At 37.7% G+C, this 72,089-nt stretch overlaps 4 protein-coding genes across 6 annotated transcripts; 3 read left to right on the forward strand and 1 right to left on the reverse strand.

Moving 5' to 3' along the window:
• Positions 1–8,609: 8,609 nt before the first annotated feature.
• On the reverse strand, positions 8,610–23,440 carry med4 (mediator complex subunit 4). The gene is made up of 7 exons (XM_053496081.1): positions 23,344–23,440; positions 22,867–22,933; positions 20,458–20,628; positions 14,989–15,046; positions 14,656–14,742; positions 14,293–14,424; positions 8,610–9,192 (listed from the first exon to the last, which is right to left on the reverse strand). The coding sequence occupies exons 1-7, from the start codon at positions 23,409–23,411 to the stop codon at positions 9,017–9,019; spliced, it is 759 nt and encodes a 252-aa protein (XP_053352056.1). The 5' UTR covers positions 23,412–23,440; the 3' UTR covers positions 8,610–9,016.
• Positions 23,441–26,230: 2,790 nt separating this feature from the next.
• cldn10b (claudin 10b) lies at positions 26,231–37,789 on the forward strand. Of its 2 annotated transcripts, none has more exons than XM_053496085.1 (5): positions 26,231–26,553; positions 34,994–35,155; positions 35,251–35,332; positions 35,419–35,523; positions 36,633–37,789. In XM_053496085.1, the coding sequence occupies exons 1-5, from the start codon at positions 26,340–26,342 to the stop codon at positions 36,784–36,786; spliced, it is 717 nt and encodes a 238-aa protein (XP_053352060.1). In that variant the 5' UTR covers positions 26,231–26,339; the 3' UTR covers positions 36,787–37,789. The 2 variants fall into 2 exon arrangements, with proteins under 2 accessions (XP_053352060.1, XP_053352058.1); XM_053496083.1 differs by lacking the exon at positions 26,231–26,553 and adding an exon at positions 31,790–32,046.
• A 4,640-nt stretch (positions 37,790–42,429) lies between these two features.
• LOC128523898 (claudin-10) lies at positions 42,430–47,137 on the forward strand. Of its 2 annotated transcripts, none has more exons than XM_053496079.1 (5): positions 42,430–42,780; positions 43,291–43,452; positions 43,535–43,622; positions 45,132–45,239; positions 46,755–47,137. In XM_053496079.1, exons 1-5 carry the CDS (start codon positions 42,528–42,530, stop codon positions 46,945–46,947), a joined length of 804 nt encoding a protein of 267 aa, XP_053352054.1. In that variant the 5' UTR covers positions 42,430–42,527; the 3' UTR covers positions 46,948–47,137. The 2 variants fall into 2 exon arrangements, with proteins under 2 accessions (XP_053352054.1, XP_053352055.1); XM_053496080.1 differs by having other exon boundaries at positions 43,571–43,622.
• A 2,728-nt stretch (positions 47,138–49,865) lies between these two features.
• On the forward strand, positions 49,866–56,846 carry LOC128523900 (claudin-10). Its single transcript, XM_053496082.1, has 5 exons — positions 49,866–50,192; positions 51,462–51,623; positions 51,716–51,797; positions 55,145–55,252; positions 56,601–56,846. Exons 1-5 carry the CDS (start codon positions 49,961–49,963, stop codon positions 56,755–56,757), a joined length of 741 nt encoding a protein of 246 aa, XP_053352057.1. The 5' UTR covers positions 49,866–49,960; the 3' UTR covers positions 56,758–56,846.
• The last annotated feature ends 15,243 nt before the right edge of the window (positions 56,847–72,089 follow it).

Here is a 72,089-nt window from a genome sequence, read left to right on the forward strand (position 1 = left end):
GGGGAATGATAGGTTGGCCACAACACTGATAATCAACTTTCTGATCTGTTTATTTAACTGTACATGTGTCTTCTAGCCCTACTTTGGTCCTGTCTATGTTTAATAAGGATTGGTTTGGTCATTCAAAGCAATAGGGGAGAAATGCATGCTGAAAAAACTGAATTGTTGGACTAATGCTGGACCCATTTTTGGGGACTCTGTCAGAATTTGCATATAACTGAAGATGTTTTTATCATATGCTACCCGACAGAAAAATAGCATTGAGTAAAAGATTTGTATGGTCACAAATTTCCCAGAAAGTTAGAGATCAAGAAGAAAGAAGAATTAGGACAAGGCCAGGATGTTTGCACCATTTAAATGTTTTAGTGCGGCTAAGTCTCATCACCGTACTGTGCTGAAAGTCTTCTGTTAATTTCAATCGCTTTTACGCCTTCGTTCAGCAGAAATTTCATCACAAATCCTCATACTTTCATGTCCAGGTTTCGTGCCAGCTCACAGAACTGTTGCTCACCCAACATTCGTTTGGATTCTAGAGACTGTGGTGTGTGAAATTCACTTTGTCTCAGCATGTCTTGGCAGAAAATCATTAAATATATGTAATTTTCACAGTGACAATGAACCACAGTTACATATGTAGCTATTAATGGGAAGGTTAGCAGGTCACACCAACACAATGGACAATGGAAAGAACTGAGCATCGTTTACAAAAACTGAAAGGAATGAGAAGGAGTAGACCACAATGAAACCAACACGAGAGGGTTAATATTAAACTGGGTTTGCAATTATACAAGCTGTCATATCAAAGACGTGAGTGACAATAAACAAAAATGGATGAACGGATTCCTGACAAGACACTTCCTTCATTAAAGACTTTCGAAGGAGGTTGATGATGATGATGATGATGATATAATACATGTTGCAGTCATATGTATAGTCACTCATTTCATTTGTTTGCACATTTGCACGTGCACTTTGTTGTATGCTGTCTATTGTTGTCTCTTTTTTGTATAAAAGTAGTTTTAGGTTAACGTAAAAATAAAAAATGTAATTCTAACATATCTGAGCTAGTCAGCTAATTAGGTCTCTTAGTTAGCTAGCTGGTTCCGGTAGAGTTGTGTTGTTACGTAATGTTGTTGCATGTATGTAGCACCATGGTCCTGGAGCAACGTTGTTTTGTTTCACTGTATACTGAACGGTTTATGGTTGGAATGACAATTAAAGCCTACTTGACTTGACTATAATTTTTATTTCAGACTAGTGTAAGTACCCAATGTTGATATTTCAGGAGTTTGTAGAAATTATTAAAAGATTAAATCTAAAAAAACAATCTGCTGATCTTTAATGTAAATCTGTGATATTATTATTATTATTATTATTATTATTATTATTATTATTATTGTTATTATTATTATTATTATTATTATTATTATTTGAGGTTGAAGCCCACGTCCATGTCTGTGTGTCTTTCTGTACAGCAGAACTCTCTGTCTAACTTAATACAAAGAAATCCCATTCTGTAAGGTTGAGTATCTTACGCCTTGTTTACACTAAGTTGTCCTTCTTTGGTGCTCAGACAAATACACTCCCTGTTCGGTAATCGGAGAGTGAATCACAGATGAGAAATGGAAAAAGTAGATAAAAGGATAAAGATGAAGTTTTGTCTTAAAACCACTCCAGCGTGTTAAAATTCACTTATACCACTTCAGCGCTGTTATTTCAGCCAAAGTGAAAATATGAACTAATCCCAGTCAAAATATTCACTTTATCTTTTCTAATTAATATCTATTGGTGCAGGTGTTTGTTTACATTGAGACAGTAGCGCATTAGTAGATTATTTTACAGTAGATTATTAAATCCCACACATAACTGTTCATAACATCACTTTTACTCAACATTTAGACGTCACTGTAAACCTCAGGCAGAGATCTAAGGACTGCAACAGTTTCATTACATTCTGTCCAGCCTGATGTTTGTGAGGGGACAGAAGGACATATGGACATACAGACAGAATTCTTTCTGAGACTGGTTTCAGGTCTTTCAATGTATAAAGATATCAGAGCGAGTTCTGACCAACGTCCAGACAAAATCTTTATTTTATTAATATAGATATTTAGTTTTCCTAATACACTTTACACCATTTCTCATCCTAGTCCTCTAATGATCTTTGTGTCTGTGCCAATCTGATTTATAATTAGATCACTTTAGATTGTTACGGTTAATGGCACTTTGGAAATTTATCAAACAATCTACAAGACTAATGCAGCGTCAATCCTTAATGGAACAGATTAAATCAGTGTGTGTGTGTGTGTGTGTGTGTGTGTGTATTTCACTTGGAGTGTTCACTTTATATCAAACATACTTTGTGAATTATTTGTATTTGTGAATTGTTCTGTTAAGACAAAAGCTTAATTTACTAATTAACTGTTGTTGTTCTTCCTTAAGCTGCCCCCCTCATGTGAGCCCTTACCTTAGCACTAGGTTTTATATCAGATGCTCCTTACTGACACAAACCTCCCATCCTATACAGGCTCTGGGTCAGCATAAGCATGGCTGAGATGGGATTCGAACCCAGGCTTTTTCACTCAGCCACTAAAGAAATATGTTCCTTTCACCTGCGGGTGGAGAAAAAGCTCAGACCAATTCGACCAATCATAATACAACACACACTTTATTTCACCTGGTTTTCTTTGATCTTCTGGTTGCACCTATTATTTTTATCTATAAAATGTTTCCATCGGTATAACAGCCTGCAATATAGAGTACTTGAAAATATTTTTTTTTTTTGACATTTTGACAAATTGACACTTCAACATCTATGGCCTCATTTGAAAGTTCATCTCAAATGCCTCCTTAATTCCCTGATAAATCTGAGCATCACACTATAAGTGGACTGTTATGCTAGTGATCGTTTTCTTTATAAAGGGATCTACCGTTCTTTACCGTTCAAATCAATGCTGAGCCGTAGTGTTTCAAAGAAAAACTGTTCCGATTCTTGGCTAATCGTGAGCCCAAATCGTTACAGTTTAAAAAAATAAAATAAATAAAAAATCTGCATATACTGTATTTCAACTCCATGATCTATTATAAGGAAACACAAATGACATGAATAGCTGTTACAGTCAAGGACAAAGTCCTCATTGAGGGACAGAGTGGAGAGGTTTTATGTGAAGAAAATGTACTTCTTAACTATGGACATAACATTATATTTAAACTCACTTTCTAGGAAATAAAAGTACTAGCATCGAAATGAAATTCTGTTTATTATTACATTTTTAACACAAACATTGTGCATTTGACCTTTACAATGCAACTCATAACTTGTATATTTCTTACTTTTAAACTATTAATAAGTAACTAACTTATCAACACAAAGAAATCACATTCTGTAAGATTGAGTGTCTGACGCCTTTACCTTTTGATTTCACTTACTGTGCAGTTTAAACTTCAGGCAGATATCTAAGTACTGCAAAAGTTTTAATAAATGTACAGACAGTTTTGTGTGTTGCTTTGACAAAATTGGCTGGACAGACATACTGTACAGAACACATTTTTCTGAGACTGGTTTCGGCTCACACACTTTGATTCTCAAAAACACAAAACAAATGTCGAGCCATATAAGTTCAATATGAAACAGCTCTTCCAGTTTACAGGATGATGATGTATTTTATGGGACCGTTGGCAGCCCCAGTCCACCTCCACTCTGTCTCTGTACACTGTCCCTGCCAGGCCTTTCCTCCCTGCGGTGTTCTCTCTCAGAGGAGCAGACACAGAGCAGGAAGAACTTGAGGAATTGTCCTTAAATATATGTTTATTTCAGGCCAGTGAAATGTACACATATTGCATATTTCATATAGTACTATACGTAACCTGATTAAAATGTTGATATGGTCAATTAATAGTCAATTAGTTAATAGACAATAAATAATTGAAATGATTATTTAAATATTAGATGGCACAGTGTTTTAGTGGTTAGCACTGTCGCCTTGTACCTCCAGGTTCCGGGTTTAAATCCCCCATCTGTGTGCATGGAGGTTGCATGTTCTCCTCGTTCTTGGTTGGTTCCCCCTGGATGCTCTGGTTTCCTCCCACAGTCCAAAGACATGCGGATTAAACTATATATATAAATATATAAACAAATACCAGTAGGGTGTGATTGTGTGCGTGCCTGTACTGTATGTATATGCTCTGCGATAGATTGGCACTCTGTTCAGGGTGTACCTCGCCGAGTCTCCTGGGATAGGCTCCAACCCCCCCGTTACCCTGTACACAGGATAAAACAGTATAGTTATTTAATTGTTTTTGTATACAAAACATATAGTATAGTTATATAATTTTTTAATGGATGCCCAGGCCTTTATTACACTACCACATGTACTGGCAGAATATGGGCATGGTTGGGGTTGGAGAGCTGAGTCTATGGGTCTTCATGGGTCTGTAGTGTCTCCTAAAAGGCAACAAGGTAAAGCAGTGAATTGCAGGGTGTATTGTGTCCTTCAGAGGGCTTTTCTTGTACTTCGGGGGCAAACCTGATCTGAAGGTGTCCTCCAGTGTCTTCTTTACCAGTGCAGTGGTGTTGGTTGTCCATGTCCTCTGTGATGAGGACTTCCAAAAACATAACACTGAAGGCTGTTTGAGTTCCCATTGATATTCAGGGGAGGGATCTCCTAACGGTAACTTCTGAAGTCACTTATTAATTCCTTGGTGTTCTTTATGCTTAGTGCCAGATTGTGATCCGCACACGGCCGGTTTCTGGATTTCAGCCCTGTAAGTTCTCCCTATGTGTTAATGATCTCCCAGCATGTGATGCAGACAAAATATGGAAGCAAATTGGCATCATAATTATTTGAATTATATCAGCCTTTTAAAAAGACATTTTGAAATTTAATCACTGTTTAATTGTTCATTTCAATTTATTAAACTAAAATATTTGGCTTTAAAAAGCAAAATCCTTAAATTTAAGTGCTCTGAATGTCACATGAAATTCTCAACAGTCAATTTCAAGCTGTGAAATTCAGAAAAAAAATTTGGAAGCCAGTTACACTAATTATATACTGTCAGATATTCTAGTCATTTTACTGTAATAAAGAAATGTAATCAAAGTTTAGTTGAAGTTGTGCTAGCTAGCATGAGACCCAGACTCGTTTGTTACACACACACGAGAGAGAGAGAGAGAGAGAGAGAGAGAGGTGGCCAAAAGTATTAGGACAGCATGTGACCTGTATTAGTTCTCTCTGTGTACAGAACAGGTGACGTCACTAATTAATTCTGTCTGGGTGAAGAGCTGTGTTAATTAAAATCAGCTGCTTTAGTTAACTGATGAAACTAATAAGTGGCAGGACTTTTACTTTCTGAAGCCAGGGTGTCCACCTCTGTACAAAATCTTCTGGTTTAAAACTAAATACTGATAGGGGTGTGGCAATTTAATTGCATAAAATAAGTTATTCGTATTTTCTGTATAGTCACTAATTAAATGTTTGAGATTATGGAAACAGTTACTTTCACTTTTAGCTACGATATAATGATGTTGAACTTGTGTGAATATACAGTGGTGTGAAAAACTATTTGCCCCCTTCCTGATTTCTTATTCTTTTGCATGTTTGTCACACTTAAATGTTTCTGCTCATCAAAAACCGTTAACTATTAGTCAAAGATAACATAATTGAACACAAAATGCAGTTTTTAAATGATGGTTTTTATTATTAACTGTAATATAAACACTGAATTAAGGAATAGTAATACATTACTTCATTACTGTAATTAGTCGTATATATTTATTCCTAATGTACTACTTCGGCATGTATTACCCCAACACTGCCTGCATTTGTAAATAAAAAATATACTTTTTTTTTTTTTTACTTTCTATTTCATTTTGAAATGAGATGGAAAGTAATTGTAGTATATATACAGATTATATAAGGGATGAATGTAGACCTACGGTGGTTATTTATGGTTAAAATATTGCATATCCATACAGTATCTGGGAGAAATAACTAATTTTAGAACTAAACACACATGCTAGATCATTAAACATTTTCTAATCACAAATCCTATTTTAACTCTATTTTAGATCAATTTACAACCACACACACAATTTTCTATGCTTATTAAGTACAACATTTATAAATGGAAGCATTGGCTCACAATAGTTAATAACATTAATCAAGAATATTATAATCATAAAACAGCAGCTATATTATTTGAACTCAATTTTAAGTGTGAACGAGGTCAAACAGTCACAAGTATTACTTCTCGTTCAAAAAGTTCACAAGGTCAAAGTGCAGCAATGTAAATGTCACACCCAGAGGACCGGGATGCTGCTGTTGGATGTACAGCCTCTTATTGTTGTAAAACTGTCTATTGATGAGTGGGTCTCCCAGACGTGGGACACACCACTGGAGGGGTCAGAAAGAGGTATTCTACTGTCCCCCAGTCAATCAGCAGATTGTTCAGAGCCTTAAAAAAGAAAAAAAATCATGCTAAATAAGTTAATTGAACATCAAATTAACTTATAAACACTGTATAAATTTTGTAATGCTTTGGCCTCTGTACATCATCACATTGAATTTGAAATGAAACACGAAAGAAAAGTGTGGCATTAACCATTCAAGAATTACGACATGCTCACATACACACACCATTTTGGGGGATCATAAATAAAGGAAAAAAATTATCACACTTTAGGATTGGCTTTAATACTTGAATGAAAATCCTTCGGAGTCAACAACTGCCTGAAGTCTGTAAGCCATGGACCTGACCTGCTGAGGTTCCTCTCCCAAGATGCTTTGCCAGACTTGTGGGTCTTCCTGCCTTCAGTCTTTCTTCCTTTAGTGAAAAGCATGCTCTACCTTTCTTTACCTGATTATCATGCTACACCCGGCCATGCAACTACATGAAGGAAAGCTGAACATTAGTTATTAGCTAATGATTAATAGTTACAAGTGACCGTCGAGTTGAAAATGGATCCAAAAGCTGAGAACTCTTTATGCAGTCGCTCGTCATTCAGGTCCTTCACACACAGTTTCACAGCCGACAGAACAGACGGCAGTCAACATCTAACGTGTGTGTGTGTATGTGTGTGTGTGGGATTCTTCACGTTGATCTGTGTTTCAGCCGGACGCTCCTCACAGGACTTGTAGAGTGTGTGATAAACCTGGAACACAATCAAGACACTTTAATGAGGAATGTAACAGATCAACAAACTGGTAATTACATTTAATTATATACAATCCAAAACAACAACAATTCAGACTGGTATATTGTGCTGATTTCCACATGACTTGTGCTCGCTGGGATCGCTGGGCAGCCCCGGCTCTCTCGAACCGTGAGTGATGAGTCCCTCTGACCCAAAAGTATTTGAACACATTGAGCAGCTCCTAAACACGCTCAGCTAAGGATTAAAGCTTAGCAGACCAGTTACAGAGGTCTGTTAGACGAGTGTAATATTCACAGTTCACTTCAATATTCTGTACATTTGTCCTTATTCGCCTAAAGGGAATGATGTCACTTACAGGTTATATATTATACTGACTCACATGCGTCACTTCTTGTAGCATTTAAAATGTGCGAAAAGTCATTCAGCAGAACACTGAGCCCTGACACACTGTGGAAATTGTTCAGGAATAGTCTGAGGAACTCAACAACAGCTCTGAGGTGTCATCTCAGGATCCAAGTTCTTCAGCTCTCAATCCAGTCTAGCATCTGTAGGATGTGTTGGAAAAACACGTCCGATCCATAGAGGCCCGACCTCATGACGTACAGTTGTGTTCAAAATAATAGCAGTGTGTTGAAAAACGTGAGTAAAGCTCCAAATCCATATAATAATAACATATAACTCCATATCGTGCACTTGTTCCCTGTGTTGTATAGGCATTGCATTCAGGTTGTACTTCCCATGACACTACAAAAGATTTATTTTTTTTGTCCTTCAAGATGTGAGAACAGTCCGTACTTTTAGTTGAATTTCAAGGAATTAATGATTTTTAACTTCCTAATTAATAGGATTTGAAAACTATTCAGGAATTTCAGCCATTTTCATTCACACACACACTCATGAATTTGTCTTGCCTCTTGAATAAATGCTGAAAGTCTTGACTAGGCTCACATATTGAGTGTTTCATTTCAAGCAGTAGTGAACAGAGGGCAAATGGCAAACCCCCCCCATCACTATTTCTGACCCTGACAGAATAACACAATCCTGTTTGTTATTGTAGTTTTCTTTAGTCAATGATGGTTACCAGTGTGATGCACAGATGGGTTTGGGTAACACCATGATGGTAATATCTCATACGATAGAACAGTTATGCTGTTCTTACATCTAACCACTGCGGTTTGAAGCCACAGCACTTTGATCACTGAATGAGATGTTGACCTTTAACTTTTCTTGTTGTGAATATGTACACACTTAACCAGAGAACACATTTGGTCAATTAACCATTTTTTTTTTGTTCACATTTACTGTATGTACAAACACACACCTGTCTACACTTAGATTGCTCAAAACCCTCACCCTGACCTTGACCCCTTCTTACCCCTCAGATCATACAAAGGCACACAAGTGAGCAGCACTAATTGCACTTAATGCTGCTCCAAATACACACACATACTGGACAAACATTTTACAAAAGTAACTTTATTTACATGGTCCGAAACCCGAACATTTTACAAGACTATTTACACAACTGCTGAGTGACATTAAAGGGTTCGCAGCATCTCCACACATGAGCTTAGAGTATTCTGAATTTCTTCAAACAAAGACAAACTGATCTGTTTCATATTCATCTCCAAAGATAAAATGTTTGTAAGGTACCAAAAAAAACCCCCCAAAAAAACCCCTCAGATTCTCTTTGTCTCTAGCAGTGAATAGGCATTAAAGTGAACAGTCTGGACGAAACAATGTGGAAGAAATTAAGTTGTTAATAACAGGCTTAATAGGTTGAGAATTAAAATACTTCTCATTCAAGTCCTTTTGGAGGATTTTCTATTCGCCACTCACACCTTATCGCTCGCTCACACACACTCAGTCTGAATCACTGCTGCTACTGGATGAGTCGGTGCTCATGGCCTCTACGTCGTCCTCATTCTCCTTATTGTGCCCCGGCAACTCCAAGCCGAGGTCGTTACCATGGTGAGGTGGTGGAGGCATCGCCATGGCAACATCCGCAGACTGCCATGGGTACTGAGGTGTTAGCACATCTTGGGAGGGAAAAGTAAAAATGAATATACAGCTCATTTGTGTTAACCATCATCATCATCATCATCAAGCTCAGACAGGAGACAGTTGAACAAGAGGGGAACGTCACTGTGATGTTTAAAGTCAATGAGTGTGCCATTAATAGTCTACACAAATTCAGCTGCGTCTCTCTATATTGATTAACAGGACAGCTAATGGTGTTTAAACTAGGGATGCACCGAAATTTTCGGCCGAAATAGCATTATCGGTTTCGGCCGAAACGTAAGAAAGCGCCGAAAATAAAAGCCGAAATTGTCGCCACGCCTCTCCCATCCTCCCGTCTCGTTCGCGCTGTCATTACGCATCAAACACGGAGTATGACGGCGGTTTGGAAGCACTTCAAAGTTTCAGATGAGGACAGCAAAGTTGCAATATGCAACATTTTTTTAATACAAACAAAAAGAAAATATTTTAAACATGTTTTTTAATGAAGCCATTTTCGGTTTCGGTATCGGTTTTCGGCCAAGTGCATCCAAAAATTTCGGTTTCGTTTTCGGCCCAGAATTTTCATTTCGGTGCATCCCTAGTTTAAACACAGTGTTCACATATAATCAGTAGCTAATAATGAATGAAAGTAGCATTACTTGTAATTGATCGTGGAATAATTAGTGTGTCAGTGTTTCAGGTTTTGGGGTTTTATATCTAGACTGAGAAAACAAACTGGTTTTATGTTTTAGCAAAATGCAAATCTTTAGGATTTTGCCTAGTCAACTGAAAACAAGCTAAAAACACAATTACAGGCCACAGTCTTAGTTTAAAGGTTCAGATGAAAAAAGACTGCATTCTGGAGTTACACTGTAAAAAAAAAAAAAAAGTTGAATTTTAAAGTACTTTTCCTTGTATGTAGTAAAAAACTACATACAAATCTCTGTAAAATTACAGACATTATCTGTAAATTATTAAGTCAACTGTTTAAGTATTATTTCAATACTGAAAAATTATTTTTTTTAACTGTAAAAATATGTATTTTTACTGTTTTTTCTGTTTTTGTAAATTACGTACAACTTAATATAAAATTACAATAATACATTGTAATTAAATTTAAAACTTGCCACAAGTAATTTCTTTTTTTTGTTTTGATGACATTTGTTCTGAAATATCACCCTGGTAATCTAGCCATCAGCTTTCTTAAAGCAGGCCTGAATATTCTGACACAAGGATAATGTAGCCGTGTAGTTGTTTTAAAGCAGTGCTTAAAGTTACATTTTGATATTTTGCTTGTATAAGGGGAACTATGGTGTTATTTTTGTACCAAAAACTCTGCAAGTTCTCTGCGTTAACTGTCACAGTCAATTAGAAGCTGGAACATCCTAATTTTGTTTCCGATTGGCTGATCAGCAGCTGGAGGCGGAGATATTCTAATTACCACTTTGTTACTGGCGCATTTAAATAAGCGTGCGTGTAAGGGCAGGACCTGACGCACAATACGTTTAATTGCTCAGGTATCAGACACAAATGTGAGGCGATATGAACCAGCCAACGGGAAACAGGAGTCAGAGAGTCAGTGTGTGTACTGTACTCTGAAATCTAACTGCAGTTCAAGTGTTAGTGTCCGACACTGTTAGCCTGACAGGGTCAGATAGATGACTTATGTTACATTAACAGCTGCTTTTACTCTCCAAAATGTAAAGTTCCACAAACTTTGTGTATTTGTACTTTTAAACAACTCATTCCATTCAGTAAATTAATGTCAATACTTCAGTCAAAATAAATGTATATGAAAATATTCTCATATATATATATAAAATACAGTAGACATTGACACGTCTTGTTCTCTATTTGTCACTCTATTTCATAGAGATCAATATGTTAAAAACGTCTATGTATATGTAACTACCTGCTTCTGTGTGATATTTACATGAACATTTTCCAGCTCAGTTTACTGCCAGTGATGATAAAACTTGCTTACATTTTAGATCAAACATCTCTACCTTCCCCATATCCAACGCCTTCGTGTGCTTATTCCCTTCAGTGTGGGCAGGCGGAATCGGGACCAGCGCTCTCTAGCTGCAGGGACTGGAGCTGTTTGCCTACATTGGACATTTCCTATCCCCTGTACCCTAATCGTTGCAATGTTTATGTCTTGTGTTTACATGTTTTTATGTGCTTGTTGCTGAGGTATTTTTGTACCCCTGATCGCACACTGCCCTTTTCGAAGGACAGTCTGGGAGGGGATTTTTTACCCTCGTATCCTAATGTATCTATTTCTTATCTTCTATGATGGCGCTGTTTAGGCGGCTGCCGTCGCGACTCTGTGGTCGCACAAAATCATTTCACTGCATATTGTACTCTGTATGATTGTGTATGTGAGAAATAAAATTTGAATTTGAATTTGATTTGAAACATTTACCATGGCAGACAAGACATCCAGTAGAGGGACAAGTCCTTTACTAGTAAGTATGGAGTGCAATAAAGACTACTTTAAATCTTTTTATGGTGATTTAAAAGTTAACTCCTTCAAACTTTGGATCATTTTGAGTATTTTTTTGTTTTACTTTGTGGCGATCCTTTCCGTATTGTCTCACTTAAACCCTTTAAGAGCCTGTCAGTGGTAAAAATAAGTTGTTTACACTGATGTACATGCTTTTCCTGTTGGATTAGATTGCATAGTATTTTTCTGAATGCTGGTTGTAGCGTTCCAACTTGATACTGGACTTATTACGATTATGTTCCCTCATATAAAAAATCTAGTATTTTGTTAATCTGTTTCTCGGGGAACAGAAAAAGATTAACTTTTTTATTGAATCTAAGATCTCAATTTGTTTTTTTCCTCTCTCTTCCAATCCACCCTAAAGCACCAATGATCCAGTTGTTTACTGCCTGTTTGGAGTTAATTTCTTGGATACACTTGACCGTCCATTTTGCTATTTTGGTATGATTTCAATTTGACATAATTGTAATACATTTTTTGGGGAAAAAAAAAAAAAAAACATCTAATGATGTTTTAATGAAGGTGTTAAATCTGGGGAAAAAAAAAAATCAGTAAAATAATTGTGTTTTACTGCTAAACTTCTAGTGCTGTTGCCTTAAAGAAAAATGTTTAATCGTATAAATTTAGGAAAAAACTGTAAAATTATGTTTTTTCAAGATTAAATAATTTCTGTAAATTTTATGTACTTTTTATAAATTTTATGTTTTTATATACTACAGTATTTTACCTTAATTTTACGCTTTGTTTGGCAGTCATTCGACTATTTTTTACACCCCCTTTTTTTTAGTGTATAACAAGCTGATAAAAAAAAAAAATAATAATAATAATATATATATATATATATATACACATACACACACACACGTATATAGATATTACACTACCGTTCAAAAGTTTGGGGTCACTTTCTAACTCCATGATGGTTCCTGATTTTTTATTAATTTCTACATTGTAAAGGAATGCTGAAGGCGTCCAAAAAAAATGCATTAATCTCCTTTGAACAGTTAACGGTGAGATGTTTCTGCTACTTCTGCTCTAAAAAAATAGTCGAATGACTGGCAGCAATCTGAGGTGCTGTTAATTGGTCATTTTTCAGGCTGATAACTGAGAGCCAGTTTCATTATGGTGCTTGATAGATTTCGCAAATGCACTTGACAATACAGTTTTTGCAAGAACTATAACAGAAAGGCCGACCTCTGTGTCTTAAAATAACAACTAACTGTTGTTTTTCTTGCTGTTACATAATTACCTAATTACATATGTGTTATTTTATAGTTTTGAAATCCCCAGTATTGTTGTAGAATGTAGAAAATAAATCACTAAACAAAAACAAAGAAATTTGCAAGTGTTCTAAAACTTTTGAACGGTAGTATATATATATATATATATATATATATATATATATATATATCTCAACAGCTGTGTCATTAGTAAACGTCATGTTACTGATGCGACGACATTCCACCCCATATTATTTTCTATCACTCTGTTCAGTGTAGTCTTGTGTTGTTTTATGTAGCACCATGGAGTCCTGGAACACCTCTGTGTCACCTCATTGTGTGTGTACTCTACCTGCTGTGTATTTTTAAAATGACAATGAGAGCCACCTGACTTGACTCAATGCCTGAAACATTTGCTGGGATCGCTCACTGCTGCTCAAAATAGGATTCTGCTGTTCTATAGGATGTGTTTTCTGTTTCATCCAGACATGACGCATTATTCACACAACAAATCAATCAATCATTCTGGAAGTTGATGAGCTGTGCCATCTAAATCTGTGCTGTTTTACTCAAAACTAATCGGTTTTGCAAAGGATTAAATCAGCAACGCAATAAATTCAATTTATAAACCCTCCGCTTTGTCACTAGCAGGAGAAAGTACATGTACAAGTTTCATAATATTTTGCAAACACACAGTGAAAACGATGTACTGAGATCGAGAGAGCTTTTTGACCTGTATTAACCCTCGTTAGTCACTAACCTTCGTTAATCACGATCAGGTCATGCCTTTGATAACATCTGCCTGGGTGTCAGTTCCAAAGTCTAATAGTGAGATTGTGACCGTGACAGGATTCATATAAGGACTGTGAGAGTTCAGCTCAGGCTTAAAATTAATGGTGGAATTAATTAAAAGTGGATTATTTGATTATTTCATCAGTTGTCTTAAATTTATTTGACTATAAAGGATCGATGTGTCCATGAGAAATCTGAGCAGGATGTTCGGTGTGTGCACAGACTTGTCTTGGATCAATTACTTTATCATTACTGTACTGAAACTTTATTACCTTGACACCATATTGAAATTAATGGAAATCTAACAAATTCTCAGGTATGACTCAGTGTCACACCTTAACACTGGGAAATAAGGTCTTCCTATAGTGGGACAAGGTTAAGGTCTGGTGTTAACACAGTGGGGGATAATAGGGTATTATCTATAATAGTAATATTTATACTTTTGCTAATTTGGGTTTCTAAGTCCATATTGATGATCATACTAACTGACATCTATAATGTGCTAAAAAGAACCAACATCATCTTCTAAACAATACATTAACATAATAATTCTACAGGACTCATCAGATGTCTCAATCAGATCTATAAACACTGTATCTGTATTGTAGGAAGACACGTACCTGGTAATCTCCCAGCAGCCAGTGCGTCTCCAGGCAGGTGGCCATTCACACCATTGGTGGGCAGGTTACACATGTGACCCAGCATTCCACTACGCATCTCAAGGTCAGTGGGATACGGCCTCCGTGGGTCACCTAACACACACACACACACCATCAAAAATGCACATTCACCTGGGACAATTTGCATATAGTTTTATGAAATATTTTTTCTCTTTTTTTTTTTTTGGGTTGTTACTGGAAAAAAATTGACAAACACTATTAAGGACGTTATCTATAAAAGAAACATTTTCTTTTTGGTAAAAATGAGAAATTGAAAGACACAGACAGAAAAAAGGGGATCAATAGACCTGTTAGAGGACATACCTGGGACCCAGTTGAGAGGAGCACACACTGCATTACTGGCACTTATCCTGTGTGCGTACTTTATAATCTCCTCTGAAGAGATGCTCCCTTGTAAAGAGAAAAAAAATACAGACAGATAATGAGTTTAACAGCACTATAGAGTGATACAAAGCAAAACTAAAGGTTTTAATGTATTGTATCTGAAACTAGATGTTACAGGAGCAGCTAGATAATGCTGCAAAACAAGTGTGTAAGAGCAGAGTTGGTTCACTAGTGATGAAGTCAACACTACATTCAGAAAAGGCGATTTAAGCATCTGCTCAGGGTGATGGAGTCGCCCTCGTCGAGAAATACCTTTTCTGGCCTTGTCGATGGATTTGAGTTTCTCTTTGGCCTGGTACACAGCAGTGGCCTGCAGAGAGAGAGAGAGAGAGAGAGAGAGAGAGAGAGAGAGAGAGAGAGAGAGAGAGAGAGAGAGAGAGAGATGGGTGAAGAAAAAAGAGAAGAAAGAAATAGATAGACAAAGACAGAGGAGTGATGGAAAGTAATTGAGAAAGAGGGCAAAGAAAGAAAGTGATGAAAAAGAGTAAAAGAGAGAAAGAATGTTCATGATGTTGTGACACTCACTGCATTTTTTCACCCCACCCAAAAAATAAATAACCACACACACACATACACACACACACCACAGGCTTCTCCTGCTTAACCGACGTGACGGCAGCAGCCCACATACCGTCTCGCTTAGAGGAGAAAAATTGATTTTTCATCAATCAATGTTGTTTGTGTGCTGATGGCTCGGGAGAAGACAAGCGCAGATGAGCCTAGCAACAGGCATCAAGGAAACTGCACATTACCCATGATGCTTTGTGCTAAACGACTGAAAGCCTTTTCTGAGGACTGTTTGAAGCCTTTTTCACACACGTGCGCACAGGACTAAGGGTGTCACGATCCTCCAAATCCTTGATTCGATTACGTTTTCAATTCTAAAGTCACGGTTCGATTCTCGAAAGCACATTGAAAGCACAAGCTATGCCATTTTAAGACTTTTATGCAATATAATAATATCTGACCTTTGTTTGCAATGTACCACACACTACATTGTCAAATTTAAAATGTTTATTAACAATATAATGTAACAATAACTTATATCTTCAGTCAACTGGAAACTTGTACAAAATAACCTGTCATTTAATTTCTCTTTTGTAACTGCAGTTTTCTTCACAGATGATGACATTCAAGTTTACAAAAAAATTGCAGTTTCAAGTTCTTGTTAAAGAACTTATATATAAAAATATAGCAAAAATACTGTCATAAACATTAATTATTTACATTTATATGGGCAGCTTTTTTTAAATATAGTTTCATGTTTTTCTTTAAGAAAATGAGAATGTCCACATTCTCTGTGGAGAGGGCTGCTCTACGAGATGTCACAATGTCCCCAGCTGTTGAGAACACTCTTTTACTTGCCACACTTGTTGCTTGTACAGCAAGATAACGTTTGGCAAGCTTGGACAAATTTGGGTACTGGTTCTAAGACCTTCAATAACCTTCTCCTTCACATTATTGTACATGGAGGGTATCACCGTAGCTGTGAGATGCGTCCTACTTGGGATTGCGTAGCGCGGTTCTAGCACGCTAATTAAATGCCTAAAACCGGAGTTTTCTACCACTGAATTAGGTTGCATGTCCGTGGCTATAAATACTCCTACCGCACGTGTAATTGCCTTTGCACGTGTTCATTTACTTGGGAGTTTTATTCCAAATGAAGACGGGAGAGTAGTTTGTGTTACACTTGTTGGTTTAACAGACTAATCTATGTTTTTGTGGTGCCTGCGGAGATGCCCTGCCATGTTAGTCGTGCTGCTGGTGGAATAATGTGGTATACGTACATAGCAGAGCTTGCAAACTGTGTTTTTTTTGTCGACAACACAAACGTTGTCAACATAACTCACTGGAAATCCAAAATACTGCCCCACAGGCGACTTCAGTGAATGAGGAGGGGATTCAAGTTCTGGCGACGGGTCTCCTGCGTCTGCAGTTGCCATGCTATCTTTTGGCTGTTGTAGCTGTTCGGGTGACTCGCAGCACTTCAACAAGCAGTTTTTTTTTTCACTTGGCAAGCCAAGCTGACGTGACATGGGGGCGTGGCAGCATCGACGATTCCATTTTTTGATTCGATAATCGAGTTTGAGCATGAAATCGTGACACCCTTACACAGGACTGTTGCTCGCTTGCCTTTCTGAATTACAAGGGCCTTCCATCTTCGCTGGGTCAAAAGTAATTAAACAACTGAGTAAAGCCTCCTCCCTAATCGAAGTGTAGCATGTTTTCTTGCTATTTCATGACAAATTAATAAGCTAAAGGAACTTTCAATGTGCAGTTTAAGGGGACGCTGATGCAAGTGAAGGAGGTCATCATGAGGCAGTTTTTATTCTCAGAGAGCAAGAAAGAGAGAGAGAGAGAGAGAGAGAGAGAGAGTGTCATAAGGCTTGGAAGAGCTCAGGCAGGAGTCTCACTGTCCAAGTCTGTAATCAACAGACGCCTCCGTGAATGTAAACACATACTGTAGGGATTACCTCAAAACACAGACCAGTGGGAACACTTAAGGGCAGAAAGGCCAGATTAGACTTAAAATAATTAAATTATGAAACATTTGTTTGAAAGTAATCAAATCAATAAATTTTAAGCGCCTGTCTAATGGAAGAATATTGTTAGAACGGATGAGAGTAATTGTGAGGCAGTTGTTATGGCATGGGTGTGTTCGGCGCGAGGGCACTGACTCACTGGTGTTTACTGATGCTGTGATGGTTGACAGAAGTAACAGGATGGTTTCTGAAGTGTAGAGAGCTCTACTTATTGCTCAGATTCAGTCAACCACAGCAAAACCGATAGGACAGAACTTCAGAGTACAGATGGATAACGAGCCAAACATAATATCAAAGCAGCACCACTGGTTAAGGCCAGGGTCTTAAAAAAAAAAAGGTCTTAAAGGGCTGTCGGTCACCTGACCTCAACCCAACTGGACCAGTTCACTTTCATCACTTACTGAAGACAAAGCACAAGTAAAGTAAAAGGACGGCAGCAGTAAAAGCCTGGCAAAGGCTGTCAGTTACTGCAAAGGATTTGCATCCAAATATATACAATTTATTTTAATCATTATACTTCAAACTTTCAAGTGAAAGTCCAATCACTTTTGACCCTTTTGAAAATGACGGGCCTTTAACAAACTGCTGAAAATCCTAAATGATTTGTGTACGAGTGAACAGGATGATTCTGTACCTGTGGATTAACCTGACACTATGCGTGGCGGACACGTTCACATTCACAGATTACACAATCATTCAAACGTGTGAACACATCTACAGTACACGGGTGCAGAACGTACTCTCCTGTAGGGCTGCAACAACTAATCGATAATTATCGATAATGAAATTCGTTGTCAACAAATGCCGTTATCGATTAGTTGGGCTGCTCACGTCACTGAGGCGCGCGACCACAAGATGCACAAATACACACAGATACACAGCCGCTCGCGCAATGGAGGTTACAGGAGCGTCTGCAGGAAAAAGCGCGCGCCCCGAGTCCTCCAAGGTTTGATAGCAATTTACATTAAACGCCTCTAAGAAGACGGTAACCTGCACGCTATGCAAGACCGAGCTTTCAGCTTTAATGGCATGTCATGCACGAACACTTAAACAGAAAACGTGTTGGTGTTACGGATGGCGAAACGTCAGCAGGGTCAGTAAAAACTGTATCTCCATCGTGTAAAAGTTGTATAGTTTAAGTGCTTTTGTTTAAACTGTTTGCTAACTTCGGGACAGTCGCGCTAGATCTGTTCATGTGCTACTCGCTAGCATCACATTGCGCAATCACCTTATGAGCAATAGTGATTAGTTAAATGCCGCTACTTTAGATTAGCTTAATTTACACGGTGTGAATAACAGTAGAATATTACATTTAGTGATTGTTGTGGTTTTCAGCGAATGCAAATAACAGTATATTTGTGACTATTAGCTTTATGGATTTCTACAGTTTTTTTTTTTTTTTTTAAAGTCCACTACAAAGTTAACTTGTAATTAACTGTGGTTTACTTATGCATACATCATTTTATTATACAAAATTACATTATTTTAGCTGTTTATATCTTAACTGAATATATCAGTGTATTTTTTAAACTATATATATATATATATATATACATTTCATTTAAGGTTTAAAATGTCAAAAAATTAAGATTATTAAACACTATATGTGGCTTTTGCATTTTAAAAAGTTTCTTTTTATACATAAATAATACCCTGATTTACGTTTTTAAATAGCAAAAATATCAAATTAAAGAAGTGGTTAGGTTTTATCCGATTAATCGATTAATCGAAAACATAATCGCCCAACTAATCGATTATCAAAAATCTTCTTTTTTGTCTTTGGGCTGTTCCCTTTCAGGGGTCGCCACAGCGAATCATTTGCCTCCATCTAACCCTATCCTCTGCATCCTCTTCTCTCACACCAATTAACTTCATGTCCTCTCTCACTGCATCCATAAATCTCCTCTTTGGTCTTCCTCTAGACCTCCTGCCTGGCAGTTCCAACCTCAGCATCCTTCTACCGATATATTCACAATCTCTCCTCTGAACATGTCCAAACCACCTCAATCTGGCCTCTCTGACTTGATCTCCAAAACATCTAACGTGGGTTGTCCCTCTGATAAACTCATTCTTGATCCTATCCATCCTTGTCACTCCCAAAGAGAACCTCAACATCTTCAGCTCTGCTACCTCCAACTCTGCCTCCTGTCTTTTCTTCAGCGCCACTGTCTCTAAGCCGTAGAGCATCGCTGGTCTCACCACTGTCCTGTACATCTTTCCTTTCATTCTCGCTGATACTCTTTTATCGCACAACACACCTGACACTTTTTAATCGATTATCAAAATAATTGTTAGTTGCAGCCCTACTCTCCTGTTCTGACTCTCTCACTCCCCCTGCTGGTCATCTCTCATAATCAAAAGGTCAAACTCTTCTGATAAACCCCGCTGGTTTACACTTGGCTTCTTCACACTCTCAGCAGCTGGACTTTATTTTTGCCTTACATAAAGTTTGAAGCAGTGGTGGAACTGAACAACTTTGCCTGTTAATAGACGATACTATAATACTAGTCTTGAACCAGCAATGAGTGACAAAACTAACTCAAAGTGCTAAAGTAAAGGTGGCGATTAAATGTGCTACAACAAGCCAGAGTGACATGAAACATTTTAGAAAAGAGGCGTGAACGAGATGAGGTGGAAAAGGAGTCTTTTTCTGTTATTGCACTTCGTTTCTTTTCCACCACTCCCTCTTTCTATTTTGTCACCAAGCTTACATTTATTATTATTATTATTATTATTATTATTATTATTATTAATTAACACAATATTTGATACATGTGATCTACATGTGAGCAGGAGTGGCTTAATGGTGTCATTATTCATGGCACCACAGGTCGAGGGAAGCAATTTCCAGGGCGTATTTGGATTCAACAACCCAGGCGAAGTGCATCGCCAATACTGTGGCAGCTTTAATCTGGTGTGAAGACATATAATCTATCAGAGGAGGAGAAGGAGGATGACATGCCCAAAAGCTCCTAAAAAACGGAAATGTAACACATCTGACTGTGAATTACTTTCATGCAAGGTGATGGGTTCCCCTTCAGCCCCCCCCAACTTCAATTTCCTAGTGGAATTGCTTATAAGAAAATCTTTAGAAACATTCGATTGCGCACATTCCAGTGTTACAAAATATTACATTTCTTTATATTGTTTCCTATCTAGTTTACATAAACACACTCACCAGGATGTGCTCTGCCTCCTTAAGCTGTTTCTGCAGCAGCTGGATGTCACCGTCCCTCTTATCCACCTCTTTCTCCAGCTTCTGCATCTCCTCGTGTGTCCGGCCCTGCCTCGTGGCCGTCCTCATCAGCTCCTGGAACTCTCTGTCCCTCTGCACCAGCAGCTCCAGCACCTGTTCACATAAACCAGTTCGACAATACGCTTCAGTGCTGGGCTCAAGTCAGATTTCTGCATGTCTTTCTGTAAAAAAAAACAAAACATGGCGGTGTGTGTGTGTGTGTAGGTGTTTACTGTGTGTACTAGTAAAAATGGTGCGGAACGCATGATTATGCCGCAGTGGTCTCTTATTTTTTTCCAAAGCTGTATGTATATATGTTTTATATATTGTCCACAGCCCAGGATTTTTGTTGCTGGCACTATTGAAATCGCCGTTTGGCTTTGGCACGAGTGACCGAGGGTTTGGCTATAGCATCGCGGCCATGTACATTAACCTTGTGGAGCTGCAGAATAACAGTTTTGGTGGGAACAGGAGAGTTGAGGTAAACATTTAACTCTGCAGTGAGTTGGGCAGCTGAGGTTTTATGTTTAAGCACCCAGACGTCCCTTTCAAACAGCTTCCTCTTGTGTCCACAGTTAATCCTGTTGGATGTGGTTCGTCTTCCTTGGTGTATGCTGACGTTACCCTGGATACCGTGGCTCTTGATACATCTCAAAGACTTGATGTCTTGGTCACAGATGCACCATTGAGACGCGGACCAACAATTTGTCCTCTGATACGTCACCCATAATGTTGTGTGCATTGCAATATTTTAAGCAAAACTGTGCTATTACTCTGATAATTAAACCTTCACACTCTGCTCTTACTGGTGGAATGTTAATCAATGAAGATTGGCCACCAGGCTGGTCAAATTTAGCCATGAAACCTCCAACACTAAATTGGCCGGTGTTTCAGTTTCATCGTCCAACCACTGTACACACACACACACACACACACACACACACACACACACACAGTCAGCCAAAAAAATTTATACACACTTCAGGAATATAATATACATCAGTTTGATGTATATTATATTAATATAATACAAATAATATTAACATCAATATATAACATAATACATTTACTATTATAATATTTATTTATTTATTTTTTCCTGAAGTGTGTGTTGTTTTCAGCTGACTCTGTATATCGAATGGAAAGCTCACTGAATTGAAATGTGGCAGGAAAAGGTGCACAAGCAACAGGGACGACGGCAGTCTTAAGAAGACCATCAAGCAGATTCAAGAACTTGGAAGTGTTGGAGTGAGACCGAAGTCAGTGCTTCTGGTACTATTCCCACCAAGACATCTTTAGCAAATGGGCTACAACTGTTGAATTTCAAGTATCAAGCCACTGCTGAACAAGAGACAACATCACAAACGTCCAGTCCTTATCAAGAGAAAGACAAGAAACACTCAAACCAACACCACAGACGAGCTGAAAGCTGCTATCAAACTAACCCAGTCTTCAACTGTGCCGTAGCTGTGCCGCATCGATGCAGTAACTGGTGCTAAAGAAGCCCTGATCAAGTGTTAAGTGGAAGTTGGACATCCATGGATTTAAATCTTTTTAAAACTTAGAAAAATTTCCAGTATTTTGAGATTTGCATCAGCTGTAAACCACAATTATCTAAATTAAAAATGAAATAAATAAAAAAGATGAAATATTTCACTTTAAATGTAAGCAATCTAGAATATACGCGAGTTTCACTTCAGGATATTGGTTTTTTTTTTGTTTGTTTGTTTTAGATGCAGTGTGTATATATTTTAACTAGAAGTTCAACATTCATGTTAATATCACTTTTGACACCAACAGCGTGGTCAGATTGTGTAGATTGCTACTAGCCAAGTCAAGTCTCTGGTCATAACAGAGAAAGAAATGCCCACCATTACGATTCTGAGTAAGTGGCACGGTGGCTTAGTGGTTAGTACTGTCGTCTTGCACCTCCAGGGTCCGGGTTCAAGTCCCGCCTCTGGGTCCGTGTGCATGCAGTTTGCATGTTCTCCCCGTGCTTGGTGGCTTTCATGCAGATTAGGTTTAATTGGTGTTCTCAAATTACCCAGTGTGTGTGTGTGTGTGTGTGTGTGTGTGTGTGCCCTGCCTTGAGCCCTGAGTCTCCTGGGATAGGCTCCAGGCCCCCTGGACACAGGATAAAGTGGTGTAGACTGTATGTGACGGGTGTGGAGGCGGGTGCGAGTGACGGGCGAGGAGGCGGGTGCGAGTGACGGGCGAGGAGGCGGGTGCGAGTGACGGGCGAGGAGGTGTGAGTGACAGGTGAGGAGGCGGGTGTGAGTGACAGGCGAGGAGGCGGGTGTGAGTGACGGGTGAGGAGGCGGGTGTGAGTGACAGGTGAGGGGGCGGGGGTACCTGCGTGTCCTCTCCAGGCTGAGGGAGTTTCTGACTTCGTGACAGCGCGAGCATCTCGATCAGCTCTCTGTAGACACACAATAACATCACAACACATCAGCTTACTGATACCATAAAGAGAGATTAAACTAGTCAGATGTTTAACCGTCAGGCACAAATAAACAGTTTATTATTATGTGACGGCTGCATGAGTAGCGCTAGGATTAATATTGAACAGGTTCCGCCCAGCTCGCCGACAAACTGCGCTGTGATTGGTTCATTATTTCAGACTGTCCAATCAGCGGCCGGGAGAACGAACCACCAGCCAATCAAATCCTCTGACGGAACCCGGGTTAAAGCGAGACATTAGCAAAGCTAGCCAAACCGGGTAAACTTCCTGTCGTTCGCCGCGGTAAATTGAAATTTAAATTCGTAGAAAGATGAAACATTAGAATACTAAAAATGATCGAAACAACATAAAACAGCCATAAAACCCACCTGGATAACACCTCAATATCATTAAGAGCGGACAACAGTTTTTCTTTCGTAGATTTCTCAGCCGCCATGTTGCTTTTCCTCTTCTTCTTCTCTGATGTTTTATGCAGCCCGACAGACTCACTGACTGTGCAATACCGCCACCTGCTGAGAGGAAACGGTTCTACAGTATACAGTACAGCAAGCGCTCTGTCTCCCTCTTCTGACATCTGGAATCTGTGGCTCTTCACAGCATCTCAGCACTGCAGGGAAACTCCTTCATACAGGCCACACACATACATGCCTTATTTGTATAAACTGTATGACTTATTGGGGATTATTTGCATGAAAGCTTAGTGGGATGGGGTAAACAAACAGGTAAAAGAGCCAACTGAGTGAGCGAGGAGCGACAACAGGTTGAGTCGCAGCCCATCACAGGCTCACGGCAGTGACAGATGTTTTCAAAGTAACTTAACAGTAACGTAATTAGTAATCTGATTACTTTTTACATGTAATAATCAGTAATGTAATCAAAATACAATTTTAAAGTAGTAATTAGTTTATAGTAGATGACTTTTTTGAGTAACTCCCCCAACACTGGCGGTCAGTCACACAGGTCTTATAGAGCACCACAAATGGATGATGTATGCAGATGTAATTGTATGGAGCCACGTGCCTGAACGTGGTTTAGGATGAAGTCTTAATTTGAAGGAGGGCAAAATCAATGATTCTCACATCCTGGTGCTGTGGGGCCCAATGCAGATGGACCGGACTATTTTTTGTGACCTTTTGGGAAAGTATTGTCTACATTTTGTGCATACACTTGGGAAATGACTCAGCGTTTTCCATATCATTTGGGTTACACCAATAAGTCTAGGTTAAAAAAAAATTGTCGTGCCCCTCGATGTTCCTACGTACTCGAAGGAGTTCGCTGAGGTTTGAAGTGGAGTGGCTGGATAGTTCATATCCCAAAAAGGCCTCATGTCTACATTCTGTCCATCTATTTCAGTTCTGCTGTCGTAGTCAGCAGGAGTTTTGAAGGAGTTTCTCCTCGACCTCTGCCCACAATGTACATCTTCCCTTTTCCTTTCGATCCTGAAAGCTCACATCTAAGATTTTCCATCCTGTTGACTTAAGTTTTTCATGTTGAGTTGAATTATTTCAAAATTGAGTTGAGTGATTAAGTAACCCAAGTAGCTCATACTCTCGGCCAAAACATGGTATTGGTGCTAAAAAGTGTCTGATCTAGAAAAAAAAAAAATTATAACACCATTTTTCATAATACTTAATGCTGTTTATCTCCTGATTCATTCTTCATTTTTTTTTTTTTTTTGCAAATGTACATACAGTACACATTTATATTTTTATCAGATAAAAAAATGTCTTTGTTTTAAGCAAAAAACATTTGTTAAATACAGTTTTATGCCCGGGCGGTACGGTGGTGTAGTGGTTAGCACTGTCGCCCTGCACCTCCAGAGTTCGATTCCTGGCCAGACTTGATTCCCGTCTCCGTGTGCAGTGTGGAGTTTGCATGTTCTCCTTGTGCTTGGTGGGTTTCCTCTGGGTACTCCGGTTTCCTCCCACAGTCCAAAGATGTGCAGGTTAGGCTAATTTGTGTTCCCAAATTGTCTGTAGTGTGTGAATGAGTGTGTGTGTGTCCTGCGATGGATTGGCACCCTGTCCAGGGTGTACCCTGCCTCGTGCCCTAAGCCTCCTGGGATAAGGTCCAGGACCCCATGAACCTGAATACAGGATAAAGCGGTATAGAAGGTGAGTGAGTGAGTGAGTGAGTTTCATGCCCTTTTATGTTTTAGTGTCTGTAACTTTTTTTTATTCAAATCCATCAATTATAATAATTCAGATGAAACATGTATATTTCACATGAAAAGACATAAACGTGTATTATTCTAAAATGCAAAATTGCTAAGATATTTTGCAACATGAATTTGACATGGTTACAGACACTACAGTTTTTTTGTTTTTTTTTGCTTTTTAAGATTTTACAAAAACTATTTAAGCAACAATTCCTACAGGTCATATGCTGCTAAAAGCGTACACCAATTTTAGTATCAATACTATTGCATTTTAACTGATTTTAGTTTGAAGTGAGAAAAATGTCCATTTTTGGGGCACATATAAAATCATCTCTCCAGTCATCTCAAGTTAGCATCTTAAATTTTTTAGGGAAGCAAGATCAGTCACTTCCATGTTGCATAAACTCCAGAAGTAGCTTCTTTGGCACAACCATTTTCTGTATTACATTTATAACATGAAAAATCTAAATCAGCATCAATATGGTGTTTTGGCTGTCTCAGACCCTCTACACTGTAGGAATGCGGCAGTCTGTTTCTGGAAGGACACATCACATCAATAACTCCACATGGTTCATCACAAACTTATCATTAGTGAAGAAGGCACAACAGCTCCCTCTACTGAGTAAGAAAATTGAACTGTTTTTCCAGATGTGTCAGTGTAATGTCCATTAGCATCACTGTCCGGTATGGTTATGGCTCAGTGTGTGAAAAAGGATCAGAGGTCCGGGATCAGAGATGTTAACACTGCAGACCACCGAATTCCCCAGTGACCTTAAGACCTCTTAAAGACCTACAGACAACCCGAGAGCTAGTTATGATGGATGTTAAATTTATGTAGTCCACTGTATAACCAGGAACAGAACATATAGTAATGAACTTTGCCACATGTTAACATTTTAAGGCTAACCAGTTTGTTTCAAAATGTTAATGTTGAACAGATCGTGTATTTACCCAAAGAGCTATGAAGTGACAAAGCAGTATCTCAAACTGAAGAACAGTTCCTTTAATGACTAACTGTCAGTTCAGCTTCTGTAGACATTTACTCAGGTCCGACTATTTCTTTTGCTTACTACAGTAAAATTTAGCCAGACCAGATGTCCACTGAGTGAATTATCACTTTGTAACACACGTCTCTTTTGTAATTCCTCTGCCTGATTGGCATTTTAGAACCTCGAAATCTTTCCCCAAACGTCTTCTTTTAAAACGATGCCAGCCAAGCAAATTATAGCGTTACTAGCAGGAATAGTGGGTTGGGGGGCTACCATTGGAGCCACTGTGTCTAATGAGTGGAAGATCACAAGCAGGGCTTCATCTGTCATTACTGCCACCTGGGTGTTTCAGGGACTCTGGATGAACTGTGCTGGAAATGCCATGGGAGCTGTGCACTGTAGACAGCACTACACCATCTTCAAACTAGCGGGTAAGCTGAAGCCTGTCGTACTGTACATTATCCACTTTAAATCTGTGAAAATGAAGAATATTTGTTAAGAAAACACAATTTAACACACAAAGAGTGGCTTAGTTGTCACATAAAACAAAATAGAAAAGGATTATTATTATTATTATTATTATTATTATTATTACTATTATTATTATTATAAAGAAGAGGAACAAGAACGATCATGATAATAACTCTGTATGGCTTTAACAATGCCAGAACGAGACACTCGCTCTGGCATTGTTAAAACCATATAGACAAGCCACATATGAAGATTAATAATCTATCTCCGTCTTTTTCTCTACAAAGCAAAATCCACAATGATAAATAAAGAAAGTCGAGTTTGTAAGAGTTACTTTGTGTGAAAATGTACTTTTTTAACACCTAGTGTTAGTGTATACTGTATATACTAGGTGTTAACAATGATTTCTTAAAGTTCACTTTATTAAGTAAACTTACAGATATATTTTTCAAGTATATTTTATGTATTAAGTATACTAATATTAATTTACCACTTTGTAGCTTATATGAGGTGAAAGAGTAGCACATTTCCAAATGTCTACAAATTTTAACAATCGTCATTGTTGCAAAGCAGCTTTGAGAAATTAAAAATTAAATTAAAGGCATGAGTTTGAAATGTTTAAGTGAACATACAGCTAGTTGTAGTTCACATTTTAGTTGATAAAGATATGCTTTGAATTTAGCAGTTTTATGCTGCAGGTATACTTAATAACTTCTACACTTGTAAACTTAACATCATACTTGTAGTTTAATGTTACATTATGTTTGCTGTTTAAAGCAGTGGTTCCCAACCTTTGTTCCTTGGACATTATTACTTAACATCACTGCCTCGATGAGACCGTGGTTAGAACATCACTGATGGACTCATTCTTCTTACTTACTGCACTCCAATCGGTCAAATTGTTAAAACACATAAACATTCGGACAAAATCACCACAAATTCATATCACACACTGTCGAAACCAAAAATAGATATACACAACAAAAGAACCATAAATAAACACACCTCACTGGCTACACACACCCATGAGGGAATGAGTCTCCACTAACCATTAACCACATCATAGTTTCATAGTTCCTACAAATCACCAGCCAAGAAAATAAAGCAACAAACGCACACACGCATATAGAGTCGGCCAAAAAATGTGTACACAGTTCAGGAAAAAAAAAAAAAAAGTTTAAATATTTAAATTATATGTTATATAATAATAATAATAATAATAATAATAATAATAATAATAATAATATACATCATACTATTGTTTTCCTGAAGTGTGTATAAATCATTTGACTAAAAATTGCTATATATATATTTATATATACACACACACAAAATAACTTGTTGTAAATTCTTGTAATAGCTCAGCTCAGGTCCATTGCTATTCACTACAACACAATGGGAAATTGCACTGCAGTACAGAACCAAAGCACTAGAGGCATTAGAGCCTCAGAGACATTATGGCATCACCTATAAATCCCTTCTACTGTATGCAGGCCCTCCACTGCTTAGATGTGTAAGGACATAAATATAAGTCGCTTTGGATAAGGCCATCTGCCAAATGCTGTGAATAGAGCTGGAAGTGGAACGTGAGATAGAGACGTCCGTGTGTTTAATTTGGCTAATTTGCTTAAATCATGACAGATTAATTGAAAATTTCACTGAATAGTTAATCTTATTTAGGTTCTTGATTAAGAAGTGTAACTTTGGTAGTGTACAGAGTTGTTGTTGTTGTTGTTGTTGGAAGGTGAGGTTTTCCCTCAAGCAAATCTCTGACAGAAACAAGTTTTTATCTACCCTCTACACGGCTTACCCTCGACCCAGCTTAATCAATCAGATCAAAGCAATTTGGTTAGCACATAAAAACTAAAATAAAAAAACGTGTATAGTTGGCACGCTGGTGTAGTGGTTAGCACTGTCGCCTTGCACCTCCAGGGTCCGGGTTCGATTTCCGGCCAGGCTTGATTCCCGTCTGTGTGCATGGATTTTGCATGTTCTACTTATGCTTGGTGGGTTTCCTCCCACAGTCCAAAGACCAGCAGATTAGGCTAATTGGCGCTTCCAAATTGCCCGTAGTGTGTGACTCTATGTGTGTGCCCTGCGATGGATTGGCACCCTGTCCAGGGTGTACCCCACCTTGTGCCCTAAGTCTCTTGGGATAGGCTCCAGGCCCCCCCCCCCAAAAAAAAAGTAAAAAAAATTTATGAAAGTATGTGTGAGAAAAATGTGTCTGGATAATAATGAGATTGTCCCTGATGAGCAAGCCTCTGAGATGGCAAGAGGAAGAAACATTGAGAGGAACCAGACTCAACAGGGAACCCATCCTCATCTGAGTGATAAGAAGTTCTTTAAATTAACATGAAGTCCAGTTCAGCACAGGGACGAGTCAGTGGGTGCAGATGGGATCTGGATCACTGGGAGCACAGGAGCAGGATGTGTAGCTCCAATCATAATGAAGCAGAATCCAGCTGGAGCTGGTCCTTCTCTGGATGCCTCAGGATCCTCGCAGGGTTGGCCTTTGTCTACTGAAGCTGGCACAATCTCCAGATGCCTCGGGATGGGTAGAAAAATACAGAACAGATGGAGAGAATTAGCGTAGTTGCCATTCAGGATAGATGTACTGGAGTATGAGGTTATGGGATGAGTTACGCGTATGCCAGATTAAAGAGATGTGTCTTGAGTCTCCTTTAAAACTGGGAAACTGTGTTTGAGCCCCGAACACTGTCTGGAAGGCTATTCCAAAGTTTTGGAGCTTAATATGAAAATGCCCTACCCCCTTTGTAGATTTTAAAATTCTGGGAACTACCAGAAGTCCAGAGTTTTGTGATCTTAAGGAGCGTGGTGGATTATAGCGTATCAAAAGACTGGTTAGGTATGTGGGAGCTAAACCATTTAAAGCCTTGTATGTAAGTAATACTATTTTGTAATTAATTCTAAACTGAACAGGTAGCCAGTGCAGGGATGATAATATTGGGGTTATATGATCGTATTTTCTGGATCTAGTGAGAACCCTGGCGGCTGCATTTTGGACTAACTGTAGCTTGTTTATTGAGGATGCAGGACAACCACCTAGTAATGCATTACAATAGTCCAGTCTGGAGGTCATGAATGCATGAACTAGCTTTTCTGCATCAGATACGGATAAGATGCTCCTAAGTTTGGCGATATTTCTAAGGTGGAAAAAGGCTGTTTTTGTGATATTGGAAATATGATTTTCAAAGTACAAGTTACTGTCTAATATTACGCCCAGGTCTTTTACTGTTGAGCTGGTAGTAACAGTACATCCTTCTAAACGCAGGCTGAATTGTGAAAGCTGTTGTGTGCTGGTTTTTGGACCAATAAGTAATATTCTTAAAGCTTATCTGAAATTAGTAAAAGAAAGTTATTGGTCATCCATTGTTTTCCACATTTTATGTCCTGGACACACTCAATTAGCCTAGACAACTTAGGTATTTCGTCTGGTTTTGTTGAGATATATAAATGGGGATCATCAGCATAACAATAAAAAAACTAATCCCATGTCTTCTAATGATGTTACCCAGGGGAAGCATGTATATTGAGAACAGTAGAGGTCCTAAAACTGACACTTGTGGCACCACATATTTTACTGGCATTACACCAGACAGTTCTCCATTTAGATCTACAAAATGGTATTGATCAGGCAGGTATGATCTAAACCATTTTAATGCCTGTCCCTAAATACCTATGTGATTTTGTAAGGCTTGCTTTGTTCTCAGGAGCATTGACATTGTGGAGTGGGTTAGCTTAGCTTAGTTCCAAGCATGTGGATTGATCATACACATGTGTTTTTAGGATTATATAACCAAGTAAGAAAGAAAAAGGCTTCTTTCCGTGAAAACTCCCACAGTATGTATACCTAGATAGTTTCTAGAGAAATTGTGTAGTAGGAGCATTGGTTGTTCTGGACAATATGGTTCTTCCTAATGAAGTTGCAAAGATATGAGTCTGTATACTGCCTGTGATTACAGAGAATGTGTGTGTGTGTGTGTGTGTGTGTGTGTGTGTGTGAAAGAGAGAAGCACAGAGAATATATCCATCATAAACTTCAAAGGCGCTAGAGCTTAGGATCTTGGATTGTTTGAGAAAGGAGGCCTTCAAATTTGTTTCATGACGGGTCCAATATGTGTAATTCAAAAACTTGAGTTCAGAATGACGTTTTATCTAACATAGCCCCGAAGCTTTTCATTTTAGTTTGTGTCCACTCTACAAACACCATTAAAGTCTACAGAATTATTTTTGCAGTGATTTTAGGGCCAGTTTTAAAGAAGTGAATTATTTTTGATCGACATGATTTTTACCAAAGTAATAGAGTTTTTCACCCCTAAACATTATTTCTGCGTTGTTGTCCTCATGGTGCTTTTAGTCTTGTCAGTAGAATTTTTTCAAGGTCATTCAAGGTTATTTGGTTTGTGATCATGAATATTCTTCTGATAACTCCTCCGGGCTATTCTTTGACCGCTGCTGTGGATTATGAGAATGAGTGTGGGATTTGCGCTAATAACAGCACATCTACCTCCTGCCTCTCGTGCATGCACAATTAGCATTTAGTAGTTAATGATCAAAACAAAATCAAGTCACAATCATGTCACTATGTGCGGGAAGCTCATTTGTTTTATTTATCTAAATTGGCTTGTTAATTAGAGGCACATAAAAAAATTTGATAAAGATGTTTGTGACACCGGCTGTGGTTGAATTAAACCTTCCAGCCTGCTTCATTCTTCAGTGTTATCCCAGTCTGGTGACAGTGATTTTTTTCCCCATTACAAATAGAGTAAGCCTCCTTAAATGTTCTATACTTTGGCTATATTTAAGGTCTTGTTGTCACTTTATTTCCCTACTACTCACAAAACAGGGAATCGGCATTTCTCATAAAAACTGTTTTCATATAATGAATATTGTGTAAAGTAAAAATGTTAGTTTCAATTATTGAGGAACATTCAACAGTGTATAAGCAATAAATAAAGAAGATAAAACCTGTGATGTTTCAGCTTGGAATCAATCTGCATGCCATTGGTCACTTAATGTCCAGAAGGAGCCATTTGTTTGGAAGCCTGTGACGTGTGAGGTCAAAACCCTCCCTAAAGTGTGGCCAATGTATGACTCATGCACCCTTACATATTTAACCGGGTTATCCTGGACTACCTGTGTGTGTGAGGACCCTGTGAAGCACTTCTCAAAACACAGACCCGGACTGAAAAGCAATCACTGAGTAACAATGGGTAAAATGGTAACAGAAATAGCAGCATTTCTTATCGCCAAATCCGGCTGGGTGCTGGTGTCTTCCACTTTACCAACAGACTACTGGAAAGTGTCTTCAAACGATGGCACAGTAATTACTACAGCCACCTTCTGGTGCAACCTCTGGAAGACTTGTGTGACAGATTCCACTGGAGTTTCCAACTGCAAAGACTTTCCTTCTATGCTTGCCTTAGACGGTCAGCCCGCTCTTTTTCTCCTGAAATTATGTTTTGTGTGTGTTTTAATAAAAGAGTCATATTAACATGTTTTTTTTTCTAACGTGATAATTAAAATTGCAGAAATTTACAGAAATTTTACCAATAAAATAACAGTGTTTAAAAATGATGAGATTAACAGAAAAGTGGATGCAGCTACTGTAAGAGCAGGATTCCTTTATCAACCGTATGTATTGCTTAGCATTTTTCAAGGTCAGCTATGATAACTGTCCATTAATAAACACTCGGAACTACTGGGGAAAAAAAAAACAGATTAATTTTCCACTCCTGAAAATGATCCTAATTATTAACATGTTAAGGTTAAAAGAACTGTTGAGCTCAGTGAATCGTAGTCATTTATTAGGAACCTAAAGAACAGTTCCATGAGGTAATCATCCAGGACCTCCAGATATGGGAATTAGAGGTGGAAAATACACAGGGCGCTAAATTAGTGGCTTGAAACTAATGTGGCTTTGTTTGAGATCAAACTAATTGTTCGAGATGTTTTTTAATGCTGTATTTAGAGAACATTCATATAATATGGATCAGTTTCATTAAAAATTCAGGTGCTTAAAGCATGTCTCATATTTGCTTGTTTACCCAGAATGATATTGACAATTTTAAGAAACTTAACTGCTATAAATTATGAAAAGGTTCTGAAATGGTCAGTATGAAATAGTAGTCCTGCTTATACATAATGCATTGGATTAGGAAATGTTTTCTCTGATGCAGAACCCTGTGAATGCATGACTTTTATCTCTTATTCTCATGTATCCTGTTCTCTTAAATGCATTTTCCCTGTTATTCTACTGAGTGTCCAGGAAGACTATCTGCACTTAAATGAAGACATAATTGCTTGCTTCTGTTTCTTCTCCATAATTGCTATAACAGTTTGTAATTTAAAAAAAAAGTTATATAAATAAGCAAAACCTGGAGGAAACCCATGTGGACACAGACGGAGCATGGACATGAGCTCCACACAGACATTAAACACTGATGCTGGTTTATGAAGTGGATTCATTTACTGTACCTGGCCACACTGAGCAGAGGCACTATATCTTTGGATTATCGGTTCTTATTCACCCATGCAAGGTCCTGTACTGTAGAATGTCACAAATGAATGTCTGTAGTATTTATGGAATTATCATTGTAACCAGCAAATGAGCTGATCAGAGGTTTTGAACTGATCCAAACAGCATCAATGACACACACACACACACACACACACACACACACACACACACACACACACACACACACACACACACAGAGATAAATCAAATGTCTGAAATGCTTTCTCTCCCTGTTTGTTGTCAGAACTCAAAACTAATCTTCTGGCTATCTATACATGACATCAGTCCAGAAAGAGCGGCTGAGCTGTTGTTGGTTTTATAAGGAATTATTACTGTATAGCCTTATAGGTCCGTTATAGAAGTTATACGTAGGAATTATTACTGTATTACGTTTTAGAATTGATCCAACAAAGTTAAACCCACTTGAAATGTGCTGTTATACCCTACACTGCATGCAGTCAGTGGATTTTGTGTTTATTAATACCATAACGTTCAACCAAAATCTATGGTCATGACCAACTGATGCCTTGCAGCCACCTAATTGTGGAATAAACTACAGAGAAAAAGTTCAAATACTTTAGCCACTTGGGTCCAAAGCACCACTGAATGTAGGCATGGATTTAAATCCTGATATGACATTGGTGGTTCAGTGATTAAGGCTCTGGGGTACTGAGCAGAAAGTATACTGACCATTTTCCCCTGCCACATACATACAGGAAATACATAAACAAGCATTAAAGTACACCGATAAATAAACTTGAAATTGAGGCACAAATGGAAAGCATTATGTGCTACCTGCGCGTTCACCTGCCCCTCTCTTCACCTGCACCCCTCTTCACCTGCCCCTCTCCTCACCTGCCCCTCTCCTCACCTGCCCCTCTCCTCACCTGCCCCTCTCTTCACCTGCCCCTCTCTTCACCTGCACCCCTCTTCACCTGCCCCTCTCCTCACCTGCCCCTCTCCTCACCTGCCCCTCTCTTCACCTGCCCCTCTCCTCACCTGCCCCTCTCCTCACCTGCCCCTCTCCTCACCTGCCCCTCTCTTCACCTGCACCCCTTTTCACCTGCACCCCTCTTCACCTGCCCCTCTCCTCACCTGCCCCTCTCTTCACCTGCACCTCTCTGTCTGCCGGTGACACTTGACTACCCACTTGCTGCCCCATATGCCGCCGGCCGACTCAGGCCAAGAAGCCGTTTGACCTGAAGCTGCTTTCCCATCAATATTACTTGTGCAAATTAATCATTTTAAGTGGTAACCAACCCAGGGTGTGGAGTTTTCCTTTCAGTTGAAAACTGATTTTCTCTTTCACTTGTAGAAGGCCCCTCATTTCTATTTCTGCGTCCACTCATGCAAAAACTCAAAAAAGAAAAACCTCTTGGAGGCTTGCGCGACATCTTGAATGCAGATAATGCATAACCTGATCTTCCATAACATTATAACGTGAACTGTTATGCCCAGGATTGTGTTGGTTAACTTTGTGTTAACTGTATCTGGCTCATCGGGGCATGATTTCACAAGACATCTGGGTGTGTTCTATGGTGTCTGGCACCAGGATATTAGCAATGAGTCCTTTGGGTGTTGTGGTTTGTAGGGTTAATAGGTTGGTATGTTTATAGCACAGTGGGAGAAAACTGGGAAAATCCATGCTATCATGGAAAGAACAAGAAAAACTACAGACACAGATGGTAACCCCGGCTCAGTTTCAATCCCCGCACCCTGAATACGAACCACTGTGCTGAAATTGTTATATGTTAAACCATTTAAAATTTAATGTTGCCTAAGTATGTTTGTCTTATTATTTAAATAGTATTTTATCTATTAATGTTTTACACTTTTATTTCAATATTTTGTGATAGGTTACATCCAGGTGTGCAGAGGTCTGATGATCTCAGCTGTGTGTCTTGGTTTCTTTGCAACTGCCTGTGCTCTGGTGGGAATGAAGTGCACCAAAATCGGTGGAAGTGATCAAGTCAAAGCACGGATCGCATGCTTTTCCGGACTTCAGTATTTTATCGGTGGTGTGTAATGTTCTCCTCATGAGTCCCTGTGCTGTGCTGTACTGGCTTAATGAGTTGAAACATTTCTCATGTAAACCCAACTTCTGTAATCGCAGGGCTCTGCTCTTTGACTGCCTGTTCGCTGTATGCCCACAGGATCATGGCTGAATTTTTTGACCCCTTGTTTGTGGAGCAAAAGTATGTCCCTGATTATTTGACATTAAACTGAACAAATGTTGTGACATGAGATAAGGTTTGAGAGTAACTAGTTCGTTTCTTCTCAGGTTTGAGTTGGGGGCAGCTCTGTTCATTGGTTGGGCAGGATCAGCCCTGTGCATTCTGGGAGGGATTGTCTTCTTCTTGTCACTGTTTGATGGGGTCAGCAAAAGGTAATATTGCATTACAAACACTGTAAATTGTCTGACTTGTCGGTTATAAATTTAAAGAAAGTGATAGAAACTGGATACTGTCACTTGTCACTTTAAAGTATAACTTACATGGATCTTATTATTACATCACATTTAAAAGGAAAGTTTACAAATAGAATCATCAGACAGAATATTACAACGTGATAATAATTTTATAGATTACTTGTAAATAGAAAGATGCTTTATGGTAGATTTAAGATACAGTTCCCTCTAAATGTATTAAAATAGTAAAGAGAGATTCTTTTTTCTTTTTTTTTGCTATACAGTAAATTAATCAGATCAGGATTTCAGATTTTATTTCCTGTTATTTAAATAAACATGTGCTAAACAAATTAGAACATGACATCTTAGGTGGCAGTCCATCCAGAAATTAAGCAGGAAATTAAGGTAAAACACTTAATATACAGTTGCATATCCCTGTGACTCACTGGCGTCACCAAACTATCACATTCCACTTTAAGAAGTAAAGTAAGAGAGGGTGATGCTTTTCAAGGCTTTTACTGCACCTTTTTTTTAGTTGATGTTTGGTTCATCATGTTTCTCCCTTTCAGTCTCTCCATCACAAGGAAGTCCAGTCTAACCCCCCCCCCCCCCCGCCCACTTTTCCCTCCCCTTCCCCGAAGTCCTATGTTTTGCAGCAGCAATGAAGTTCCTCCCAATTAGATTGGATATACGTCCATGTAAATACTTAGGAACGCAGTACGTTCTGCTGCTGCATCATAAGTTCCATCATCAGTAAATGCAAGGTTTTAAGGGTTAAAAGATGTGAATTGTTTAAACAGTCAGTCCTAGCAAAAAGGGACAAGTCAGACACGTGATCCAATAGTGGTGATCTATTGAAAAAAGGAAGGAATAAAGCTTTAGGTGTTCTATAAATCCCTTAAGACATCTAGATGTTAATATCATAAATAAATAAAACTAAAATTCTGATGTTATGTCCTTTTATGTCGTCAGTGTTTAGCAAACTAAATAAATAAAAGTTAACTAAGAAATACAAATTTGGAAATGAATACATGTACATTTTCTTAGTTAAATATGAGTCCTTACTAAAGTATTGCTTTCTTCCACAGCCCAAGTAACGCTGACAAGAGACGACGTGTCTACAGTGCAACCACTTATGTGTCTAGTCCTGAGAAGGTGCAAAACTATTCAATTAATTTCAGAAGACCCCCGACAGAATACAGCAGCACTTCCAAAAATTTTGATAAAAATGCCTATGTTTAATAATAATTTAAAAAACCAGCTGTAACACCCTTTCTGGTGGAGAAGAAAACAAGAAGTTATGTAACAAGAAGTTGACTATGAAACAGTATTGTCAAGCCCCAGTTTAGGCATTTGCTATCTAATAAAACACATTCTCCCATGTCACTTCATCCTGACAAACATTGCACTAAAGTATGACAATGACATTTATAACATTAATAACCGAGAATAAATCATAAACATTAATAAATTGCTGATCTTATTAAATTACAACTTACTTTCTAACATCATCAACAACAAAAATAATTATAATCTTAAAAACTACCACTAATACCTAATATATCTATATTATACCTATATTATTTTTACTGTTGTCTCCTTTGTTATAATGTTACTGTATTTTACACTTAAAACTGCAGTACACAAAAAGCTCAATTGCAGTGATTTATTATGCTGTTGATAAGTAAACAATTTCCAGTGATTAATATATTTAGTCAACTATTTTTCAAACTTAATTCGTACTTAGTAGTTGATTAACCATTAATCATGGCTTAATACACTATCAAAATATGACGAGTCTACTGTTTTCTTCCCGTATTTCTTAATTAAAGTAATATAACTTTCTTTTAGGATAATAAATGTAGTGGAGACAATTTGTCATACATCATTGAATGAACATAATTTCTTTTATCCTTGCCTCTCCAGGAAAGTGTTCACATGTTCTTTATATTTTAGAATTTAAAGTGAGTTTTCTAATAATAACGTCATATGTCATTAGAATAAACAGAAATCAAAGAGAATAAATAAATAGATAAATAAATAAATAGTTCGGGAAGACAAACAGAGGCAAGGACGTAATATGAGCTTTTTGTATTCATACATGTACAGTAGGTTTAACAACAGCTGATGATGCCCGTGTCATGTCCCTCAATGGAGTTTGCTGTAACTAATCATGCAAGTTATGTTCTTAACACAATAAAAAAACTTAATGAAATCATTTGCATATATGAACTACTATAACAGTTTTGCCTTTACTGTAAATAAATAATTAATTAATAATGAACTATGTATTTTTCTAACACTACTGTATTTGCTGCTCTTTGCAATAAAACAAGGCATCCACCAGAGCAGGCAATATGTTTATGGTGTGTCAGTGCGCCAACATCTGCATAACAAATCATAAACTCTCTCAAGCTTGTCTGGCCTGTGAATGATTTTTAAACTGTTTCCACACATAAAAAAAGTCATGGCCAGTAGACCTTAAACTCTGAGTTTAGATATTCGGTTCATTTATTTTCTATCTGTTTTTTATTAACTTTCTTTAAGCTGTGTTAAGTAGCTTGAATTAACAAACAATCTATAGTGTTAAGGAAGGGTCACTGGTGCACATGAAAGTAAAAATAAATATCAATATTATATTAAATATATAGCTCTCTATATAAAGATGATGGTCTATTTATATTTTAACTTAGATATACTACTGTACATTCATATAATATGTCAGTAACATATTAACAGCAAATGTATTTAATCATACTGTATTATATTTATCTTATATACATAATCAATATAATCATTGTTTATATATACTATGCACAAAGCTCTGTATATACTGTATATGTAACTTGGACATTTAAAAAAATCATCTATAATTATACAATTATTTATTTATTTTGAATTTTTTCTAAATCTTGTGTATTTTTCAAGGCAATGGATAATGTTTAAATTTAGCTTTCAAGGTCAATCGAAGGAAATGATCCAGGGTCAAATAGCCTGTGAGATAAAACATTTGCCAACTTTAGCAACAGCGATTCTGACAAAATATTTGCTCTAGTTAATAATCAGCAACTGAAGATTTCTGGCCTATTGCTTGGAAAAGCTACCCTCCATTAGGTCCACTTACTCATATAGGTTTAAAATACAATGTTCTGACATCTAAACAGCTTCAGTTGCTTAACTGTTCTAACTTAACTTTGTATTATAATTCTAAGAGAATAAAGCAGGAAAACTAATATCTAAAAAGATTGTCTTAGCAGACCAATTTCATGGAGATGCTCATACCATGGACCTGCTTTTTAATCTAGAATGTGCGTTTACTCTAGAGATTTACATATCACCAAATTTGCATTTAAATCTTTTCATACTTTCACAAAGCCTTAAATGAACAGGTCTATATTTTATTTCCTAATGTCTATAACAATTTACTGTTTAATGCAAATGTTCATAGTTCATCAGTCAATGACAATCGAGGTACGCATAAAAGAAATTGCCAAATTTAGCACTGGGCTTGTCTGGCCAGCCAACGACCCAACAATACAGACAAGCTGAAGGCTGATATCAAAGCAACCTTTATCCTTTATCTCTATCTTCATCTAGCGTGAGTACCAAATTTTAACAAGAAAACAATTTGTAGAAATAGTTACAGTGGTGTGAAAAACTATTTGCCCCCTTCCTGATTTCTTATTCTTTTGCATGTTTGTCACACAAAATGTTTTTGATCATCAAACACATTTAACTATTAGTCAAAGATAACACAAGTAAACACAAAATGCAGTTTTTAAATGATGGTTTTTATTATTTAGGAAGTAAATGGTTTACGCTAAAAATAATCTGATAAGCTTTAATGTAATCAGTGACATTATTATTTCAGGTTAGAGCCCACGTACAGTACATGTCTCCCTGCAACGAATATGAACCTGGTAATTTTTTTTATCAGTAATTTCACACAACTGTGTTTAATGTGACAACATTATATCATATTGGTTTCTATTGGATTGGTGGCTAAATATTAGGAAATTGTACAAAATTTAACTATTCCACAGGAAGATTTTGAATCTAGTGTAATTTCATCTTATTACAATCAATGGAAAAAAGAGGATTTAGAAAAGTTAATGTTTAGGGCTTGTTAAGGTTAAAATTGAGCTTTTTTGTCATCATCAGCCAAATACACAGGAAGTATTGGAGAGTAAATCACAGATGAGAAATCGAAAAAAATACTATTTCTTTTATTTATATAAATAAAGCCTCAGAAGCTGCTCGCCTCCATGCCATGCCGCATAAATGCAGTAATTAATGCTAAATAACATAAATTAACATTTTCAGAAGTTAGTCATTTCTGCTTTGTTTTTAGATTTGTCTTTGGCAATTTCTAATATTTGGAGATATTGGCTTTTAATTTCCATAAGCTGTAATTATCAAAATGAAAACAAACAAAAACAAGAGGCTTGAAATATTTTACTTTATGGGTAATGAATGTAACATTTTTTATTAAATTACAAAAAATACAATATTAACCTGTATATCCAATGTATGTTTAATAAAAGTATAATTTTTCCAGTAATAAAATAATATTAATAATAATAAGAATAAGAATAATAGAATAAAAGGAAATGCCAATTGTTAAAAGCGCTATACAAATTAAATTGAATTGAATTGAATTGAATTGGAATGATGTGCAAATTGTAGAAATATAAAGACTATGTGGTTCAGTGGGATTGAATTTTGTCGTTATTGATTAATTGATTAAAGAAACTGATTGAGTGTATACAGTGACAACAAAGCAAAGGATGAAAGACTTTTCAACATGTGAAGTTTGAAGAATGTCCACTACAGGTTTGGGAAGATGAAGTATGGGGAGACAGGAGCGTCGCTGTGAGTCGAGTGGCTCTCTATTTTCAGTTCTTTTTGTAAGAATTTACTCATTGTGAACCACACACTTATGTGCTACTTTGACAGGTTCTTCTTGTGAATCTCTCTTTCTCTCACCCACTCACTTTTCTCCCAGTCTGCCCTCCTATTTATGCTTTTCTGGTTCACTGCGACACAAACAGGAACTAATGAGACACATTCTCTGCAGGTGTGCATTCCTTATGTGCTTGTGTGACCTCATGTTCTCTAAGTAAACAAAATCTAGTTGTCAAAACTGCGGAGATTGTTATAGAAGCAAAGGGGGGAGTGATTTTCTAATGGGGTTTTTGTCAGGGGTCATTGTCATGTACATTTAGCTGTATAGAGTATGTAGGGTAAGAGGAGTGAGTGCTGGTGGTTTATTACAAACGCAGTGTGAGGCATCACCTCTAAACTGTGAAGAGTGCAGAGCATTGTGAAGCACGAGCAACCATTCAGCACGACTGAGTGGTTTAATGAACATGATTATGTGTTTACACGGCCCAGTGTGAGCACCAGTTCTCTGCTCAGTTTGGTCAGTTGATGGAGACACTGTATGGATCACCCTTATTTTATCCCTGAATCAGCTTTTCTTCAGTTGATATTTGACTCGCAGTGTGAGCACAGTCCAGTGAACAGGGTTTAGGGACACACTACCCAACCAGCAATCTAGCTCTTGGATGATCAGATGGATTTCTAAAACTGTTGGTCTAAAATGTCAAGAATCTTCTCCAAGAATATTTTCTCTAGCTGCCTTTCAGTTGCAGTGTATGAGCAGGTCAATGCTAGTATTTCCCACAATTCCGTACGAGCTCAACCTTAGTGCCTACGTCCAAACCTACAATTCTTAATTGAAGAAAATACAGACAGAACGTTATATTCCGTTTCCCACCAAGCCATTTTCAGGTCCAGACTCCAACAATTTAGATACCTTATTTGAATAAAACTTTATTGGAATTGTAATGAAAAACTTTTAAAGTTTTTTTTTTAAGTTTTTTTTTTTTTTTAACTTTTTAAAACATACTGTGTGAGCACTCACGTCAGTTTACTAAAATTCATTGTGAGCAGAGAGGGCACAGCTTCAGGGTTTTCACCAAGTCCACTTAAAATATAAAGTTGATTGTACACAATCAATCACAAACCGCACAGCTTCCGCCCAGCCTTAGAAGTTTAAATGTGAATGAACACATATTTAGCGTGGGTTGTAAGCTCTTTGTGTAGGGCAATGCATTATCAGGCAGCAGAAATAATAAAAGTTAAGGCTTTTATTTAAACGACTGCCAAAAATTAAACAACAAATCCAGTGTTTAGAAGTAGTGATAGAGGCCATACTGTATAGTGTCACATAGTAATGTATGTGACATTGAGTGTGACATGTGGGTGTTGTACATTAAGGAGGTCACATTAGTAGTTTCTGGTGGATTCTGGGATATTGAGTTAACACCAGTTCTAGTGTAGATATGACCACACACACACCTTCCTCATGTCTGCATGCTTTCAAATCTAAAAATGCTTTTAAGCATAAATAAGTGTGTAAAATGTTAATATTTTACTGTGATAAAGTGTAGTCTTAGTGTTGATCCCATTCAGCATAAAACATGTGCTAAATCAATATACAGATCAAATTGATGGAGACAAATATCTGCTGTGGCGACCCATAACGGGAACAGCTAAAAGAAAAAGAATGAGAAGAAGTATCACAATTTTAACAAAAATGTTTTATATCGATTGTTATTTATTTGCTGTGATTTTATTACGGCAGTAACACATGTCTCTCATTATTGGCTTATCATATCCCTTTTCAGAGACGAAGGACAATTTTTAGTCTACTCTCATCTTATGTTGAATACATGCTCCTTGGAATTTACAGTAAATATGTCTTGTTATGAGCATGACAACATACTTCATACTGTTTGTGTCAACCATGCATTACAACAAACCTCACACTTTTTCTTTCCTTTGATGAATTTAGTAAACACACACACTCACACCCACCAACTGTATCTTCTCAGGTTTAAACCTGTTACTCTCCACAGTGAGAGACATCTTTTATACATTCATGTTAATTTGCTAAAAGGGTCAGAACAAAGAAGAAAATGAGGATAATGCTTATACAAGTGTTTGGCTTCTTGATATCCACTGTTGGTTGGGCTCTTGTGTGCTGCACGGTGGGAATGGACTATTGGAGAATAAGCTACATAGGTCGTCAAGGAGGCTCCTGGGTCATTAAGGCTGCATGGTACTGGTCCACCCTTTGGAGAGCCTGCTATATAGACTCCAGCGATGTGACCAACTGCAGGGACTTTGACACCCTGTGGGTTGTGAACCCTGCAACTACGTCAGAAAAAGGTAAGTCAAGCTTTTGGACCGCAACCATGTCAAACTAACATGTGTCTGAATTAATGTGAGTCATGTGAGTGATGCTGAAGAACGCAACTAACATTAAACTAAAACTAAAATTAAAAATATTTCCTTTGGCTAAGAAAGCCCAGGAAAACAGGTTGGCTATTTACATGGTGATAAGTGATAGTGATATTAAAAGTTTAAGGAATAGTAAGAGTAAACAGACTCAATCATTCCCCTTTATGAAGTATCACAAACAGAAACGCCCCCTCTTTTGGCCCTTTATTATTGCATGCTACTTTATGACGGTTTGCGTTTCTACATCTGCACATATGGTGACACCTTACAGCAGCAGGACAATAAACAATGCAATTTTAATTACCGAACACACGAATGAATGACTAAAAGTCTTTTTAGCCTCTTATTGATAAGGAAAAAGTACACATATGCACAGCTAAGCATAATCCGTCATGATTCACACACTTGACTCAGTCCCCCCCCTCCCTCACTGAACAGGACCGATACAGGCCGTGAGAGCTTTGTTGCTAGTTGGAATGTTTCTGGGAGTTTTCGCTGCCATACTTAGCTTTATTGGAATGGACTGCACATATATTGGTGGAAAGAAGAATACCAAGTACAAAATATTACTGGGAGGAACTCTTCTTCATTTCGTTGGAGGTATGAAAGTCATAATATATATAAAAAATACATATATAATGATGTTTATTTATTATTATAATACTTTATCTGTCTCCTTAAGGTTTGTCTTGCTTTGCTGCTTATGGCTTGTATGCAGGTAGACTGGGCTCAGTCTTCTTCACGCGCCTGAATGATGGACGCATTTTGAGGTATTCATCTACAGTATGTTCTAAATATTAGTCCATTTTTCATAAAATATTGTTTTCAGTAGTAGGACATTAGGTGATTTATTATAATTTGTTTCTTTGTTTGTTTGTTTATTTATCATAAATTATTTATTGTTGTACCATTAGCTGCTAATTGGATTTTCCTTTTTTTTTTTACTCAAATTATGCTATAGTCAAAGCAAATAATATTTGAAATACTTTAACACAACACATGTTTGTTCTTATACAATGATCATTTATATTTTTGGGCTCACAACAAGACCACTGGGAGACCTTTACACACACAGACTTTTGGGGAATTATACACACTAATATTAATTACAGTAAGTATAGAAATAAATCACCCCTTTTAAAATAATCAAATTCTATTGCTTTGCAGCCTAAATTGATTCAGCTGTAGTTACTCAGGGCAGCTTTTACCATCCAAGTGAAAAATATAGCACCAACATCTCAAAAGAAAATAGAACAAAATAAAAACTGACTCGTGAATATGGTATAGAATCACCCCTTTCATAACTTCAATCATGTGAACCTTTTCAGTTGGACACAAAGCCATTTGACCTTCAACTGTGATCAGCTGTGGTCATTTTGATCAGCTCAATATGAAAATCATAGATTCTTTTCTATGGAAAGTTGAAGCATTTCAGTCCCTGTTAGTGTAACTGAAGAAAACAATTGACTATGGGTGGCAGGGCGCTGTCTAAAGATGCTTCTGCATAAAGTTGTGCACAGGCATAAGTCTGCAAATGAATACAAAACAAAAAACATTGGCTGTATCACTCCCTAAAAGCACAGTGAAGTCTATTGTAAAGAAGTGCAGGGTATTTGGTTCAACACAGACCCTCCCTTGATCAGAATGTCGCTCCAAAATGTCTGAAAGAGCCAGAAGGAAACAGGTCAGAGAGGCTACAGCAACTCTACCAAGCTACCAAGAGGCCCACAGCAACTCTGAAGCAGTTACAGGTATTTAAGACAAAACGTCTTCATTGTGTGCATGTGACAACAATATAATAAATTCTGCACAAAAGTGGCTTGTATGGGTGTGTTGCAAGAAAAAAGCCTGAGAGAGTGACCCTTGCAAAACCATGTGGAAAAAGGTGTTATGGTCAGATGAGATTGTATAATCTCTACAACACCCAATTAATGTCGAGCTAAAATCATATACAGCCTTCCATCCAAATAACACATTGCTACAGTAAAGCCTGGAGTAGTGTTCGGTTATGGGGGTGTTTCTCTGCAGCAGGGACTAAAGCACTTGTCAGGATAGAAGGAACATACAGTAGATGGGGAAGTAGCATCACCTCCTGATTGACTTTACATTTTAGGAGAGGGCTGATCCTTTTCCAACCAGTGATTCTTTTTATCTATTTTTTCAGACATGTTAATGATATATCTTTGTAAAGGTGGTGATTATTATTCTATATCCACTGTACTGTATGTTGTAATACAAATAGGGAAGAACATTTGCTCTGTGTTGTCTCTCTTACATAGGTATTACATAGGCACTCCAGTATTCTTTGGGTTGGTAGGCAGTCCTTTCATAATTTTGGGGTCTGTTCTGTATGCTGTAACACTCTATAAAGCCTTCACAACAAATAGGTAAGCTTTACTTTTTTTTAACACATCCTGTGTTACCATAAAATGCCAAATACATATCAGACATTATTCATGACAACAACAGTCTACTGTAAATCTGATCTTGCTCAGCCCTGCTACTTCATGCTCATAGAAATGATCAGCATATCCTTCTGCCTGTAAAACAAGCATTACAAGCAGCTCTTTTAAAAAATGAAAGCAGGGCTACTGCATCAAGAACTGCCCCACCATCATTCAGGGAGAATGCAGTACGTTTTGGAGGATATTCTTTTACACACTTAGGAGTCCAGATTGTTTTTTATTAAAGATGCGCCTGGCCAAACCCACTTTGAGAGTGAAAAAAAAAATCACAATGCCTAATGTTTTGCATTTGCAACATAATTATGAAGGCATTTCATTGGCTCATTGGTACAAAAACAATGAACTTGAATATAATATAATATAATATAATATAATATAATATAATATAATATAATATAATATAATATAATATAATATAATATAATAAAAGTTAAATGAATACAAAGTGAGATGATTTACAGTCATATTGAATCTGTATATTTGGAGTCATTAGGTCCAAAAAATTTGAATATCATGAAAAGGTTGATTTTCTTTTGGAACTTATCTAATACTCATATTCATTACATTAAAAAAGAAATGTTTCAAGCCTTTTTGTTTTTATTTTAAAGATTATGGCTTATACTGTAGCTCATAAACATCAAAAATCCAGTATCTCAAAATATTAGAATATTTTCTAAGATCAATCAAATAAAGAATTGCAGTACAGAAATGTCCAACTTCTAAAAAAAAAATTTTATTTATGCAGTCAACACTTGGTTGAGGCTCCTTTAGCATGAATTACCGCATCAGTGCTGCATGGCATGAGGGCGATCAGCCTGTGGCATTAATGTGACAGTATTGAAGACCAGGTTACTTTGATAGCAACCTTCATCACATCCGCATTGTTGGGTCAGGAGTTTCTCGTCTTCCTCTTTATAATAGCCCATAGATTCTCTACAGGGTTCAGGCTGGCTGGCCAATAAAGCACAGTACTATCATGGTCAGCAAACCAGTTAGTGGTAGTTTTGGCACTGGGGGCCTTCTGGAAAAGTAAATCTCAGTAAGGCTTGTGAGCGGCTGGAAGCATTAAGTAAAATCTCATGGCAAACAGCTGCATTGACTTTGGACTTAAAACACAATGGACCAATAATAGCAGATAACATGGCACATCAAATCATCACCAACTTTGGAAACTTCACACTGGACTTCAAACTATTTGAATTCTGTTCCTTTTTACTTTTCTTCCAGATTTAGCAATATTGACATTTTTCAAAATGCACTGGATTGTTGCTGGGAGTTAACTCTGGTCCCTTTTTTTTCTCTTTTCCCTCCTCCAAATAATTAAAAAACTTTTTTACCTTCTTCTTTTGTCGATTTTGTTTAATGACACATGTGACGATAAAAGAAAATGTTTGAGATACAAATATACTAATTTTTTTTTAAATCTCTGTATTGTAGAGGGAAGGACATTTCAACTTCAAAAAAATACATATCTCCTAAGAAATACAAGGGACAGAAGAGACTTCAAATATTACAGAACAGAGACAACAAAGATGATGCGGCATCGACTGACTCCAGGTCCTCCAGCCAATCAAGTGGCCAAGTATCAAGAAGTTCTATAATTCTGACAGAAAGAGATTCTTTTGTTTGAATGTTAAATCATGGAAAATATTTCGAACACTGTAAATATCAGGTACCATTAGAGGTTGAAAGTTTAAACCCTATGTACACCGGTTGCAGTTTATATATGTTTAAAAAAAGTCTATATAGCTATGTTAAAAATTTCAAGATTTTATTATGTAAAAATTCAATTACTGAAAATGTCAGATGTGATGTAGGTGTGATATAGGAGTGAAATAAAAAAAAAAAAAGTGAAAAAAAAAATGGGGAAAAATTTACCTAAAATCAATGCACTAATTTTGATTCACACAAAATAAAAATATGCTCTTTAAGGGGGATAATTTTGACACATTTATACAGTATGTGGTATACAGATTTATATCTATGTTTATACTGTACATCTTGCACAGTTTGCAGTGTAGGACAATGTTAAAAAAAGATATATTTGGTGCTGAAACAACATTATTCATTACCCAAAGAACTTCGTACCCATGCTGACATTCGTATAGTCTGGTGCTCTTCAGCTGGGAATGGCCTCTAGTCAAGGTAGAAAGAATCATAGATATTAATCAGTGTTGGCACAGAATCTGCAAACTGTTCGACAGCTGGAGATGTTTAAAACTTGTCCTTCCCAGCCTGATAACCCAAAGCACAAAATGAACGCCTGTAGAAGATAAAATATTTGGAATTATATTGACAAAGCAGAACTCTTGTAAAATTTCTATGAACAAAAGACGGCTTTCACCACCTATTTCCATTTTTGAATGTTGGAGAAGAAATGTGGCATAAAATTCCTTAATCAAGAAGCTGTCAGGGAAATAGGTCAAGGAAAGCTTTATATTGTCAAGTCAGGAATGACGAAGTGTTCCATTGACATTTATGAATAAGTAAATTACATTAGACTGGCAATGTTTTTTTTACTCAAACTGTTTCACGGTTTATTATTCTAATACGGCAAATTTTGACAAAATGAGTAGCAGTTATTGGGCAGGAAATTCACCGGAAAGTTACAACACCAACCCTGGCATGATGGCCATCTGCGTAAACAGAAACAACAAAAAATTCATCTGATGAAGAAATCAAACAGTTTTAGGTTTTATTGACATCCAAGCAGTAATTGACCCAACATCAAAAACGACATATAGTACTGTAAAATATCAACGGAAGAGCATTCCTCCAGGACCAGGGTGCTACAGTACATACAACATACATTAACAGAATGTGACTAGCTAATTAAGACGCTTAATTAGCCACTAAGACAAACCAGTGAACTGTACACCAGCAAGACCGTGTGAGACCAGCCAGTTTTACATATACAGCTGCTAAAATTAAAAGCCTCTGGCATCGACAAAATTTCCAATACTAACAATGACAATGACAGCTATGTGCCAACATGTCTGGAGGGCATGCTCATGGCCAAAAGACTGGCTGGGATCAGTCTCCAGCCCACGTTACCACAATTCTTTTTTTATTTATGTTATTTAATTTCTTTTAATTTACTTTTTTTTCTTTAGATGGTATATTACATTAATAATGAAACATATCCAATGTACTTGGTTTCATGCTTTACAGAGGCTTGTGTACTGCTATATGTTGCACCCTGATACTGGAGCTATACAGAGAAATGATAATAAAACCACCTGACTGGACTTTACTGTACATCACAACAGTCTGAATTTAAACAGGGGAGTGCAGATTTCTCTGCTGTAGGTTAATGTAATGATTTAACTGTAACATCTGTGTGTATAATAAAACTATAGTACACTTACTTAGATTTATTTTTTATTACATATTGTGAACTATGATTCAACTATGAAATGTATGTAAAAAAGTATAAAATAAAAAAAACACTGAAAAACATTATTCATACATCAGCAATATATTTAGATTAAAGGCAGAAATTCCACTCAAATAAAATATATACATTTAAAAATAAAACGATAGTGAATAATAGTGATTACAAGATTACCTTGAATATAATAATACCTTAGATATCTAAGAATAATGATTAGATTAAACTAATAAAATAAAATTATGTAAAAAATAAACTTACTTGATTTTAATTATTATATGTTAATCAAGAGCTTAAACATTGTAGCAAAACTTATGGCTTTCATGGTCAGGTGGACATCTACCTTTGTCCATATAATGTGTACGTAATTGAGCTACGTGTAGATTTCGGGATTTGACATAATATCAATATGTAAACACTGCACAAGGCAACAATATTTTTTTCTAAGTAAATATTTGAAATCAGAGGACCATACGCTGATGAAAAGAAAGAGTATGTAAAAGTGCAGATACTTTTGGGTGTTTAGGTCATACCTAATTCCACTACATTGTGCAGCTTGTTACATTTTAGTTTTTTTAGTTCATATGAAAATAATGGCTTTGTTGAGTTGACAATAAACCATGTTTTTTTTTTTTTTAATAAATGGAATTTCTTGAGCTATAATTTCTGTACACTTCTGTGGATGCCCCTTCCCCTTTATCTTCTATAAAGATTTATTTTTTTTTTTTTACAAAATCACAAATGCTGATATCGTTGCAGTGACCCATTTGGTCCCAGCAGCTGCACACTAATACAGCAGGCCTGTCAGTGTAAAACGGTGTTTTAGACGTAATGTGGTGTTAATCGATTAGTTTTGTATTTAAGCAATATAGGCTGCTAAATACACAAATTTATAATTATTGCTCTTTTTAAAAGAATCATTCCTCTGAAATGCTGGAACAGACTTAAAAAAAAGACCAGATTGCTGGCATATGGGTACAGATACTAATGGCACATTCAAGGTTTCTAACGAATATGTCTATTATAAACAATCTTGATCGTCATGCTGTCCTTGAAATCTGAGACTGTGGAAACCATAACACCTCCTCCCCCTTAACAAGACGACTGGGTTTGACAACTACACACAAACAGCTACACTCAAGGGATATTTTACCTGAATTAAGTGGAAGATTGTTTCTTTTCTTCCCGGAGACAGGGTCAGAAATAAACTGCAGCTAGCACCGGCTATTTCGCTACTCTGCACGTCACAACCATGAAATACAGGACAGTTGTTATGCACATTGAAATAGGTTCCTTTGTGTGTTGTGTGATTGGATGGATCTTAATTTGTGCCACAATGCCACTAGAATTCTGGACATACTCCGAAGTTGCATCTACAGTTCTCACCACCAACTACTTCCATTCCAACCTGTGGAAAGACTGTACATCTGATTCAACTGGGATGATTGACTGCAAGGCGTTTCCAACACTGCTTGCTTTGCAACGTAAGTCTGCTTATTTAGCTGTTACATATTTAGTGGCTTATGAAAAATGTATACCCTAATGTAATTATATGGCAAGTAATTAATACCAAACAAACCGGAAATCTAAACAGGGTAATAGTTATAGATATTAACACATTGTGTAGCCAGAAGTTCGTTGGCACCTAACCATCATGGCATTTAGGCTCCCTTTGCTGTTATAATAGACGCTACTCCTCTGAAAGGGTTTCCAATAAATTTTGTAATGCTGCTGTCGGAATTTATCTATTAAGCCGCAAGAGGGCAAGTGAAAAGGGGGGTTGTCACGCGGCTGGCATTTCAGTTCATCTAAAAGTCAGGCATCTGTGCAGGCCACTCGAGTTCTTCCACTCCAGATTCGGCAAATCATTTCTATATGTCTTCAAATCATGTCTTCGCTCTTTGAGAAAAAGGACACTGTCATCCTGGAACAGGTTTTGGCCCCTTAAGGTAAATCATAAAGCCTCAGCAAAGCAAAAACAGCATATACAATCAAGAGCTTAAACACTGTAGCAAAACTTATGGCTTTCATGTTCAGGTGGACATGTACCTTTGTCCATATAATGTGTACGTAATTTAGCTACATGTAGAATTAGGGATTTGGACTTGCTAATTGAACATAATTTGCCAGACCATCTCAGGTTGTTTGCAATACATGGTGTGATATTTTGTTTGTTGTGGGTCCTGGCGTGAGGGTTCATGTGGGGTGACTTGACTATACAAAGATAACAAATGACGGTATGGTATAAATACAGCACTGTACGCTGTTCAATAACTTCCCGTATTTTGCATAAACCGTGTGCTCATGGCAAATCAAAAACATAGATAAAGTGAGTTTTTGTGACAACAGCACTGTGACACATGCTTTCTCCTTAAATGTCAGCTTTTTATTGTACTTCTATTCATTTTAACCATGCTCACACTCAGGCTGTGAGTTTGGGATGTGTATTTTTTCATTACATGGTAATGTGTGGAAAAATTGGACTTGTGTTCATGAACAGGGAGCAGCAGAAGCTTAGGGCACTGGCACACTCTGTCTTGCTTATAGAACTTTGGTCAACTTTGGCCATAAGGGAAAAGCTCAAAACTGTGATAAAAGTGTGGGAGAAGGTGGTGCTACCAAGTACCTGTATCCAAGGTCATAGTTCTTTAATGTACCATTACACTGTGGAGAATAAATAACTAATCCATGATATGATGTGTGTGAAAATATTGCAGCCATGTAATGTAACTGTACTTTTTATCGCCAAACAGCTTATATCCATTTGTGTCGAGCACTTCTTATCATCTCTATATTACTGGGAATATTTGGAGCCGTTCTAGCCCTGGTGGGGATGAAGTGCACCAAAGTTGGTGGGTCAGAAATAGCAAATTCAAGAGTTACCTTTGCTGCAGGGATAAATTATCTCATATCAGGTAACTTTTGCTTTAGTTTCTGTACAAACCATGTATGTAAAAAGCCTGATGTTTATTTCTTCGTGCTGATATTAATTGTCTCTCCTCTTTAGGTTTTTGTTCTCTTCTTGCTTACAGCTGCTATGGAAGCAGAATTGTTTCAGAGTTTCTTGATCCCAACTATAATGCTCCAAAGTAAGCAGCTTTGGTTATTCTTTGTTTTAAGTAATTAATTTTATAGAATAAATATAGAATACATTAATCATATTGAACAAAGTCACAATGATGCAGCCCACTGGTTCTTCATGTTCGGGTGGACAAAGGATCCTAATAAAAACTAATTATAGGAAGAATAAGTTGATATTAGCTAACTAACATAGCTAACTAGCTAACATGCTGTCAAAGTTAACTTCCCAGTTATCTATTAAGTTAGCTAGCTTGGTAAATTAATTATAATGCAGCATAACAGGAAGGATCTGCTATGTTGCTGTTTATTGAAGATAGATGTGTATTAGGCAAAACTGCATCAGGGTCGTTGATTTTTAATGTTAATCAAAAGAGATCTTCTTAAATATGCCCATGCATAATTACATAAGACCATTAGTAATTATCATCTTCTGAATTCTTGAGTTTTTCTCAGAAAAGTCAGAGTGTCAGGTATGGATGGATGCAGGCACGGCATAATCACAGATGTTAAAGGCCAAACTCTGCTACTGTAGCATCACTCCGCTCCGTGCTCAACTAAAGATTTTTTTAATAATCAAATGGCTCCACGTCGCGCGACACAAAGAATCGATTATGAAATTTGTTGCCAACACTATTAGTAATCGATTTATCAATTTTATCAATTCGTTGTTGCAGCCCTAAAAACATAACACAAATAAAAATCCCAGAACTATCGAAACAACAATACACTAGTAGCTTAACCAATGACATCATAAACAGAACAGTATGGAAACAGATCTTCTTCTTTTGGCTGTTCTCTTTCAGCAGTCACCACAGCGAACCATCTGCCTCCATCTAACTCTATCCTCTGCATCCTTTTCTCATTCTCTTCATCCATAAATTTTCCTCTTCAGTCTTCCTTTAGACCTCCTGTCTGGCAGCTCCAACCTCAGCATCCTTCTGTCAATATGCAATCTCTCCTTTGAACATGTCTAAACCACCTCAATCTGACTTTATCTCCAAAACACCTGGCATCCATTCTTGTCACCCCTAAAGAGAACCTTAACATCTTCATCTCTGCTACCTTCAACTCTGCTTCCTGTGTTTTCTTCAGTGCCGCTGTCTCTAAGCCGTAGAGCATCGCTGGTCTCACAACTGTCCTGTACACCTTTCAAGACCTCTGGACCATTAACCCTATATACTTAAAGTCCTGCACCATCTTTACCTCTGCTCCCTGTAGCCTCACCGTTTTACTTGGGTCCCTCTCATTCACACACATGTATTCTGTCTTGCAACGGTTAACCTTCATTCCTCTGCTTTCCAGAGCGTACCTCCACCTTTCTAGATTATCCTCTACCTGTTCCCTGCTCTCGCTACAAAGCACAATGTCATCTGCAAACATCATAGTCCATGAAGATGCCTGTCTAACCTCATCTCTTATCCTGTCCATCACCATAGCAAAAAAGAAGGGGCTCAGAGCCGATCCTTGGTGCAGACCCACCTCCACCTTGAACTCTTCTGTCACACCTACAGCACATCTCACCACTGTCTTACAGTTCTCATCCATGTCTAATATGTAAACAAATGTGAAACAAAAAAACTAGAATGGACTTAGGATTAAATAAAGAAGCTAATCAGGACAATACTGAACAACTTGTGAATAGGTGTAAAACAGGAAACAGTGAACACTCACAAACACACCACACTATGGGCACAGAGCGCCCTCTATGGGTTATCCCAGACACAGAGATAGAGCCTGGACTGTGCAGTTTGTATATGGTTGTAGAATGTTAGCTTTCAGGGGTGGTGTGATGGAACAGTGATAGAGTCGGTAGCTCTGCTGTCTTACACCCCCAGACAGGGAACTGTTCAAAGAATCTTATACTTTAAATTATATAGCACTTTGAACAATAGACATTATCATAAGGCAGCCAAAACATTTCGTATAGGTTTAGATGTACATGCGCAATTATTGAGCCCAGGGCAACATTGAACATAAAAGAAACAAAATAGATATTGGAAAAATATATAAATAACTTGGTTGACAATGAACAGTGTAGTTATAAAAACTCTTCTACAACTTAATGTTATGAAGTCAACAAAATACATTCATGCCAGATCAGGGGCGAGGCAGATCAGACACAAAGTCCCCACCTTCGGCTGGCAAGGCCGCTACCTAGTATTCTGGATTGTACACACTGGATTGAAAAATAAACAAGAAATCTCTCTGACGACACACGTCTGAGTCGTTCGTTTTTTTGTCACGTTACTCCCATCGACGCTATGCAGTGCAATAGATTCAAAAGAACGAAAAACGAGGTGAGCTACTCATTCTGTTTATTATAATATGTCCTTAGCCGCATTGTAATATAGCCAAAATTTGTGTATGTGGACGTGTTGGGGGTTTGTTTATTGAAAATGTAACATTTTATTTTATTTCTGATTAAAAATACGGAATGAACTAAATAACTCAAAACAAGATTTGTATATTTTGATAAACGAGGTTCAAAAAACCGAGTCACCAAAATGGTTCAAACTTCCCATCACTAGTACACACACGCATACAGACACAAAATAAAATATGTTTTAGGCACACACACATGGTCACAGTGTTATATTAAACATTACATGCGTGCACGGATGTTGATTATACCAGTGAGAGACGTGCACTAAGACCCAGCAGGGGAGACGATTACCCACAATTCCGCAGCGCAAGAGAGAGAAAAACCATTGGCTCAGTTGTGATCACGTGGCGCTCGGTGTCAAAACAAAAAGCGCATGCGTGATACATGATACTCGGTACTCATAAACCAAGATTTGCTTGTTTTCCAAGTCAAAAAAAAAATCTTTGCTCGTCTTGCGGAACACTCGCAAACTGCATTACTCGCAATGCAAGGTTTTACTATATATAACTTTAGCCAATTCAAACACACAAATACATTTTATTTTACATTGATGAGCTTCAAGATTCTTTATTTCCTGTGTCAGTAAGCGATGGTACTGCGTGTATATTTAAAGCAGAAAAAGGAGACAAGAGACGTGACAAGGGAGAAGAAAGCAAAGACTGTTGGCTATTACAGATTCTCATATGTACTGGCTGATCTGCCATTCTCTGCCATGATAACTGGTAGCACCCTATTCCATCAGTAAAATGCAGAGTTACAACAGAAAATGTGTAGAGATTTGCAGTGTATTTGCAAAGTTAGACCAGAGGATATTAAAAGCAGTGGCTCGCTCAATTTCCCTTTACACCCAGGTAACATCCATAACCCAGAGTTATATTTTTTATGTTCATATTTTGCTTGCATGAGCTTGGTGTATTATTCTCAAAGCTCTTTTAAATAGTATCCTAGGTCAATCAATGTTTTTTTTTATAGGTTTGAGCTTGGATCAGCACTATTTATTGGGTGGAGTGGGTCTAGTCTTCTTATAATTGGGGGACTGGTTTACAGCATCATTGGAGGAAAGGAGGGCTGTCATTCAAGGTATAACTACTTTCAATTTATTCGATATTGGTTGGGATACCAAACTTCTTGGCCTGCATATATTGTCATAACTGAATTATTACCTTTCTTGAAAAATTCTTTGAGATAGAAATTGAGGTACAGTTTCGATCATTTTGATGAGAATTACTTAAAAATACTTTATTGTTGTAATCCTTTTTGATATGTAACGTGTTTTTGATACAAACAGTTTCACCTTAGGGGTAGGTCATATTTATTACCTAAATTGATAAATACAGTGGGTGCTGCAGTTCTGTATATCAGCACGACTGCAATGCAGGCATCCTGAGACCTTAAGACATCACAGCCCTGAGGATATTTGGTACAGCACAACCTCAAGTGTGACAATGTTTTTATACAGCAGTTACTCAAAGACCATTTACTATTAACAGGCCATTTGTTTGATCATTTAACCAGTTATTTTGCTCTTTCATCACAACTAGTGGAACCAACTAACTGTGACAAAATGTAAGGAGAATAAGATATGAAGATGGCGGACTGTCCTGTTAATCTCATAAGCTTCTCATTACACATCTGAGCAGTTGAGGGTTAAGGGTCTTGCTCAAGGGCCCAACAGTGGCAACTTGGTGGTTGTGGGGTTTGAACCTGGTATCTTCCGAACCGTAGTCCAATGCCTACTGAGCTACCCCTGGCCTAATTAGGGATTAGTTATGTTTATTGCTTGCCTTAGGCATAAATAAACCAACATGTCATTATCAAAACAAAGCATTATCAGATGTGCTGAAAGTGCTTCTGTGACTGGCTCTGAATGGGAGTTTTGGCAGGTGACTGCTCTCTCCTCAATATTGCGCACTGTGTGTACTGTCCATCATGACTGTAAGAAAATCTGTGACTTAGAGTGAAACATATAGTTAAATGTTCCAGGTAATAGTTATATATAAATATATGACTACTGTTTAACTATTCATGGAAAGCCTTTCATCCAATCAGATTACTCGGTCAGAAATAACCTGTGTATAATAAACATCAAACAATTTATGCAAAACCTTTATAAAAATCAGAAACAGTCTCTCTAATAAATGTTTTATGAATTTGATCTTTATTACTTAAATTAGCAGGAAGTGCTTGAAACAGCATTGTTACTGTATGTATTTGCATTTGTTCTTTGGTTTACCCTCCTCTTCATTTCCTTTATTGTGTAACAGAAGGGAAAATCTAGAGGTTTAACAAGTTGTAAAAGTTAAGGGTTTTATTAGATTCGGAGTCAGCCCTGATTCCAATAGATAACATTCTGTTGGGCCTTTACATATTAAGATAAGCAGGTTTTTCTTATGTAAGTAATTTATTTATATAATTTTTGTTATTTCAGCTCAACCACTAAAGAGATTCTGATATATTCAGCACCTCTTGAAGGGACAAGCAAACAAGCAAACAGAGATCCATCTTCAGCTTTTCCTCAGATCGACAGCAAGAAGTCTGAACACACAGGCAGGCCTAAAAAATATAAGAAGGATGAATATGTTTAGCTTATTTTTGTCTTATTGACATTTTGGTTTTAAATTGGGGACAAGACTGTTCTGACACATACTGCCAAAAATACAGTATCAATTAGGAGCCCCCCCCCCCCCACACACACACACCCACCCCCCCTCTCCCCTGCACTCTAACTGCTTATTTGTAAACTTACTAAGAAAAAAAACAATCTCGACAAGCCGACATGATTTGATTTTCTAAAGATGAACACTGTAATGGTGAACGAGATGCTGCACTTTTGATGTAACACACCTCCACCATGCGTGTCTATAGGGGTTGCCATATCATAATGTATGTCCTAATTTCTGTAATATAGTATAAAAACAGAGCAATAAGCATGTAACCTAGGAAGTGTCAGTAGATGTCATTTGGTTAATTTGTCATTTGCCAAAATATTTTCAACAGGAATTAGATGAGAATTAGCCTATTGATTTTGGGGAGCACCTATTGGTGTGTATGTTATACTGATGTTTCCTTTGTTGCGGCATGGAATGAAATAAAATATGAGCATTGCATAGAATAATGTGTCATCAGTCCAGCAGTGGTGGGGAAAAAAAGGAGAACATATTTTACAAGACATTTGATGTATTTGTTACTTTTTGTAACTAATAGTTATAAAATTAACTATTAGCGGGTTATTTGTTGGTGATTTTTATGCAAGTAAAATTGATTGAAGTGTTGAGTCTGCTGATGCAATTGGGATAATGAAGAAATTGTAACATAACAGAATAACATGGCTTTTAGACTGGAACAATTTAATCTGTATTGTAGATTTGTCCTAACAGGTGTAAGATAACATTAGCCATTTCTGTTTTATACAAAATATGTAAATTCTACTAAATGAAGGGTTGTTTATTGAAATTAGCCTAAGGATTTATTGGTCTTTGTGTTTAGAGCAAGTGATTTTTTTTTTTTTTTTTTACACTACAGGTTCATATTACTGATTTACTAATTTGCGGTTAGAATGCACAAGTTTACTGCAAAAAAAATCTTGGCAAGTAAAGACATCTTAAATGAAGAGAAGGTTGAGAATCTACAATTCTTCTTCTTCTTAGTATTACTATTAATATTAATAATAATAATAATAATAACAAAAATAATAATAATAATAAAGTCTTATTCTTAATATTTAATGACTTATTTTTTTCATACTTATTAATTAAAGTTAAACTGGCCTTATTCAATTGCCTGCTTTTTAGAAATAGGCGCACTGCAGCAAGCTAATTTAAATTTTTATTTGTTGTTTTTGTTATACACTCCAGACATTTTGGCATGAGTTTGAAATCCAGGAGTTTGAAATCCCCCCCCCCCCCCACTATCACCCTCTTTTGGGCAACTATTCTGCCTACCCCACATTGAGCACCCTGAGCTGATTCACATTACTTCAGGTACTGTATATCTCCCCTACCAAAAAAATGTTTACAGGTAAACACCACCTTCATCAGCTGCATGAATTACATTACATTTCTCAGGCTGGAAACAGGGCCCATGAACATACTGGTCTGGTGAGTCTGGACAGCACAAAAAGAATCAATTGCCTCTTATCTTAGGAAATGCTAAGCTCTTGCAGTAATACCTGTACTGCAGAAAGAATGGAGCCAAATTATTCCATTGTAGGTGCTTGGCGTGTCCATAAATCTGAGATGCCCCAAAGATGGAGCCAAACACAGACATGCCCAATCCGGCATCACTCGATTTTTTGTCGACTGCACCTGAGAGTAGTCAGTCTTGCATTTTGCCCTGGAGGAAGTTAAGGTAAAGCTAATGTAATGACCTAGCTAACATTGCTAACACAAGAAAACAGATGTATCCCATCATAGCAACAGTTAGAACAACAAATGAAAGACAAGATCAAACCAAACGCAAGCTATACATAGACAAATGAATCAGGTGAAATTATGTGCTGGTAAATATAATTATGACCTTTTGATTGCAGTGAGGTGCATGCTGGGAAATGGAGTTTGGAAACAAACATTAACATTAAAATAAGGAGTAAAAAGTAAAAAAAAAAAAAAACAGGAACAAATATAGTAAAACAATGGCAGTGATGCTTTTGTATGTTGTAGCACAGCTTCTTTAAAATCTTCTCAGGAGGTGAAATCCTGCTCGGTTGGGTTAAGGTCTGGTGATTGACTTGACCCTTCCACGTTTTCCCACAATGATGTCCTGTGTAGTGTTAGGACTGTGCTTTGAGTGTCTTGCTGCGTGATGAAGTTCATTCCTGAATGCATTTCTGTTTCTGACCTTTGAATAAATTCTGCAAATCCCAATCCATGACACTGTGATGTCACTGACTGTTGGTTTTGGGGGATGACTTACAGATCTCACAATGTCTCGGTCCGTTTTTTTTTTTTTTTTTGTCCAACTGGTTTGATGCCTGTTTGTACCTCAGTGGTTGCTTTCTTTTTCTTTTATTAGCTTTTACAGCTAATACACATGACTTAAACCAAAATTAGACATTCGGAGCTATTATTAAAAAAAAAAAAAAAAAAAACTTGGCTACAGGAAACACCTGTTAGACTCACAGCCCAATATTGTTAATATTTGAAAAATGGGCGAGTTAAAACAAAAGTGGTCTACTGTAAAATATTAAGATAAGAATATCAGGTAAAAGTGGGATATATTGTCATGTGTTCATCTTCAAATCTTAAATTTAAATGCCTGCAAAGTAAAAATAAAAGAATGGGCCTTGTCATCCAGTTTCTGTAAGCAGGTAAATTAAATAAGTAGGCTATGTGCAAAAAGAATAAGAAAATGATTAAGTTGACATTAGTAAAAAGATGGAGAATTAGAAACTATACGTACATATTTGTTTTTAAAAACTTAAGAGACATTTTGCTGAACTTGCCTATATTCAAGATTTCTTTACTTGCTAAGATATAATTTTTTTTTTTAACATTTATGGTCAAATGCCATTAATGTGGTGCTTTGTGGCCTGTATATACTGCGTGCCAAAATTGATGCCAGCTGTGCTGTTTTTTTTGCTTAAAGACACTTGGCGAAGGTTCTGGAAGCTGGGCTAAAGCTCTTTAAGACATAAGTGTCAATTTCATATTATCATGGCACATATTGTTATTTTTTTTTTAATTGTACTTTTAAAAACATTGCATCTTTGTTTTATTCAAAATGTCTGCAATAATTACATAATTGTATAAAATGCTGCCTGTAAAATGTTATTTTTGTCATAAATAAAAGTTTATTGTGTTATATGGTATATGTGGACTGAACAACTAATTAGACACAAACAATAAGCCAGGCAACGCATAGTGTAGGCCTTGGACCAGGCTCTACCACAAGGAGATGAAAAAAATAGAACCTTTAAAGCCACCAGGCAGGCTTTAAACCTGCACTCATCCAGAAGACTAGGACTGGCAGGATGCTCTCCTGCATTTATAAAGATATGCAGGGGGGTTTCTGCCACTGGTTAAAGTGGGGAGCCAAGCAGATGAGTGCCCGTTACTATTAGGTTCATTTCCTAGCTATTATTTTAGTGCTTATCTGACATGCTGCAAACACAGAGCAAAAGACCAGAATTATTTACAGATGCTAGAATTATCCCTCTAGACTAACTACATAATTAACCATCATTTTTTAAAATAAGTTAAAACAAAAGTTGCTCTACACTGTAAAAGCAAGATCATTTAATAAATATTGTATTGTTGGTCTTCTTACAGTGGTATATGTTGAGACAACAGGTAACATTGTGTTTTTTAAAAAGGTAGACAAGGCAGACCGAATAAACTAAAGAAGCAGTGCTCAGTGTGATGGTGCTGAAAAAGTCTCCCAGTCAGGAAGTACAGGATCCAGTTGCTTACAGTAGCTGGCCCAGTAGCCTCAGCTTTCTAATCAAGTTCAGTGGAGTGATTGTGTTGAATGCAGCATAGAAATCTACGAACATATGTGTTTTTATTTTATAGGTGAAAGTTAGGGGGAGGGGACAGTAGTCACTAAGGCAGGACACAGGAAAATTCTTTGTTATAGGGACAATGCTAGACCTGTTTAAAGCTGGCAACACACATGCACATGATCAGAAAATTACCAAAACCATATAAGCTCATTTGTGCATGTGATCATCGCTTATGCCAGGTGATTTTTGGTTACAAAAAAAGAGGAGAGAGCTTGTTGTGTTGCAGTTTATGTATGATTTAATGTTAGATAGATTTTCAATAAGGAAACGGCACATGTAGTTGGGCATGCTTGGCTGACATCCCGGATAACATTTATTGGTTCCTAGGATGTTCCCAGAACATACATTTTTATAGTTTGTTTTTTGGTTAGCAAAAGGAAAGGAAAGTTTTCTTTATATAAGTAGAACTTTGTTTTTAAGTTTGCCGAAAGTTCCCCTAATGTTCTCTTAACCTCACCTCATTATTTATTTTACATACACTATATTGCCAAAAGTATTTTCCCATCTGCTTTCACATGCATATGAACTTAAGTAACATCCAGTTCTGTATCGATAGGGTTTAATAAGAATGTTGGCCCATTGCAGCTATAACAGCTTCAACTTTTCTGGGAAGGCTTTCCACAAGGTTTAGGAGTGTGTATATGGGAACTTTAGACCATTCTTCCAGAAGCGCATTTGTGAGGTCAGGTATATATACAAATATGGTTTTAGTACAAATATAGTTATATATTTGTGAGGTCGGCTTCACAATGGGATGCGTCTCTACTACAGATTGCTCTCTGGAGATGGCATTGGTTTAACCGCTTAAACTAATGCAGTCTTTAACAGTGTTGGGGGATGTTACTTTTTAAAGTAACTAATTACATTACAAAATTACTGTCATTAAAAAGTAATCAGTTACATTACAGCATTACTTTCTTATAAAAGTACCTAGAGTACTTTTTCATCGCAGAAAACGAAAACTTTGTGATTCTTCATGCATGTTGTTTTAGTCCAGACCTATTACCTACTAATACTCCTATTTCACCTACGCGGTTTCGCACAGTGGCCGTGAGTACGGTTCATAATGATTTACTGCAAGTTTTGCTGCTGTGATTAAGTTTCCATCTTTCCACATGTCGACCCTCGCAGACCTTGCACAACTTCGTGGAACATTGGACGGTCACTCACAGCCTAACACCGCTTCTCACCGCAAGTCAAACCGCATAAGTGAGATAGGGGTATTACAGGTTGAATAACAGAGGGGAGGGGGGACAGGGCTTGTAGGATGACTGTCTCACACACACAATAACGGAATCCCTGCTGTCTGGCTCATAAATTGTCTGAATAACGGATAAATAAAAAAAAAATAATAACTAAATAACTTAGTACTTAAATGTCAGTCTCATGTTCAAAAGTTTTTCCGTATTACAATATTTTTGATCACTGGTACTTAACCATGGCAGTCAGCTACACATTCACCTAACTACACTTACCTAATAGCTCAACACACACTAGGAAATTGGGAGACAGAAACACAGACGGAGGATACCCAGTGGCTAGGCTAGGGGACACTCAAAGGCTAGGCTCACTGGAACACTAGGGAGACAGAAAACACAGCACAGCTAGAGACACAAAGGGGCTATGGCTAGAAGCATGCTAGTTAGCTCAACATAGATTTTAGCTAAACACACTCCTAGCCAAACACACTCCTAGCCAAACACACACCCTGCTACTTACCTGGCTCTAGCTAAACACACAAAAAAACAGGGGGACACAACCACAATACTCACACCACACAAGACATGACTGCATCAGCTCCACAAACACCGACACACAGAGCATATACAGAAACATTGCCAATATGAGAGCCCAAGTCAAGTCAACTTAAATCAAAATATAAACTAAACAAAGAACTAAACAAAATGCCCACACACAGTAGTTAAACTAATAATGCTCAACCCAGTTTCCCAGACTAAACCACTATTTATAGATGGATCAATGGCTACCTCGGCTCAGGTGTGCACTCGCATCACCTGACCAAGGTGCCTTCTGGGAAACTCAAGTCAAGTCAAGTCAAGTAGGCTTTATTGTCACTTCAACCATATACAGTTAGTACACAGTGAAACGAAACAACGTTCCTCCAGGGGTCCGTTCTTCTTACGTCGCTTGACACATCCGAGATGAATTGACACATCATATCACATTATTGCGCACTCGTGCGTTGGTTTAAAAGGTGAAGGTAGAAACACTGATCACAAGCCCTCCGATTGGTTGATGAAATGGAAAAAGAGCGGCTCAATTTTTTTTATAACACGTGGTATGCGCTGAAATGCCCCCCTGCCATGGATTGCCCCCCCCCTACATAATCGCTATCAAATATTATATTAGAACATAAATTCATAAGTTAATGGTTTACAAATTACAAATTACATGAGACAATAAAATAAAATAAGCAATATGAAAATAAATATGTTGTACATGAAAAAATAGAAATATTATGTATACTTTTATATTGTTTATTTTATAATAAAATTAGTTTCGTATAAATTATAAAATATTTATTTTTAATATATATAAATATTTATTCGCATATTTTTATGACAAACCCCTGAAAAATAAATGTTACAAAATAAACATTATACAAGAATTTGTATTAATGGTCTTGACGGCTGTCTCGTGCCTAGGGTTTATTATAATAGTAATATCATATTTGATAATAATAAACCTATGAATTTATGTTCATATATAATATTTGATAGCGATTATGTGTGTGGGTGGGGGGGAGTCCATGGCAGGGGGCATATACTTTTCCTTTTCCACGTGAGTCAGTCATGCTCTTTAACCAATCAGATGTGACCTCGCCATTTCAACCAATCATAACCCGCCAGGAGCGCAGGCTAAATCCTGTTTACATGAAATAAACCTGCTCCCGAGCAGGTTCAAGCTTACGGATATGTTGCTATGACAACAAATGGTAGAAGCGCATCGAAGAACGAAACAATCCAAGATCAGGACAAATCCACAACAATCAAATCCAGCTAACTGAGTTAGCAACGCACGAAGAACGGACCCCAGGACCAAGGAGCTACATGCAACATAAACTTACAACATAAATTAACAGAGAAGCTAAACTAGCTAACTAAGAGGCCTAGTTACAGTAGCTGGCTAGCAGAGACTCAGAAACTGAGTCAGCCAACAAAAACTACTACTGAAAAACAGCGACCTCTGGTGGTGGTCCTTTACAACGTGTTCCGAATGGTGAAAAGGAAGTTGTGTTGTGCAGTTGTTGTCAGCAAGGTGTCTCTTAAAGGAGGAAACAGTATTTACAATGGAACCTCGGATTGTGAGAAACCTGGTTTGAGGGCGTTCTGCAAAATAAAAAAAAACAAGCTACGTGGTTTACAAGTACCGAGTATCATGTGTCACGCATGCGCTTCTTGTTTTGACGTCGAGCATCACGTGATCACAACTGAGCCAATGGTTAAGCATCTTTTATTTTGTGTTTGTGTGTGTGTGTAAAAGTTGTCCTTTACGCATAAATTTTCACTCTCTCTCTTAGCCTGCACTGTTTGAGGCAGCAGCAGTCTGCCTTCAAAGCTGGTTGCAGAAGGCGGCAATAGCTCGTCCTCGGGGTCGAGCAGCGATGGACGCACGACGTCGTCATAGGCCGAGGCATCACTGGATCTCTCGTGTAGGCCGGGCAGCGGAGGCAGCGCTGAATCGCTTGGTGTAGGCCGGATGCAGCACTGAGTCGCCCTCCAAGCTGGGCGGCCGATGCAGCACTGGGACGTCCTCACGCCAGGCGGCCGATGCAGTACTGGATCCTCCCTAGAGGCTGGGTGATGATGGAAGCACGCTCTGATTCCACCCTCAAGGTCGGGCGGTGGAGATTCGACGTCCTTGCAGCTGGGCGGCGGAGGCAGCACTGGCTCCTCCCTAGAAGCCGGGCGGCTGCGGATGCCGCTGGAAAGCGTGGTGAGGGCTTTCTCTGGCTGGGTCCTAGCTGGGCTCTGGAGTCCTGGAGCCTCTACTGAGCCTCTCTGGAGATCTGGAGCCTCCACTGAGGCTCTCTGGAGATCACGAGCCTCCACTGAGGCCCTCTGGGGATCACGAGCCTCCACTGAGGCTCTCTGGGGATCACGAGCCTCCACTGAGGCTCTCTTGTCTCCAGTATAGTTAATTGTTCCGCTGTAGGGCAAGCCAATTGTACGCAACTTGTTTGCTCCGGCCTGAAGGTCTCAGCCCCCCCAAAAAAATATTTTCTCCCACGGGGGCCCCTCTGCTATGCCTTTGTACAGTCGAGCATTTTGTTACGATCAGTAGGGGGTTGGACTGTGGGCTTGTAAGGCAGGCATAGGCGCAGAGGGGATGATGGTATTAGAGTCTTTTATTAACAAACATAACTAAACAAGACATAGAATTAAGAAACTAAACTAACAAACAAACAAACCAAGGACTCAAACAACAAACACAAGATCTAGAGCTTAACATAGACTCTTAACTTAGCATAGGCTCTTTTGCTTAACAAGGCTTAACACAAGGCTTTTAGGCTTAACAAGAGGGTAAAAGTGAGACAAGAGTCTAAGGACGTGACCAACAAACTAAACATGGAGCAGACTCAAAACAAAGACAAACTAGAGACAGGACGAGACTAGAGACAGGACTAGAGACAGGACGGGTTAGTAGTTAGTGGGGTTAGTAGCTACTCTTGTTATAAAAGACATGGATGATGGACTAACGGGTTAGTAACTACTAGGGTTAGTATCTAATCCTATTAGTAACTGAACCTACTTGGGGAGAACGAACACACGAAAGGCTAAGCAGACATGAGGCTAATCCATACTAGAGGCTAAACCGACTAGAGGCTAAAGCCACCAGCAGCTGATCCGACTAGAGGCCAAGCCAACTGAAGGCTAAACCTGCTAGCGGCTAAAAGCTCACATGGCTAAACATACAGGGAAGCTAAGCATACCGGGCTATACTGTACAAACACTAGAGACACACCAAACAGTACTTATGTAGACCTTGAGACAAACACAACACTTCACGAAACAGAAGGAACATAAACATAACCAAAAAAACTAGAGCCTTCTTACATGCACAAATGCTACATAACAAAACTTAAACAAGACAAGACAAGACAAGATATGTAAAACATATTTTGGATTTTAATTAAATTAACAGTTAACATTCTTTCTTAATTGAGCCAATCAGCACCCTTCAATATATTTTAACAAAAATATTTTTTTTCAGTTTGCCTTTGTATTTACGGTATTGTTTTATTAATATTCTCCATACATTTCATGCTACTGACAGCCAAGTGGAGGGTGTTACTGCTGCAGCCAGCCATGCTCCAATACTGACCTCTCCAAACTAGAAAGGATGGATAATTGTGCTGCCTGTTCTCGAACGCATCAGTGTGACAGTGTGTGCTGAACTGTGCATTATGAATGTGGACACTTCACAGAAAATCTGCTCCTTGGTGGAGAGCTTATCTGAAATTGGCTGTACTCCTAGACCTCTGGTCCCCAGAGAGGGCAAGACTGTTTGTCTACACCCTCTGCACTGGAAAAAAGGCATTGGGAAGTACTTTAAATTGACATGGTTGTTATCGAAAAGGCAGCTGTGTTCTAGAGCGATGAGAACATAGGAGCAAGTGTGCAATATGCAGCACTGCTGATGTGATTCCGTTTAACCGAAATGAGGATCATTTCCCTTTTGGGAGCATCCACACTTGCCAATAAGAAAATACATTTTCTGGGGGCAGATGATATTTTGATGGTGGAGGAATTCGGCCTGGGCCCAAAATCCCAACAGCTGGGCTGATAGCAGAATGCTGCAGTTTATATTTCTGCAGATTTATCATTGTAGCCCTTGGCCTTCATAGATGTGCGGACTGGGGGTTGTCCATCGGAGTTATGCCCATGCTTAATATTAGTAGTGCCATCATGACTGTCAAAAGTCAGAGTGTTTTGATACTCGTCTGTTTTAGGGCTTGTATGAGGCTGTAGGAGTTTATGTCAGCATCAGGCCAAATTGTGGCAACTTATGGAGCACTATTTAAGCAGCAACCACAGGGCAATTAGTGCTGAAACAAAATCACAGATGTCTGTCACACCACCATAAATGATTCCCCACCACACCACCGGAGTGCAATTATGCACTTAATTTTAGAATTTTCTTTTCTGTGTCTCATTTCCTGTTTTGATTGCTTCATATGTTTTGAGTTTGCTGATTCGTCATCCTATTAAAGCTCAGCGGTTTATATCTTTATTGGCTTGACATTGTGCCTTCCTTAAGGGCTTGTCTCTTAGTTCTCTGTTGTTTTTGTGTTTTGAGTTTATATATTTTGTTGTATATATTTTTTGTAATTTAATATGAACCTAGATATGAAATTTGTCCAAATACTCACAGAGAATTAAACTTACAATTTCCTGTCATTTGCTGAATTTAAATGCAGTGGAAAAAAATTCAATCCTTCATTTTCATGGAACAGAACAAAAGGCATTTTGGCTTGCATGGTATTCAGGTTCTGCCATGGACACGTAACCTCAAAACTGGATTAGTAATGCGTTGCTGGCTAGAAATCCCTCTGAATGCTCTAATTCAGCGAGAGTGGTAAAACGGCATGCTTTAGTGTTTATAAAAACAATGTGCTTGGGAGAAATAAGTGGTTTTGTCCTAATTACCAGGATGAGGGTGAGTATTGCTATAGGATACACATCTGTCAGTAGCAAATAATATGGTTACACCAAACCATCTGTAAACATCTAAAACAGTGACAGAAATTTATTAAATAGACAGATCAAACATTTTTAGCGAACCAAAATTGCTTTGGACTAACTCAGGAGTGGGGTGTTTCTGCAGTGTTTGTGGCATGAACTTGGAAAAGCTGCCAGTCTGTGTGGAATGCAGTCAGGCCCTTGTGTATAAACGTTAAAATATCTATAAAGTAACTATTTTTATGGTGCCATTTCTTTCACATGTTTATTGGTGTTGTGTGTGTTAGCAATGTTGGCACAGAAAACTGTTTATACAGCCAGTATTCCAGTGAGATATATGTGTCCTTGAGTGGCCCACCTAAAGCAAAGAAACTGAAACCATTCTAGCACCGACATGGCATCATGCGTCAGGGCATCATCAGGCTAAAAGGTGAAGTTAGGCTGCATTAACTCTACCCTTAGTTCTGACTAGTCTCTCATTTGGCTTCACAGTAGGTATGTATTTCTGCCAGATGTAATGCTTGGAGTGCTCAAATAATTAAAAGTTCTGTCATATGCCATCCAATCAGGAGTGGCTTGCCTTTAGGCATTTTTATTTATTTTTCAGTATTTGGCCGCTGTACATGACCACATTGAATTTGTAATTAAACACACAAGATGTGAGTGTCGTCAAGACTTTCTGCTTTAATTCATTGGGTTTACCAAAAGTGTGGCATTAACCATTACAGAATTACAGAAATTTTCATGCACACACACACACACGTTTCTTTTCAAATTCAATGCGCACCAGTGTACAGGGGCCAAAGAAACAAAAATATATATCTTTGATCCATTTATGACTGTATATTATCACAAGCCTATTTTTTCCCCAGTTGTACAATATAATATAAACTGCTAACCAAATAGGGTAACTTAGAAATTTCTTGGATTTCCACACTTTTGTCAATTAAAATAACATTTACCCTTTTCCTTGGACTTTATAACTTTTTAACCTGGGGTCACAATATCTGGCACAGGTTGTTTTCAAAAACATAATTGACGGCAGATTGTGAAATCGATGCATAATGTGTAATGCTAAACTAGACAGCTAAAGGAAGGATTGATGCCATTTTATCAAGCGTGGTGGAGGAAACACGATGGTCTGGAGATGCTTTGGTGTTGCTTATGTGGGAGATTTACACATGATCTCGAACAAGGTCAGCGATCATTTCATGTGCCTATGTGGTCAGGTGCCTATAGCAGTTACTCCTAACAACAGGGCAATGACTTAAAGCACAGTCAGCACAGTAACCCATTGAGCTGTTGTGGGACACTTGAAATCAGATAGCAGGGATTGATCTGCAGTTATATTAAATGTAAGGCGGCTAAAAGTTGTGTTTAGGTTAATATAGGGTCCACTTTCATTCATGCAATCAAAACAACTGCATATGTATTGATGCAAAAGAAGATTTACTAACAACCAGACATTGATCAGGTTGTCCAAAGAAAACAATAGCTCGTCATGACTACTAAAAAGATATTAAACTGATATTTTGATATTAAACTGATATTAACAGGAGTGAAGGTATCACTATCCACTCTTATCTGTTGGGAAAAAAAGGCCAGAGTAAACCAAGGCCAACCCTCTGCTAAAGTAAGGGGAAATGCCAAAGTGCAGAGAATGAAGGGATCTGCTCATGATTTAAAACATATGCTGAAGGTCATGGCTTGGGCTTACATGCCTGCTGCTGAAACAGGCTCACTAATCTTCGTTGATGAGCTTCATCAAGCCACTGCCCTGAAATACACTGTCAACAAAACAGAGCACAAAACACTTTTTTTCAGACAGACTTTTACCCCAAATTTCATGTTCTAAAGGGGAAACTAAAGGGAGGAAGCGGCCAAGACAAACAACTGAAGAAGCTGTGCTACAGGCCAGGAAAAGCATCATAAAAGTTGAATGAAACAGTTCAGTGATGCAGCTTAATTACAGCAGTTATTGTAAGCTAAGAATATGCAGCCAAATATTATGTGCAAATCACTTTCATTTTCTATAACTCATATCTGTTTCAATACTTTTGCTCACCTAAATGTTGGGTGGCGTGCCATAAAAGGTGCCCGATTGTTAGGAAAATCTGATCTGTTGTCTCAGTCATCTTATGATCTCAAACCCAGATGTCTTCAGTGTATCATAAAAACAATGGAGTGGTCCTTGATGTTCCAGAACTTTCAGATGGGACTGTTTGTTGTGGGAAATGGTTCTGATTTAAAACGAGCCTCTTGTTCTCTTTTTGAGCTTCCTTTTCAGTGCAAGCTGGAAAATTGGATAAAGCAAAATATCTAGGTTCCAGCCACATGGAGAAGTAAACAGGCATGTGACTTGGTCAGAGAGCAAGTCACATGGACGATTAGGCAGAACTAAATTTCCCACTTTCAGGATCTTTCTCTAATTCTTTTTGTGCAAGGGTTACATTCGCTACATACTTTCAGATGTCTGTGTAATAAAGTTTGGTGATAAAATGATAGTAGATGAACTGTGTTTATGATGAATTATCAGGAAAAATAGATTTTCACTTATGTTCTGTCTTGGTATGTTCTGTCTTGAGTAATAAACTGGGGGAAATCTTGTAGAAACCATGTGTAATAGTATTTTTTCCACACACATGTTTTTGATATCTTTCCTGCCAGCACTTTACCGGTTCTAAACCCTTTATTGGGACATATATGAACCCTACCTCTCACTTAAAGCTGGGAGCTGGACTGACCTCCATACAGCCTCTTGTAGAGTGACATCACTTTTGCACTGCCAGATTGCTTACAATGAGTATATACATTTTCATGGATCCACTCAAGTGCACCAATCTTCAAGACTCTAAAAAACATGCAATATTTAGTTTTAGTAGAAAGAAACATTGATGTAGTTAGTTGTCTGTAACTAAGTGCACTTTAAGGCAATACTTTCTTACTGGATAATTACAAATGGTAACACATACTGTACATACATACTACATTTACTATTGTTTTATAATTGCAGAAAATTGTTAAGCATGGTTGTTACAGGGTACATCTGGGGTAAAATAAGAAAGCTGTTTTAGAACCTTATTAGCCATGTGGCATAAATCACACCATCCTCTTTTTTTATTGAAGCAGCTGCGAGCTCTGTAGATAAAGGCTTTACAGTTCCTGCACTGACATTTATTATTAAGCAGGAACTTAAACGACTACAGGCAATGTATGCAGAAAGAGTTGTTATGGTTGGAATGAAATGTCAGCAAAGTTCTCTTTTTATCCTTAGTCCATATGTTTGACTGAAGCTCTCTGCCACGTACAGTTGAAGAAAAACAGAGACAATTGCATTTTAGTTTGTGAACAGTATTTTATTTTGTCAATACTACTTCTGTTCAAGTGCATTTATTATGTCCTGTAAAAAGACTGAAAGAAAAACAAAAAAAAAATCTATTTTATTTGTTATAAAAAGGTTCAACATTAAACAACAAAGAAAATAAAATCTACAGTAAAGTGACCTGGGAGTTAGAAAAGTTTGCAGTGCACAGATTTTCGAATGAAAGTTTGCATGGGCACAAATTCATATATATTTTTTTTATTCAAACATAACAGATATTCCAACAAGTATGGGTAAATTTACATTCATAAGATTTCAGAACGAAAAAACATCAGGACATGATTTATACAACATGATAATTTAAAATTATATACTGTAAAAAAAAAAAAAATCCTACAGTATATTTGGCCAGTATTTATCATGTAATTCAAAAGCAATATGAGCAAATGAGGTGGCACAGTGTTGTAGTGGTTAGCACTGTCGCCTTGCACCTCCAGGGTCTGGATCCGATTCCTGGCCAGGCTCGATTCCTGTCTCTGTATGCATAAAGTTTGTATGTTCTCCCCATGCTTAGTGGGTTTCGTGCATATACTCTGGTTTTCTCCCATTTCAAAGACATGTACTGTACTGTAGGTTAGGTCAATTGCCCATAGTGTACAGTAGATAATATTACCAGCATAGCATTGTTTTATCTCAGAAATATTACCAGGTAAGGAACATGTCACTAAATGATGTAGAAAAACTAGTTTGTGCTTTTGTTACCTCTAGAATCTTAAACTAGGTGAATAAACAAGCTCCAGTTAGTCCAGAATGCAGCAGCGAGTCCTCACTAGAACTATAAGATATGAGCACATCACCCCATCTTATTCACACTGCATTGGCTCCCAGTGAAATTTTGCATTAATTTTAAAATACTACTCTTGCAAATTTTGTTTAAGTCTAGGCTAAAAACCTATTTATTTAGCCAAGCATTTTTGTAAATAGATTTGTCTTGGGTAAAGGGGCAGATCTGGGGGACTCATGGACGTAGAGTATTACAGTGAACTGGTATGTTTAGATGCTGTCCTCCCCACTTTGTTGATGGTCAAATGACTGGTTGATTTACATTCCAGTTCCCCCTCAAGTCTGTGTTTCCTTCTAGCCCTTCCTTTTGGTTATGATGTCATAGTTAGTCCTGCTGAAGTCTCTGCTTGCATTCTACAGTAAATATACATTTATCTTATACATTATGTGACTGTGACCAGATCCAGACTGTTCTCTCTCTCTCTGTTGACTTACACCTGACCTGTCAGTAATCCCAACACCCTCTGTCCTCTAGACCTGACTGACTGAACATCTTGCTGCTTAGATCTCTCTCTCCCTGTGTTATCTGGTTGGGGATGTGACTGGGGA

This window comes from Clarias gariepinus, chromosome 5 (genome assembly GCF_024256425.1).
Source record: "Clarias gariepinus isolate MV-2021 ecotype Netherlands chromosome 5, CGAR_prim_01v2, whole genome shotgun sequence".
Classification (NCBI taxonomy): domain Eukaryota; kingdom Metazoa; phylum Chordata; class Actinopteri; order Siluriformes; family Clariidae; genus Clarias; species Clarias gariepinus.

Coding starts and splice junctions, on each gene's coding strand:
- LOC128523900 (XM_053496082.1), top strand. CDS start 49,961: ATGAAATACAGGACAGTTGTTATGCACATTGAAATAGGTTCCTTTGTG. Junction 50,193..51,461: donor AACACTGCTTGCTTTGCAAC/GTAAGTCTGCTT, acceptor ATCGCCAAACAG/CTTATATCCATTTGTGTCGA. Junction 51,624..51,715: donor GATAAATTATCTCATATCAG/GTAACTTTTGCT, acceptor TCTCCTCTTTAG/GTTTTTGTTCTCTTCTTGCT.
- LOC128523898 (XM_053496079.1), top strand. CDS start 42,528: ATGAGGATAATGCTTATACAAGTGTTTGGCTTCTTGATATCCACTGTT. Junction 43,453..43,534: donor TCTTCTTCATTTCGTTGGAG/GTATGAAAGTCA, acceptor TGTCTCCTTAAG/GTTTGTCTTGCTTTGCTGCT. Junction 43,623..45,131: donor AATGATGGACGCATTTTGAG/GTATTCATCTAC, acceptor TCTCTTACATAG/GTATTACATAGGCACTCCAG.
- cldn10b (XM_053496083.1), top strand. CDS start 31,827: ATGGGTAAAATGGTAACAGAAATAGCAGCATTTCTTATCGCCAAATCC. Junction 32,047..34,993: donor TTCTATGCTTGCCTTAGACG/GTCAGCCCGCTC, acceptor ATTTTGTGATAG/GTTACATCCAGGTGTGCAGA. Junction 35,156..35,250: donor ACTTCAGTATTTTATCGGTG/GTGTGTAATGTT, acceptor CTGTAATCGCAG/GGCTCTGCTCTTTGACTGCC.
- med4 (XM_053496081.1), bottom strand. CDS start 23,411: ATGGCGGCTGAGAAATCTACGAAAGAAAAACTGTTGTCCGCTCTTAAT. Junction 20,629..22,866: donor AGCCTGGAGAGGACACGCAG/GTACCCCCGCCC, acceptor TTATGTGAACAG/GTGCTGGAGCTGCTGGTGCA. Junction 15,047..20,457: donor AGGAGGCAGAGCACATCCTG/GTGAGTGTGTTT, acceptor CTCTCTCTGCAG/GCCACTGCTGTGTACCAGGC.